The sequence below is a fragment of the Hippopotamus amphibius genome, chromosome 10 (genome assembly GCF_030028045.1).
Source record: "Hippopotamus amphibius kiboko isolate mHipAmp2 chromosome 10, mHipAmp2.hap2, whole genome shotgun sequence".
Classification (NCBI taxonomy): Eukaryota; Metazoa; Chordata; class Mammalia; order Artiodactyla; family Hippopotamidae; genus Hippopotamus; species Hippopotamus amphibius.
In genome coordinates, this window is record NC_080195.1 from 14096323 (window position 1) to 14168411 (window position 72089).

Sequence of the window (72089 nt, forward strand, 5' to 3'; positions counted from 1 at the left end):
CTGCTCCAGGAAGATCCCACATGCCACGGAGCAACTAGGCCCGTGCGCCACAACTATTGAGCCTGTGCTTTCGAGCCCGTGAGCCACAACTACTGAGCCCATGTGCTGCAACTACTGAAACCCATGCGCCTAGAGCCCATGCTCCACAACAAGAGAAGCCACGGCCATGAGGAGCCCGTGCACCACAACGAAGAGGAGCCCCCACTCACCGCAACAAAAGAAAGCCCACGCACAGCAACAAATTAAATAAATAAAGTTAAAAAAAAAGAAAGCAGGAGCTCCAAGAGAAAGCCCACCATGGCTGTGACCGAGAAGGGTCACCAGCACACTTGTGTGGCTTTCCCTGTCCCACACAGAGGATTTTACCTCACCAGTGATCCCCACTTCGGACTTGCTCTTGGGTCTCTGTAGACTAAGTTCTGGATTCTTCCTGAGATTTTGTCCAGTGATTCTGCATTTTCATTAAGCTTCAAAAGCATTTTATTTCACTGGGGCAAAAAAAAAAAAAAGCTTTAAAGTAAAAGTAGTCACCATTAGAATTCTAAACTGCAATGCATTAGTTGAAAATAATTTTTAGAATACTTGGTGTCAGTGTGTAGAGAAGGTCCATTTAATTTCAAAGAGTCTCTATACAGTTGACTCTTATTCTACTTTTATTTGAGTGGACAAAAATATTTTGGAATCCTTATGCTATTTCAAAGGCTTTAGAGATTTCACTAACTAGCTAGACCAAATTTAGGAAAATATTATTTGGTTTCCCAATGAAGTATAGCTCTCAGAGTCTTTTTGTTTCTCTCAATAGAGTTGGAGGGTTATCATTATAATCTTTGTAATGAGGCTTTAGGATAGAGATGGGGTTTCACGGAGTAAACAATACAAGGATATAAGGACCTTACATAATTTCACGTATCAGTTTTCCCCAGAAAGCTTTCTTGGCATAAATTTACTAGTCTATGTTCAAGCTTCATAAAAAAAAAAAAAAAACAACAACAACCCAACAGTACATTATACATACATGCTTTTTGTGTAGCTGGAATGTACTATTATTTTTATTTTATTTATTTATTTTTGGCCGACTCGCATGGGATCGTAGTTCCCCGACCAGGGATCAAACCCACACCCCCTACACTGGAAGCATGGAGTCTTAACCACTGGACCACCAGGGAATTCCCTGGAATGCACTTTTAAATGGGAAACTCAAGAAAGCAACTAAGGACTCTTTATTCTAAGATAGGTCAGAAAACATGGGTAACGGATCAAATAAAAATGCGTTCAGGTCAGAAAACATGGGTAACGGATCAAATAAAAATGCGTTCCAGATAGAATGTTACAACAGTTCCTTAGCATTTTGCATAAAGACGACTTCTAAGGTCAAATGCCCCTTAACTTTCTGCCCTAGGGAACAAAAATGCTGGCTTCTCTCTCCTTCTCAGAAAGTCTCCAACTCGCCTGTATGGGGCTCAGCTTCAAATATACCTTTTCCTCATTGCCTGCTTCAGTAAATTCTCTCTTTTCCCCCATATGTCCCTTCCTGTAAGAGCTTTGAAAGGACCATCCAGTGTTCCTAATCTTGGGTCATCTTTCTATGTAGGCATTTGGCCACCAGGCGCTGCGTATTCTACACCTTCAGACACCATTCCGATATCGGCAGTGTATTATGATAGACATAAAATGAGATTGTTTCTCTCTGTCTCCAAATGTTGAAATACTCCAGGTAAACTGGCAACATTTTCTAGGTTTGGAAGATCACACTCATATCAGCAGTCCTGCCTGCAGTATTTCCTTTGGCACCCATAATTTAGCAGGATCTCAAATGCGGACAGACTCGTCCTTTTATTCCTCTCTTTGTCTTCAGAATATTTTTTTAAAAATCAGGACTCCATTTGTAAACCCAAGATCTCGTTTTGCTTCTCTGTGGAAGATTAGAGGTCTTCTCTGAACCACAGCATCTTTGTAAAACATCTAAATTTTAGAGAAAAGTTTATTTAAATCAGACATACTCAGCAAGGTTTTTAAATTTTTTATTTCTTTTAGGTTTCCAGGAGACCACAAAGAAAGCCTTAGAGCTAGTTAGTGTTTAATGTTCTGAGTGAGGACCTGAAGTTTGGAGAGAGAAAGCAGCTTGGCCAGGGAAGCACACGTAGCTAGTTAAGTGCAAGAGTCTAATTTCTGCTTAAGTTACACGACTAATAAACGAATGAATAGATCTGGGTAACAGAGGACATGCAGCATCTTGACTTCCACAGAGCTTTCAGCCCTTCTTCAACATCCACGGGAAGGCTCTGAACAGAAATAAAATTAAGCGAAGCCCCACAAAATATTTCACGAGCTTTCATCTCTATGAACTGCAACAAGTCCTACCACCAGGAGATGCCCTTAGGGACAAAGGGAACTGACCTGTTGTGTTTTGATTTCTTGTTACTCAACAGCTAGACAGTCAATTCTTAGCTCTCCATTGGTGTCTCAGTGCGCTGAGATCTAAACAAAGCTATGAGAGTACCATATTTTTCCATTTTTCGAAAGAATTTTAAAGTCTACAGACTTTCAATGTTCGCAAGTGGGATAAAAAAGAGCTGGGCTCATTAGAGCGAATCCTATGTTCCTAGGCCTCTGAGGAGGTAACACTGTATAAATGGAAAATGTGATTGCAGAAGAGCAGGGCATCTACAATCGGTTCCTTACATCCTTCCCACTCTGCAACCGCTGAACAGCTGAGTTTTGTTTCTTTATTATTCTGAGCATCAGTAAGTCCATCTGACTTCCCTTGTCTTCTTTTCAGATGGTGAGACTCAAGTTAGCTTGGAATTAATGATTAACAGTTGCTATTTGAAAGTGTGGTTGAGTGCAGCTTTGGCCAGCAGGCATCCTAATTGCCAACTGCTAAGGCACAAGGGCAAATTCAAGTTCTCTAAGCCTCTCGGTGTGTCACTTGTTTAAATACACAGTAAAATGAAAGAAAATAATTAATGCATTGAAAAAGCCAGCACCTCTACCAAGGTATGTGCTTGATATGCAAAGATTTTTAAGGACTTTCACAGGCATGCTGTACAAAGAGATGATGTTACATCACACTGGGAACCCGTTAAAAGTAAATATTAAAGTTAAGTGAACATTACCTGCAAAAACTCATTTAGAGGAGGATGGAAATCATTTTGGAAAAAGAAAGACATTCTTATTAAGAATTGCAGCAAACAAGAAGTTTCAGGTATGATTTCAAAAATTATTTAAGATTTGCCTTAAGCAGTTATTCCTTGAAGTGCCTTTTTCTATTGTACCATGGGGTTAAAATTTTTTTTTTACAATAGACGATTGATTTTTACAATGTGTCTGATTTAACATTTTGGAGGTTTTTAGTTAATATCCATAAGCAATATGGGAGGAGATGCAGAATGGAAGAAAACTAATAGCTTTTACACAATAGCAAGTACTTTACAAATAAAAAAGGTATTCAAGAGCAGTATGAACAAATCAGAAGACTTGATTTGTCTCACAGACAGCAGGTTTTTCACAGAGCTGTCAGGTCAGTGCTTTGAGGGAATAAGTACATGTATAGGTGACCAAGACACACTAGGAATAGATCTGTAAAATAATTTTTAAATTATAAAATTTTGTTAGTAAAAAATCATTTATAGCTTCTTTGATAGACTTAGAAAAGATAGAAAGAAAGGAAATGAATTACAGGAGAAGATAAAAATGGAAACACTGGGATGGGGAGAGCGTCAGATGATGGCCATGAGAAATGTCTGATTAATAGCGAGCTGGAGGTGGAGGAGAGGGAGGGAAGGGAGAGAAAGAGAGGCCCCTTCCCTCTCATTCCCTGGTTTTTCCCAACCATGAACGTGTTGACCACCACACGTACGACCACGCTGAGGAACGTGCTAGGGTTGGGGGAAGATAAAATTCACCTTTATGACAGGAGCTCTGTGAACACTATTGAATTAACTACTCCTCTCCTTCCGTATTCCTTGTAAACTCTGATGTCAGTAAATTAATTACAAATTCACATTTTATGTTCTAAACACATGCACATTTTTCTTTTTGTAGGATGACTTTATTATATCAAATGGTACATTTCATTTTCTTTGCCTCAGTATCTGGTGGTAAGTAGAGCTTTATCTTTAGTATGGACTGGAAATAGCTTGGTTCCCTGACTTGTGGATTAGAAAACTGGAGGGCATAAGCCCAGAGAGGAGAATCACACTACTGTCCCCTTAGGTGTGGGAGGATTCCATGCCATCTACTCCAGGGATGGAAATAAAGTCCTTTTATTTATTTTCTGCTTAAGCCTTTAGGGTTTTTCAAAGCAGGGAAGGAAATTGAAGTGAAGGAATTGTTCATGATAGTAAGAATCTATGTCTATTTCTATATCCACATCCATTCTATATTTATATCTAAATCTACATCACATATTTATTTTTTTATTTTATTTTTTTTATAAATTTATTTATTTATTTATTTTTATTGGCTGTGTTGGGTCTTTTTTTTTTTTGCTGTGCACAGGCTTTCTTTAGTTGCGGTGAGTGGGGGCTACTCTTCATTGTGGTGCGCAAGCTCCTCATTGCCATGGCTTCTCTTGTTGTGGAGTACAGGCTCTAGGCGTGTGGGCTTCAGTAGTTGTGGCACATGGACTCAATAGTTGTGGCTCATGGGCTCTAAAGCACAGGCTCAATAGTTGTGGCACACGGGCTTAGTTGCTCCACAGCATGTGGGATCTTCCTGGAGCAGGGATCGAACCCGGGTCCCCTGCATTGGCAGGCGGATTCTTAACCACTGTGCCACCTAGAAAGCCCTACATCACACATTTAAATGATATTTGAGAGCAATATTAAAAAGAAGTCTGATTTGCCTTACTGATTAGTCAATTTTCCATAAAGCAGTCAGTTCAATGTCACACACACACACAAGCAGTTTTGGACTGAAAACTGTCCGCCAAAATGTCCAAAAATGCAAATATTCCTACACAGATTATGCATTTCAGTAATTTAACCACTGCTGTGAATTCTCTACTTTACATCAAATCCTGAAAATTTGTTCTTTGTTGAGTAATAATGAAAATATGACTTATCAAAACTTTGGGACGTAGCTGAAGTGGTGCTGAAATCAAGCATGTACACTTACACGCATGCATTAGAATAGGGAAACGGTAACAATTAATGATGTAAGAATCCAGTTTAAGAAGGTGGAAAGAGAATGGCAAATTAAATGCAAAAAAAAACTAGACAGAAGAAAATAAAACAGAAATTAATTAAATGAAAAACAAACATATATTAGGAAAAGTTAACTTGGTCACAGTCTCCAAAGCGTTTTATAAGGTCAGTGTAATCCTGATACCATAACCTGACAAGGACATTGAGACAGGGATAATATGACATATTGACAAATCATAGGCCTTTTTTCCTTGTGAACCTAGATGCAATGATCAGAAACAAAAGAATTATCAAACATAACCCAGCAGTATGTTAAAAGAAAACCAAAAAGGATGATTACATTGTGACAATTTGGGGTTTATTCCAGGAATTAAAAATTAGTTTAGTGTTCAAAAATCAAGGGATGAATCACTTCTAGGCGTACACCGGAAAGAAACTAAAGCAGAGGCTCAAAAAGATATGTTCATAGCAGCATTATTCACAATAGCCAAAGAGTGGAAGCACTTCAAGTATCCCTCAACAAATGAATGGATAAACAAAATGTGGAATGCACACGTTAATAATGAAATATCATTCAGACTTAAAAAAGGAAGGAAGTTCTGACACATACTTCAAAATGGAGGAACTTTGAGGCTATTGTGCTAAATGAAATAAGCCAGTCACAAACCAACAAATACTGTATGATTCTATTTTTGTAAGTTATATAGAGTTGTCAATTTCATAGCGATAGAAAGTAGAATGGTGGTTGCCAGGGTTTTCGGGGAGGAGGGATGGGGAGTAAGTGTTAAAGGGTACAGACTTTCAGTTGGGGAAGATGAAAAAGTTCTGGAGATGTATATGTTACCACAATAAAAAATAATTTAAAATTTATACATGCAGAAAAAATATATGATAAAATTCCACTTACAATAAAAATTCTTAGCAAACCGGAAGTAAAAGGAGACTTCCCTTGTCTGTTAAAGGATATCTTTAAACAGACAAAAGTCTAAACCAAAAATCTTCACAAAAAGCTTGCGTGAAATATTGAAAGTTTTTCCTAGGAATTGAGAATAAGACAAGAATAGTCACCATTACTTACCTTAAACATTATACTGGAGGTCCTAGGCACTGCAATAAGAAAAGAAAAGAAATAAAAGGTAAAGGATGAGAAAGAAATAAACTCTCATTGTTCATGGAAGATTATTATGTCTCTAGAAAAATCCAAAACAACCAACACACAAATTAGTTGAGTCAATAAATGATATGAGCCAGAATTCTGGAATACGAAGTCAATATACAAAAACAAGCACTTTTTAGTTCACCAAAAAACAGATTAACCAGTTTTTACTGGCACTGAGAAGCAGTGTTTGGATTTTGAAAATCAATCTGCCTTGTAAAATTAAATGATCCAATTAGTAGGCAGTAAATTTTAAGAAATACAGCACCTATATTAAACATATAAAATCTGTTTAATTTACAAATCATTAATAAGCTTCTTAAAAGTAACCTTTTAAAATATCATGCTTGCTTTGCCCCAAGACATGGGATTTCTTTGGTCAATGGGACTATTTTGAGGTGCGGTGCGAATAGACCCTTCATTTACGGAGGCTGCCGTACAGGTTCCTTAGAAGCAACACAGAGCTTGGGGAGAGGAGGAAGTTTCTGTTCACTCCCAGGTCATTCTTGAGAGCTGCCAATTTGGGAGAAAATCATGTTATGTGCAGAGGTTATAGGTGGGTAATAGAGAAGGCATATGGGTGGGTTTGGAGGAGAGTCTGTGGCGGGATGCTTGACCCTCCTCTCCCGTGGGTCCCTTCGCAGTTTACTGAACTGGACTCCATCCTCAGAATAATGTTTTAAAGAAATGAAGTGAAAATACATAGGATTACCAAAGAAATTATATTTAAATATAGTTAGTTAAAATGTAAAAAATACATATATATAAATAGATATGCTTCTTATTAAACTTTATGTCATAAGATTTAGTGGTGGGTCTAAAACTGCCTAGTAATTACCATCAAACTAGTGATGAGTAATGATATTTTGAGATATCTACAACTGCGGTGTTTTTTTTTTTTATTTTATTGTTTTTAATTTTAAAACAAGTTATTGAGGTAAAATTCACATAACATGAAATTAACTTTTATATTATTTTATTATTTATTTTTTAAAAATTTTTTAATTTTTTTTTTCCCTTTTGATCTTTATTGGAGTGTAATAGCTTTTCACTGTTGTGCCCATTTCCCCTGTACAACAAAGTGAATCAGCTGTATTTATACATGTATCCCCATATGCCCTCCCTCTTGAACCTCCCTCCCACCCTCCCTGTCCCACCCATCATCGAGTTGATCTCCCTGTGTTACGCAGTTGCTTCCCACTAACCATCTATTTTACATTTGGTAGTGTATAAATGTCAGTACTACTCTTTCACTTTGTCCTGGCTTCTCCTTCCTCCCCCATGTCCTCAAGTCAGTGTTTTTAAATCTGTGATTTTTATTATGACAAAGGCACAGATACTGTGAACACTACTGCAGTTTGTTCTTACATTAATAACGGAAAGAGATGCCACATTTGAGTTAGAAGTTAATGAAAATAAAGATGAAATTTCCCTGCATTTAAGTCCATGGATTACATAATCCTATAAGCCTCTAGTGATAATTTCTACTGTTTTTTTATTTGTATACTTTTCCATATATTTATTGGTATGTTGGTTATTACTGTAATAAGAATTAGTTATTTTTAACTTTATTTTATTTTTGCTACAATAAATTTGAGTGATATTTTATTCTGCCCAAATATTTTTTTTGTTATATATTTATTTTTATATTAAGACCAAGAGTTATATTGTAGTATTTGTCAATAAAAATATACCAAGATTAAAAACTACTACACTTTTATTCAGTGACTAAGTAATAATGACCTAAAAATCCACAATCTGGAATATTTTATATCTCTTTCTAGAAACAGAAGAAAATTTTAATTTTGTGCAATTTAGCTTTGTTTGTATTTTTAACTTACTTATGGTTTCAGTGGAAGGGGATGCAATAATTTTTCAAAGAGTCTGAAGTTCCTGTTCCTGCCTGTTTATTTACTTGTTTGGTTTTTATTTTTCTTCCAGTTTTACTGAGGTATGATTGACATACAGCACTGTATAAGTTTAAGGTGTACAGCATAATGATTTTACTTACACACATTATATAGTGCTTACCACCGTAAGTTTAGTAAACATCTATCATTTCACATAGATACATTAAAGAAATCGAAAAAAGTTTTCTCTTATGATGCAAACTCTTAGGATTTACTTTCTTAACAACTTTCGTATATAACATACAGCAGTGTTAATTACACTCATCATGTTGTACCTTACATCCCCAGTACTATCTTATCTCATAACTTGAAGTTTGTACCTTTTGACTTCATCCAACTCCCCTTTCCTCCAATGTCCGCCTCTGATAACCACAAATCTGATCTTTGTTTGTTTTTGAAGTATAATTGACCTATAAGACCATATTCGTTCCTAAAAAAAAAACAAAGCAAATGAATAAACATGACAAAACAGAAACAGAGTCATAGAAAAACAGAACAAACAGGTGGCTGCCAGAGGGAGACAGGGTGAGGGGAGAAGAGAAACAGGTGAGGGAGGTGAAGAGGTGCAAACTTCCAGTTGCAAAATAGATGAGCCACAGGTATGACATGTGCGGTGTGGGGAACATAGTTAGCAATTGTGTAATATCTTTGTCTGGTGACAGATGGTAACTAGACTGGCGATGACCTTTTTGAAATGTACAGAAATATTCAATCACGGTTGTGTGACAGGAACTAACATAGTGTCGTAGGTCAATTAAACCGGTCCATTTAAAATAGGGCAGTGATGTAGTACGTTATCACATCCAGGGCCATCGAATGCTACCCGAAGATGATCACTGTGGAGCCTTGGTTTCATACACACATGGAGTTTAGACACAGAGAAGCGCTGGGGCAAGGGAAAAGCAGAGGCCGTTCTAGACCTGGAGGGGGTCCTCACGAGTAAAGATCTGAGAAACAAATCAGTTGCTCAGAAAGCGCCCGCGTCTCCAAGACAATCACTCAGGGGCACCATTCCATCATGTGCCATTTTGTGATTTTCTTTTCTATCTGGGGCTGCTGATCCAATAAATTAAAAGTGTTAATTGCCCTGATTTCCAAGTTCAGGCATATTTCCTGTTAAGTAGCCCTACTTCACTTGCCTTTGTGAGATTATTACCTGATTAGGTATGTGCCCACTAGAATCCAAAATAACATGTCGGTCATGTATTACAACACAGAGTGTGTGACCAAGCTGTTCCAAGATGCCTACTTTAAAGGAGGAGACATTAGTGTTGTTTTCACGCCAAACGCCAAGTACTGCCAAATAGTCTGCACCCACCATCCAAGGTGTTTGCTCTTCACTTTTATGGCTGAAACATCCGAAGATCCTACCAAGTGGTAAATGTTTGCTTTTCTACGTAGAGGAAATAGATTTTGCTTGACAGACAATTACCTACTATAAATTGCTGTCTACCATTTTATAAAGTTTAATGTTAACAATTAGAAAATGTATTTTCCTTCAATTGAAATATTAAGTATTACAGAAAAAGGGGGAGTGTTTAGGCAGGTCAGGAGAAACAGACATGACCCTTAGTGTGGACTTTCCAACCTCTCTTGTGGTCTCAATATTAACGATACTTTCTCTCTGATTTCTTTCTCCTTTAATGCCCGTTAGTTATTTTGTTCGTTGCTTTTCAGTTGATTATTGACACTTGATATTATTTAAACTGGTACTTTCCCTCAATTATTTTATTGGGAAAAAAGTCATTATTTATAAAGGTAATTTGAAAGAATAGTACAGTCATTTCCTATCACTCCCCCCAAGACTTTTTGCCATTTTTGTCTTCCCTTTTACGTGTGTGTAGATGTCTAACCATTTGAAATAATCTGAAACCATCATAACACTTCACCCCTAAATATTTCAACACACACTATCTTACACAAGACATTAAACATTAACAAGAATCCCTTTATATCATCTCAATTGTCCCCCAAGTGTAATTTTATAGCAATTAACCAGAATCTTATCAAGATTCACAAATTACATTTGGTGGTTTTGTCTCTATAGTCATATTCTTAAAAATTTTAGGAAATTCCACCCACCATTTTTGTTTCCATATCGAGCTTGAAAATGTAACAATAAAGCTTTACTGCCGAGTGAAGTTATCAACATCTTTGTACATTATGGCTGTAGTCATAGTATTTACATAGTGCCCTGAACTTATAAAATTTACTATTCTAGAATCTATAGCGAGATTGGCAAACTTTTCTTAACAGGCAGAGAGTAAATATTTTAGGCTTTGTGTGTCCAGAGGTAAAATCAAGGATATTATATAAATACTTACCTAATGATTTAAAATGTAATCATTAAAAAGTATAGAAACCATTCTTAGCTCATGAACTATACAGAAACAGGCAGAGAGCTGCATTTAGCCAATAGGCCATAGTTCACCCACTGTTGTTTCCTGTTAGGAAGGAACATTATGTGCGATCTTTTCAATGTCGAGATATTGGAATGAAAAACAAACTCACAGTCTTGCTAAGAATATATTTGTTTTGGCACGAGATAGAGGAGTTTGTTTCCTTCTCTTTGATTCTCTGTGGGCTGACTTTTAAGACCCATGTTTTTAAAACACAGATTTTCACCCAGTAATGTTTTTTTAAAAAACAGGTTTACTTGCATCCTGAAAGACAGTGTTACAGAAACACTGCCAATGGTGAATATGATGGGAGCAATTTCTGGATATTCTTCCAAGCAATGCTCGGACCAAATAAGTGGTAAGATGTCTTGCTAGACTTGATATATATTAGTTACTGTGAGGTGTATATGCAGTTATATCAGGTATGGTTTTATGGCTATGAAATAAAACCCTGCTATATGGAAACAAAGTCTGCTAATGAAGTTCTTTCCACATAGAGTAAAAACTAGTATACATGCATGTCCCCCCGTTACAGTTCATTAAAATTTATCTCAGAGGATTATATCTAACTACATCCGTTCATCATTCATTTATATTCCTTTCCTTCCCAGCTTAAAGTTTTAAAGTCCTTATTAACTATATTAATTCAAATTTAAAGGAAGCAGCTATAAAGGTTGAGATGACACTTGTCTTCATGGTGAAATATTCAATAGATACTTGAATAGGTTAATTAATGAATCAGTCCATCAGTGGAGTTAAGAAGACAAGAGATGCCAGTTCATAAAATTGAAGCAGAAATGTACAAGTCTGATACTGCTGCAGTACAAGAAGGACACTGGCACTCTCTTACTTTTTCCATGTGAGAGTAGGAATTAAGCAGATTAAAATAAAACTAGAGGACTTCCAAGAAAAGTTGGTGAAAGAGTTGAAAGAGGAAGTCTGGAGGGACAGTTGCTAAGACAGAATTATCAGTCTTGCCCCCAGAGACCGGCATATAACCATATTTTCTGATTTTATTTTCAGCTTGCAACAAAGAGATTTATGTGGGCCTACACATGAAGGGCATGAACCACAATAGCTCTATTACCAAGAGTGCTCAGGAATGCCAAGAGAGGTGTACGAACGACAGGCACTGTCACTTTTTTACATTCGCCACAGAGCACTTTTCAAGCGTAAAGCATCGGTGAGTGAGCTGTGGACTGAGCTCAAGGATCTTAGATTATCCGATGGAAAACAAAATGGGATTTTTTTTTCCATCAACTTGATGCCAAAATTTATTTTTAATTCCTACAAGGCAATTCTATGATAAGTACTTACAGCTTTCTTGATGGAAAATGCATTTAAAGTCCAACTTGGATGCATTTCATTTTATAGTACACAGTCTGTCTTTCAATGACGCTTATAAAAAATGTTTAATCCATCTCCTAGCTAATTTAAAGAGCGCTACATTTTTAAATTGGCACTTTTGAAACAGTTGTAATGGTCTGACAGTTCCATTCTCAGCCTAAAGGATGTTACAGTATGAACCTATAGAATCAGAAAGAAAAAGCTACTCAGATTTCAATTAACAGTTCCCCGCCTGAGACAAAATAACTGAAACCTATGTGAAATATTTTTTAAACTTGCTCCCTACCAGCTTTAGAAATATTCCAGGGATAAATCTGCTGTGTAAGAATATAAAAGGATCTGATCTGTAATTGATTAATCTTTTTTTCTCTTAAAAAATATATTTAGGGAAAAATATCATTCACCTTTTTTTTAAAGAAATATTTGAGATGTTTTGGATTTGTATAGGAAATTACATTTATCTGAAATCCAACAATGAAAGAAAAGTTCAAATGACTAGTATTTGGATTTTAACATTCTGCTCTACACATTCACAAAAAGGAGAGGAGTGGAAATAAAGCATCAAAGCTTTATTTAAAGAAAAGCAATGATAACAGAAAATGAAACCCTCAAATTAATAATTAAGCTTTCATGGCTTTTCTTTAGCTCAGCTCAAACTATACCTTTTTATATATTTTATGTCTAAGATTCAATGCAATGTGAAGAGAAGTCAGGATATCAGGAGTTGCTAGGTATTATAAAAAAGTTAAAATGCTAAAATTGAGAAGAGCTTGAGAAGTCATCTATCCCTTCACCTCTACTCTTCATGTCACCACCCATCCAAAGCTGTCATTTTACTGATGCAAAAATAAAGTTGACAAAATTCACAGGACCACCAGCTCCTGGCAGAGTTGGGACTCAAAATCAGCTGTCCAGCCTCTCAGATCAATACTTTAGCTGGGCATGATAGCAATTCTTTAGCTATCATGTCCAGGCCGTCTCTAAATGTGAATTTCTTGTTATCTTATGTTTTCCCTTACTTGCATTTGGAGGCATAAGATATTTTTCCATTTTGGTCTTTATTCAGTAACGTTTGTCTGTTGAAGTACAGCCAAACAGGGACACCAACCAACATAACGAAGCTCAGTGAAGTGCTGTCTGGATTCTCCTTGAAGCCCTGTGCGCTTTCTAATCTGGGTAACTATTATTTTCTTAATGAGGTAGTTTAGCCATTAAACAGTAGGTGCTGATTATGTGTTCGATGGGCATAACTTAGGATTCCAATTTGTGCTCACTGATGAAATGGACCCAATGATCTTTTACCTTCTTCGTAGGAAAAAATTCATTATGTTCTAATAATAAAGCTTATATTTGAATTTAAAGCTTAAAACAATCACTTCAGTAGTGAATCAGAAAGAGAAAAACAAATATCGCATATTAACATATATATGTGGAATATAGAAAAATGGTACAAATCAACTGGTTTGCAAGGCAGGAATAGAGACACAGACGTAGAGAACAAACACATGGACACCAAGTGGGGAAAGCGGGAGGTGGGGGGGAATGGGGGGGATGAATCGGGAGATTGGGATTGCCATATATACATTACCAATAAGAAAAAAAATATCAAATTGTACACTTTTAAAAAAATATTTAAAAAAATTAAAAAAATAAAATAAAATGCTGCAAAGTATCCAGCCTCACACTGAAGCAATCCACCACAGAGAAGCAATCATTGAAATGATGATTAAAATATAATGTAGACATATATAATTCATCCAACTCTGTTGCTTGTTTGCTGTGTATCCTTGGATCAGGTATTAAACTTCCCTGAGCCTTAAAAAAAAACTCACTTCAGTTATCCTATTTTTAAAAATGTAAAAGATTTTGGGATAAACTAACTTTCAAAGATTATTATTAAGACCATGTTTCTTTAGCGTAATTTTAGGTTCGCAGCAAAATTGATGGGACGGGATAGAGATTTCCCATATACCCCCAGTCCAGACACATGCACAGCCTCCTCTATTACCAACAACCCCCACTAGATAGTACATTGGTTACAATCGATGAACCTTCAGTGACATATAATCACCCAAAGTCCATAGTTTACATTACGATTCACTCAGAGTTTGTACATTGTACGGGTTTGAACAAATACATAATGGCATGCTTCCATCATTAGAGTATCATTCAGAATATTTTCACTGCTTTAAAATTCCTCTATGTGCTGCCTGTTCACCCCTCCCTCATCCCCCAACAGACTTTTTATATGGCGTTTACAAATACCACGAGTGGGATTTTACCTTTACCGATGCTACTGGCGAACTGACTTTCTACGTATGGCTTCTTTTGTTGCACAGCTTGTATTAGGGATATTTTCCCTGGAACAATGTTTGCAGACAGTAACATTGACACTGTCATGGCTCCAGATGCCTTTGTCTGTCGCAGCATTTGTACTCACCATCCCAGTTGTTTGTTTTTCACCTTCTTTTCTCAAGAATGGCCAACAGCATCTGAAAGGTAAGGCGCTAAGATGACGTGTCATGTGCTATCTTTTAAAACAGTTGGTCAAAACCCACCATTAAAAATTCTGAGCAACTACAAATTGTATCTAAATGTCTGTCTAGGATAAGCAAAAGTTGCAAAGAAGAATTCCTAGCTCCTCTTTCTTTCCATTCTCCACCTACTGACTGCATATCCAGCGTTCCCCAGGACTCCTGCTTTTCTTCAGGTTAGGGAGGTCTCTGCCTTCAGTAGCGGGAGAGGTGCCAGCTCTGAATGGAAGGAAGAAAGTAAGGATGGTCACTGAGAGGCATCTTAGTCCGATGCCTGGTTTAATATCATTGAACCTGGAGCAGAAAGAGCTGGAACTATCAGTGACCCGTCAAATCCAAAGTGCAGAGGGGTGGAAACGACGGCCTTCTTCAACAGAATCCTGGGTAACGGTGGAGGAAGGTTTGAGAATTTAGACCCTGTTTCCCTACTGATAGGTATTAACACAGGAAACCATAAAGAAGCACAGGAAATTGCTATGATCATCAAGGGGATGTTTGCTGGGGTCGCTGTCCCTCACTAACAAAACTCACTAGAAGGAGAGGAAACCTTAAGATTGTTGGCTAAAGAATCTGGACCGCATGTATTATCTGAATCTGAATTCTCAGAGCCCTTGTCATTTGCTTGACATGGCTGGTCATTGTTGGGGAGAGTGTCCCCCAGAGCTATCCAGCCATAGTAAGCCTCTGAGTTCCTGTTTATCAAGAAAGACGGTTTTGTTTTGTTTTTTAATCAAGTAAGGATGTAATTCCAGAAGGATTCAATACTAGGTTTGTCACATGAGAATATATCTGTTACTTTCATTTTCTCAACATGGTTCTACATGCAGGGTTAGTAAACTCGGTAGATAAAAACTGTGCACTGCTTGGGCCAGAGTGGAAGTAAAAGAAAAGTGATCAGATTGGAATATATTATCAATATAGGGCCAATAAGATTTGCTGATGGATTGAATGCTGGCTGTGAAGGGGAGAGTCAGTGATAGCTCCAAGATTTTTGGCCCAAGAAAATTGGAAGGATGGAAATGCCAATGAAGAGGTGGGGGAAGATTTCCTACAGAGATGATTTCAAGAAGGAATCTGTGCCTGGTAGCCATTCAGAGAGAAATATTGAATTGGTGATTAGAAAGAGAAGTCTGGAATTAAGAAGAGAGGTTTACGTTTAGATCTGTGTTTAGGTATCACCAGGATAAAGCTGGTAATTAATGCCATTGAAACTGGTGAGGTCATCAAAAATTGAATGCAATCAGAGAAGTAAGGAGGTCAAAGATTGAGCCTTGAGGCACTGCGAGTTTCAGAACTTAGAAAGATGCCTTTGAAATGTGTTATTGTGTCTTAATCACTGCTCTTTTTCTTTTTTATTCCTTTTATAAAATTCCCAATCAATACCTATAAGAGGAGCAACACATTTAATCCGCATTACAGGGTGAGAGAGGACCATGGGTGCTACAAGCTAAGACCTGGCTTCTTAAATTTAATGAATATTAAATAAAACTAAATATTCATTTCCTCAGCTGTATTAGCCACATTACAAGGACTCAGCATATGGCTGGCCGGTGGCTATTGTATTGGCTGGCATAGATGTGGAATATTTACTTCATTGCAGAAAATTCTGTTGGACTGCACTGCTCCAGACTGTGATTTTGTGCGAATTAGGGAAAGTTACTTCCTCCCAGAAAGATGCTATCTGGGTGTGGAGCCCATGGTGGATTTCGCTTATCCCTAAGCCTACAGCAACTTTGGGTAGCAGATTTCTAGGTAGCATGAAAATTCTTGAATTGTTGAGATAGTCTATGAGAGTTGAGGGAAAGGAAGTAAAAAAGGATGGTGCTAGGCACAGTGAGGTTGAATAGAGCAAGCTCAGAAAACTTAGAGGCAGTTTGGAAAACTTGTCTACAACCTATGGATCATGGAGTCTGACTCACTGATTTATGAAGAGTACTTTCAAAATGAGGACACCTTCCCTATTACATGCCAACAGCAGCTGACTTCTATATGTGCTGTGAAAATGTCTTCCCCTCTGATATGTTTTATATGACATCTATATGTTTCCCTTTTTTACTGTTAGAAATCTGTGTCTACTTAAAACATCTATAAGCGGATTGCCAAGCACACGCATTAGAAAGAACAAAGCTCTTTCTGGTTTTAGTCTACAAAACTGCCGGCACAGTGTCCCAGGTAAACCATGAAACCTCTTTCTCCTCATTGAGAATCAACAAATGTGAGCTAGTGTTTCACGTCTCTCATCTGATACATGCCTTGCTGTCTAGTGTTCTGCCATTCTTCATTCTACCGTGACACTGAATTCTTGGGAGAAGAACTAGACATTGTGGACATGGACGGGCACGAGGCCTGCCAGAAAACATGTACCAACAGCATCCGTTGCCAATTTTTCACCTATTCGCCATCTCAAGAGTCTTGCAACGGAGGGAAGTAAGACGTATGACGAGTTCCACAGATGCTCCCGCCCCATCTCGTTGGAGAGGGGGCATTATGTTTATACCATTTTGTTTCCAACCTGCAGGGGTAAATGCTACTTAAAACTTTCTTCAAATGGATCTCCAACTAAAATACTTCCTGGGAGAGGAAGCATCTCGGGATATACATTAAGGTTATGTAAGATGGATAATGGTGAGTGTGTGTCCCTTGAAAAAATACACTTGAAGGAGTTATTTTATACCAAGGATGTCATGACTAAGAGAGTCAATAGTAGCCACAGAGGGGAGGAAATTAGTAAAGTAATGAACTTAAAGGAAATTTATTTTCACCATTATCACTCAGGCTGTCCTATTTTAAAGGTAAATATTGGGCTTTGACTAAACTCTGCGTTGCCTGGCATTCATTGAATATGTGTTATAATTTGGTGCATTTATATAACTGGTATTTCCCAGTGAGACTCAGGCTCAGCCAGCATTTTTATGTCTGATTGTTGTTACCAAGGTCAATAATCTTTATTATTATCCTTTATAATTGAAATAATCTGCATCTTGGTTAATCAGATTAGTCATTTTCTTTCTATTGGCTGTTACTTGATCTTTAATTTAAATATAAATAATCATCATATGTTTGGAAAATTACATACCTATGCAAGAAATACTCAAGTGACTCCTTCTCCAGGGTCTTTAGATTTCCTGCAAGTGTTCTGCGTATTTATGAATATTAGCAAAATTACAGTAAAACCTTATTAATTTATAACAATGAGTATGGTAGGGTGGAAATAAAAGATTGTCTATATTAAACAAGACTTATAATAACATAAAAATTATCATACACATCAGATCAGCAGTGCTTCCATTCCAGTGGCCACTTTCTGAGCATAGTAACAAAAGATGGTTTGGAGGCAAACAACACTGTGTAAGGGATGAAACGGGAAAGAGGCTCACACACACATCCTCCCTCAATTATCATAATACCCTATTATGACTTTAGTGTTCACTAATTTACATACTCTACGTGTTTTTAGACTTTTATTGCTTACTGCCCAATGTTATAATGCAGTATAAATTAAGTTGCAACTGAGATTTAATGAGTGAAACAGAAGTGACAATTATGCTTTGTAGTAGATTTCCAAGTATGAAAATCTTCTGTGTTAGAAATATTGGCTCTACTGAGAGGTGAATAAATCCTTAACTTCTGAATACTTGTTTTGTATAATAGAACATACAATATTGCTGTATATTGTGTCTAATACGACTATCCTAGCTGGGAAATTCTGCCTTCCTAGAGTTTAGAGGGACTCTGATGGGAACCTTCGGATAGCTCTAGCTTCTTTCAAAAGAGAGTCAATTGAGTTGTATCTCACACATCCTCTGTTTTTCTTACAATAAATTTACCTACAACAAGAAGGAGCATTTACAATCACTCTGTTGTCTTGGTACTACCAAGCAATAGAAAGGATGCAGCAGATTTTGTTGTTAGCGATGTTGACATAGTTTAAAAAATGGGAAACAGCACTTATACCTTTAATTACAGAATACATTCTCCACCCTCCTTCTTTCATTACGTTCTTTTCTAAAGAATCGTCTCTAGAGGTTACAGAATGAGTCAGGTGTAGATTGATAGCTAAAGAAGAAAAGATAAGGTAAAGGAAACTAAAATCTTATGTCTTTTTAGTGCACCTTCTGAAATAAGTGAAACTAGATAATTAGGTTTTGCTACATTATATTAGGTAAAATAATACCCTAGTATAAGAGGGAATATCTAACTGAACTGAGATGTTTCTCGTATCTTGTACTGTCATTGGTCTACACTATAACTTAACTTTGTGAAGATACAGAGTAATCTCTTAACACAAAAAGTAAGGCTAAACACAGGTGTTTGCAGCATTTCGTTTGAACTGAGAAACCAAATAGAACGAACACCAAGACCTATAACTCATCTTAATAAAGCCTTTATTTAGTTGTCCTTAATATATTTTAGCTACTGAGGATCTATTCATTTTCTAAGACAAGAAAGAAACAGAGGGGTGAGTTTGAATCAAAGTCCTTGGAAACATCAAGGGTTGACCAGTCTGTCAACAAGACCAAAGGGCAGAAGCAACTCACAAACAGAAGAGCAGCCAGGTTTGCATGTGGGTGGAGCCGCAGTGCCTGGGACCAAAGGGCAGCTGGAATGGAAGGGGATGGGGAGGAACTGGACAAAGGCTGCAAACTGAGTGGCAGGTGCTGAACTGTTCTTTGTAACAGTAGTTCTTGAATGTTCGCGGGGCAGATTAGAACTCAGATGAGTGGGGTCCGCTGCCAGAATTTCTGATTCCCTTGGTCTGGGGTGGGGGCTCAAGAATTTGCATTTCTAACAAATTCCCCAGTGATGCCATTGGTCAGGGGCCACACTTGAGCACCTATTGCTTTAAGAGAACCATTGGGGTTAGCACTTGATGGAGGGTAAGACTGCCTTGCATCCCAGATGAGGCATTACTTGGGGATGTGCGTTTACAAGGTGACTCACTCATTCAGTTTTTATGTGCACATTGTGCTTTGCCAGCTTGATTCTAAAGTGTCTTTAAGTCAAGGTCATGGTAAATTATTGAATCCAGGGAAGGTTTTCTTTCCTGAAAGAACATAACTACTGATGGAAATTGAAGATTTAGGAACCAGCTCATTGCAATCCTTCTGTTGCAGCATGTACAACGAAAATCAAGCCCAGAATCGTTGGAGGAACCAAGTCTGTTCTTGGAGAGTGGCCGTGGCAGGTAACTTTGCACACCACGTCACCCACCCAGAGACACCTGTGTGGAGGCTCCATCATCGGAAACCAGTGGATATTAACAGCTGCTCATTGTTTCAAAGAGTCAGTACCATTGCTGTTTTTACTCACACACCATGTTCATACATATATTAAATCTATCCCTAGTGTTTTAGTACATTCTAAAAGATGTAAATTATCCTATTTGCTAAATTAATGTTCTGTCTTTAGTGGGAAAAAAAAAGCAAAAAGGAAGACCCTCTCGTGTTCTACCAGCATCAGAACAGGTGAAGGAACATGGCTGTTTGACTCCATAATATTCCACTTTCCCAATTAAATGCATGCACATCCCCAGGGAAGTTCTGGTTATTTCCGATTAAGAGCATATCGCTTTCTGTGCACTGTCCTGGGCATTGGGTCCAGAACTAAACTCAAGGAGAATTTCCTGCTCCCTGAAACTAATTTCCCATTTATTCTCCCTCTTCTTCTCCCTCTCCCTGCCACCTCTACCTCCTCCTCCTCCTTCTTTTTCTTACTCTTCTCCTCCTCCTCCTCCTCCCTGTCCATCCCCCTCCCCCTCCCCTCCTCCTCCTCCTCCTTCTTTTCTTTCTCTCTCTCTCCTCTTTCTCCCTCCCTCCATCTCTCTCTCTCTGCGCTCTCCCTTTCTCCCTCCCTACATCTCCCATCTCTCTCTCTCTCTCTCTCTCTCTCTCTCTCTATCTTGCACTGTGTTTCCAGACACAGAAAGAATTTATTATACACCATCAAATTGGATTCCCTACTTAAGTCAATTTCAATATTGGCCAAACATAAAGACCCATCAGGAGAGCATGTAGCGTGTATGTATCCCAGGGAATTTTAGTTGGCTAAACTTCTTTGCACCTCAGTATTTTCTGGGTTATTGCCAGAGACAGTTTTGTGTTTTTGTTAGTTTATCAGTATGCAACTTATTCCTATTATAATTCAAAGAATCATTTGAGGTTAATAGTCTCCTTTACCTTTTACATAGGGGAAAATGGAGTCCCAGAAAGTCCAAGAGAATTTCTCAGGGTCACAGCCAATCAACACCAGCATTGAAACTAAAACGCAGAACTCTTCGTGTGTGTGTGTGTGCGCGCGCGCGTGTGTTGAAAGGCGGAAAAAGTATTTATTGACTTTTGTGTGTTTAATATAAGGCAAATGATAGCCTAGGACCTTCCATATAGGAGAAATATGGGGCTGAAAAATCTTAGCATAAAAATCACTTCTTTCTGCCTAAAAGCCCACCGCTGGCAGAAAATATTAGCTAGTTAGTAATATTCGGTTAAATAGCACAGTACTTCAAATGCTTGGGAATTATTTGGTAAAGGAATTTTCTTTTCCTCAATTGCTTACTCCTTAGGGTAGAGTCACCTAAAGTTTTGCGTGTCTATAGTGGCTTTTTAAACCAAACAGAAATAAAAGCGGATACATCTTTCTTTGGGGTTCAAGAAATAATAATTCATGATCAATATGAAATGGCAGAAAGTGGATATGATATTGCCTTGTTGAAACTTGAAACAACAATGAATTACACAGGTACGGAAAATTTTTGACAGAAAATTGTCTGCAGTGATGACGTAGACACGATGTTTCACACTCCCAGATTCATGGCCCAAGCCTGGCAATCTCTCCATGTGTTGTTATCATGAAAGGGGGAGGGACTGCAAACTGACATGCTTTCCCAATGACTTGCATCTTATTTTGGGGTGTGGGTGAAATGGTAAGTTTTCTCCAGGCTTCTTCAGATGCACACAATGACATAACTTTATAATATACTAGAATATTAAAGATGATTTATATTTCCCTTTTAAGGAAGAAAAGATTACATGTCAGAACAATGAAGCAATTTCTACAGGGTCACAGGCCTCGTAAGAGTGACGGAGTTAGAGGAGAGGGCTGTGGCTTGTCTCTCTTTTCCCTCATCCTGGGGTGTGTGATGGATAACGCTGAACATGAGGGATGAAAATGTATGACAAGGAGGCAAGAGACCCCGAATATAATAAATAGAGAATATACTCAATAATAGAACGTGAAAGAAGAGAGTCTTCCCTGAGAAAGAAGATGTATTTTGTTTCTGATACCTAAACTGTGATTTTTAAAATTTAGATTCTCAAAGACCCATATGCCTACCTTCCAAAGGAGATAGAAATGTGATGTATACTGAGTGCTGGGTGACTGGATGGGGGTACCAAAAATTGAGAGGTAAGAAATGATGTTCCTTTGTGTGGAAAGGTACATCTAAAAATGTAAGGACACCAGCTAAAGATACAGGACACCATTTCATCATAACCATTTCTGCTATATCAAGTCATGCAGCTAAAATGAGAGTAAAATAATAACATGATTCAATTGCAGAAAGCATATCAACAAAGATGGAAATACAAAATCACCCAAGTGAAGATGATACCTCACCTCTTTGACTGGAAACTTTAAATATGACCATCCCTTTAAAGGCTCATTATTTTTAATGAAGTTTAATTCGAAACCTAGCACTTTTCAGTAAATGTCTTAGCCTGTTATCCGATTATTTTCTTTGGGAAGTAATTCCAGTTAGCGCCATAATTAATTTTGAACTTAATTAACATTAACAAAATGGTACTCACAACAGTGAGAATAACATCTTCTCTACACTCTGTAATTATAAAAGGTCTATGAGATAAACCTAGCATTTTTTTTCCTTCTAGACTTTTAGATAGGTATGGTTTTGATTTTAAATAATATACTTATATTTACATGTATATTTATATTATATATATGTGGTTGTTCCATCAACAAACCAAAAATTTTTTTCAGACAAAATACAAAATACTCTCCAGAAAGCCAAGGTACCCTTGGTGACAAATGAAGAATGCCAGGCAGGATACAGAGGGCATAAAATAACCAATAAGATGGTCTGTGCAGGCTACAAAGAAGGAGGGAAGGATGCCTGTAAGGTAACTGTGTTCTCAGCCAATTGAATATACTCAAATTAGAATGTTTAATGCATTTTTAAATTTTTATTTATTTATTTATTTATTTATTTACTGCGTTGCGTCTTCATTGTGGAGTGCGGACTTTCTCTAGTTGTGGTGAGCAGGGGTTACTCTTTGTTGCGGTGCATGGACTCCTCATTATGGTGGCTTCTCTTGTTGCAGAGCATGGGCTCTAGGCACGCAGGCTTCAGTAGTTGCAACACGTGGGCTCAATAGTTGTGGGTTCTAGCGTGCAGGCTCAGTAGTCGTGGTGCATGGGCTTAGCTGCTCCATGGCATGTGGGATCTTCCGCAACCAGGGATTGAACCCGAGTCCCCTGCATTGGCAGAAGGATTCTTAACCACTGCGCCACCAGGGAAGACCCTAATGTATTTTTAAAGCAGTCTTCTATCAGTGAGCAGGGAACACAGTGGATTTGTTTTCCTTACCCTGAAATCTGCTGTGGGTAGACTAGGGGAAATAAAAAGAAATCTGGTTCTTTGAAGTTTATTAAAGGGCTAAGACAGAATTTTAGGCAAAATCACTGTGAGAAAAATGTATTTACGTTGAGAAGTGTCTGAACTGACCTGTGGGCCTTTTCTTTTCTCTGTTTGTTATAGGGAGATTCGGGGGGCCCCTTGTCCTGTAAACACAACGAGGTGTGGCATTTGGTAGGTATTACAAGTTGGGGTGAAGGCTGCGGCCAAAGGGAGCGGCCAGGTATTTACACCAACGTGGTTGAGTACGTGGACTGGATTTTGGAGAAAACGCAAGCAGCTTGAAGAGTCCCCAGATGCCATTGGACTCCCAGGAGGGGAAGACAGACTATTGCCTGGAAGGGGGTTTGGATTTCACCAAAGAAGACACTGCGCTATCACTTTCCTCCACAGGCTACTATTCTGAGACTGTAACAGATTGAAGGGGCTTGGAATTGATAAGAACACACCCAAACTGTCCTTCTCAAACTCCCCGTTCCACCACCACCAGAGGGTGATCAGCACCCAGTCTCCTCCTTGTTGGTTACACCTTTCCTGAGCCAAAGGAATGCTCTAAAGATGAAGATATTTGAAGATGAAAACATAGCCAGATAGACCAGAAAAAAATCAAGTAGTGGCACCAAAGGATCGGGTAGAACTGCTCTCAGAAACCACTGTAAAAAGATCTGTGAGATGAAAATTGGGAACCGGAGAAAATGGAAATAAGGGCAGTCACCATCAAATTGCAAGAGTCTGTGCTCTGCGTGCATGAACACATCTCTTTTCAAAAGAAAGAACTTGACTGAATTCGATGGCAGGTTTTCAGAATAATCAAGAATTCTTGTCATTTCATTTTTAGATATTTAAAAAAAAATTAGTTTGGGTAGAGACAAGCTATGAGTGAGTGTGAATGTGGACTCCAGAATTTCTATAAGGGAAAGGATTAAAAACAGCAGTTCACCTGAATGCGGGATCTTAGGGGATGAATCTTAAAGATGTTCTTACTTAGAAAACTATAGGTGCGTAGATTTCATATTTATTTGGCATAGTTCTGGGTAGGGGAGGGCTGATGAAGATGAGGAGTAAGCTAAAGACTTCCTAAGATAAGCTGCCTCTGTGAGTGTGGGTTTACAAATCTACATTTATAGATGGTAAATGTATTGGCCAGAAATCAAAGTAAAGGACATCCAACTGCAGGGGAAAACAATCTGGGAACAAATGGATGGTTACAGTAGCATCTTCATCATCTTCAAAGCAGCTCCCTGTCTTCTGGCTCCTGGGGTGTTGTGTTCCCTGTAGCGCAAATATTTACCCGGTGCCCGTTTCTGACGTTATTGGGCAATCTAGAATTAGCAGCGTCTCCACCAGTTTTCAACCCATGTCAACGACCTGTGTCAATTTTCAATCCAATACGCACAGTATTTATGGAGCAGATGGAGCTGGGGAGATACGGGGTGAGTCGATAAATATACCCCTACCTTCACGAAGCTTGCGGTCTAGTTAGCAGGAGCCACAAAATACACTAATCACACATGTATAACATGTATGATTTTTAATGGAAATGAGAGGGATGCACAGGGTTCTATGAGAAGTTAAGGAAGGAGAGAGTTTGGGGCATGTTCAGAGACTGGGGTAAAGAGGAATGTGTCTAAGGGAGACACAATTTAAAAAAAAGCAAACAAAGAAACAAACAAAGAAAACCTCCAAAATAAAAAAGACTGGAAAGGCATGAAGACCTTGGTTTGTCCTGCCTCATTAAAGACTCAGGGAAACTTTGATCCATGTTGACGAAGAGGCATGTCCCCAGCTGGTCCTGCTCGGACCCATCTCTCCCTTCATCCTCTGAGTCCTGCCTTGTCCTCTTGTGTTCCTTTCTTGTGGGCTTTTCCCACACCCTCCCTCAGTCTGGGTCAGAATGGGCCCTTCCCTGACCTTGTGTGAAAGAATTTTCCACATTCTGGTTAATATCTTCAACGTTCACAGTTAGAGAATTTACCCGCTGCCCTGAGGCTCCAGCAGCCGCGAAGGGTGGTGCTCTGTTGAGGTGGTGGTTTCCTTGCTCAGCCTGCCTCTCCACGAGATGTCCTGAGGCCGCCAGGTACCCGGGGAGGGCTTCTCTGGGGGCCTCTCCCGACATCCAACCCATTTCCCTCACGGGATGCATACACGGTGCTCATTCATCAGAGCGGGGCAAGCTGCCCTCTTTCCTTCTGTCCTTCCCCAGGCCGTCCACGAACTGAAATGAACTCTTCCGAGAAATTTTTCAATTAGGAATGTACGTGTGTGTGTGTGTGTGTGTGTGTGTGTGTGTGTGTGTGTGTGAGAGAGAGAGAGAGGGAGAGAGAGAGAATGAAAAGGAGTATTTCTGATAACCACAACACCTAACACTCACTCAGCCTCACTGCATCTCCTGATGATCCCTTACCTTCAGATGCACTTTTGGTTTCCTAGGGTTTCCAGAACAAATCGCCACAAACCGAATGCTTGAAAACAGCAGAAATTCTCTCTCCCACAGTCTGAAGGCTGGAAGCCTGAAATCAGGTTGTCAGTGGGGCCGTGCTTCCTCTGAGGCCCCCAGGGGAGGGTCCTCCCTGGCCTCTTCCAGCTCCGGTAGCCCCAGGCCCTCCTTGTGACAGCATCACTCTGATCTCTGCCCCATCTTCACATGGCCTCGTCTCCTGTGTCCCCCTCTTCTTATAAGGACACCAGTCGTATTGGATTAAGTGCCCACCCAAAGGTATAAAAATATGTGCTCCATGTAGTATAGAAATTATTGTCATTATGCATTTAATTCAGACTTTCCAAGAAGAGACTATATTCAAAGGGCCCCCTGCAGCAACGGGCACAGAACAGATATTCAGGAAAGAGTTCTCTCCCTTTTGCCCTTGAGGATCAGACAATTTAATCACAGATGTAGTAGTACCTGGGGGGATTCCCAGGTGGAGATTATGACTGTGTGTGCATGTGTTTGTTTTACTTGCTGCTTCTAAAGAGATGTCAGCATTAATCTTTTATCAGCAGGTTCCCCACTGCACCCAACACTCCCGGGGAACGTGTGCACACTTTGTAACCACAAGAAACTTTCAAAGGACACTGTGCTGTACCCAGGCAAAAATTTCCATATCCTGTGAGGATTTGTGGGTACCTATCAATGCTTGCACATTGTCAAATAAACAGTTTAGTGTCAGTCGTGACCTTGGTTGAGAAGTTACCTTAAAGAAGAATACAAAACCTTTGTCACTACATGGAAAACAGTATCAACCACAAATACAGGGTTTTTCTAAGTCTCTGCTGCCACCACTTAAAATAATTATCACCATTACAAGGATGGGAGAGCAGCAAAGAGAAATCAAGAAAACAATTTTCCTTCCTCGGAAATATCTATATAGTTGAACAAATCGATATTTGACTTGTGGATCTAGATAAGTTTGTCAAATCATGACGTCACTCAGTTGAAGGAAGGATTAATAAAGATGTTTTTAAATGCTATTTCTGCATCGCATATATTTCAACACGTTTGTAAAATGGCAGCAGTGAAGATAGGACTATTCTTCCGACTTGAAAGTTAACTTTTCTTTATTCAGATTCTTCTTCGTAAATGAGAAATAAAATGAGGAATCTGAGATGTGATGGGTGGCTGTTAACATCCTATGTTCAAGGATCAGAATGTCAAGTTCAAAGTTGCTCTAGTGTCTATTCAATCTATTCCTTTTGATTCTTTGCCTTCACCAAAGTGCTGTTGTACTTTGATGAGACCTGACAGAAGTGCTATTTGGTACATAAATTTTGAGGACCCACAACTGCTAGAGGAGAAAGAGGCTTTAGTGATCATATACAGAGAAAGGAAGCCCAGGCCGTGAGGGGACATTTCCCAGCTCACCCTGCGAGTTAGGGCGAGAGCTGAGCCTAGAAAATCCAGGTCTTCTAACCACGGGTCCCCCTTCTCCAGGTGCCGATTTAGTCAGAGAGGTAGATGGAAGAGGAGCCCCTGTGTCAGGGCATGTTTTTCTCTTTACTGATACACACACGTTAGAAACAAGCAAATCTCTAAGATGCCGCTCTTGTCACTTAACAGGCATTTACTTTCGGTAGCTGTCGAGTGTGCATTCGTGCCTGCCTTGCAGGCAGCTACCCTTCTCGGCGTCAGGATCTATGTGTTTTACCCGCCATTCCTCTATGATTTTGATGCAGTGTCAGGGAACAGTGTACGCTGGAGTAAGTTAGCAGCTTCTTGAGCAGCCTTTTAAGCAATCCCATAAGGATATCATTTCTATGTAGAAGCAGAGAATGGACTTGAGGATGCGGGGTGGGAGGTGAAGGGGACGCTGGGACAAAGTGAGAGAGTAGCATTGACATATACACACCACCAAATGTAAAGTAGCTAGTGGGAAGCTGCTGCATACCACAGGGAGATCAACTCGATGATGGGTGATGACTTAGAGGGCTGGGCTAGGGAGGATGGGAAGGAGTCACGGGAGGGAGGGGATATGGGGACATATGCATAAACACAGCTGATTCACTTTGTTGTATAGCAGAAACTGGCACAACAATGTAAAGCAATTATATTACAATAAAGAGCTTAAAAAAAAGGATATCATTTCATTCTATCAGAAAGGGTTAAAATGGACATTCTAGAGTTAAGTGAACAGCTTGTTCAGTGGATATCCTAGACTTAAAATCCAATGGGCCCACCAATCAGTGATTAGTATTGTTAATAAACGCAGTAATACCATTTTGACTAACAGGAATAGAAAAGAATGCAAATAAGAACATTACAACATGTGTTCTTGAGGAGTGCCTGCTGTGGGCTTTACTCCTTGTTTTACCTCGTATTCCTTGTCACCACCATGTAAGATAAGGTATTATTATTCCCATTATAACATAATATCATGTTGCTTTTACAGGGAAAAAAAAGAAAAGATAAGAAATTTTGCAAGTAGTTTCTGCTAAATTCTCCACTTTCCCTCTAGATGGCAGTTTGATACCTCCTTTTGCCACATTTTAAAACAGCATCTGGATAGAATGCTCTTAATTTATAATATAAATAAACAAATTCTATGTGTATATAGTATCTGGACATATTCAATCAAATCAACTGCTTCAATTCAAATTTGCTTGACTTTTCAAACGTAATTGTTGTAAATATCAAATCCCTAGACAGTAGTTTCTCTGTTAAACCACATGCTCCAGAGTCCCCCAGCTTTGGGGACTTCACTTCTCCTTAGTGATTAACTACAGGAGCCCTCAGCAGTGGGAGACACCGGGTCCTGGGTACCAAGGTGCGCTCCCCAAGACCTCCAGGACTGCAGAGGGGGTGCTTCCCTGTCTTCCATCAAGCCATCCCTGTTGTCACTTGCCACCTTGCTGAGTCACATGGCTTGGGGCTTGTTGCCGTCTCTCTGTGGTTTCCTTTAAGCTGTTGCAGCCTTTCTACCACCTCCCCCTCCAACTCTCTAGTCACTCCCAGCCTCTTCCCCACCCCTGCTTTGCTCCACATGTGAACAGAATCCCCTCCCTTAATTATTCAGAGCATTGTAAACATCACGTTGCAATATTTAAAACAAACAAGCAAACACCTTTGAGTCCTGAAGGCTTGGTTTAGAAAAAAAATACACCTCCCCTCAACACACACACACACACCCACAGTTGGAAGTGGGTAAGGATACAATCACTCCAAGAGCCCGGGAGTCAAGTTCCTCCTCGAGGTTTCCCTTCTGGTTGTGTTTCCCCGGCCCCCCAGCTTGCAGAGACCAGCTGGCTTGGGACTGAAGCTTATACTATTTCGTGACTTTGACAAAGAAAGCCTCTTAGGGACAGAATGTCCATCAGTATTTGGGTTTGTCCACTACATGTGGACAGAGAAAAGGCCAGGGGTACAAACCTGCCCTGACTCATGGACAGTATCCAGTAAGTCTGCCAGCTGGCTAGGGACCTGAAAAAAAATTTAAAAACTGGTGGGAAGAAAATGTAGGGAAGCGCGATGTAGGTGCAAGTCTCGGAAAGGGCACGTGTGACATCCTCAGAGCGTCCACATATGCCCACCAGAGGGCGCAGCAGTTATTCTGTGAAGGGAAGACTTCCTGTAGACTCCAGAATCCAGAATTGAGAAATTTCTTGAAGCCCTAAATGTCACCCCCCTCTCAGTCCTACCTCCGCTTTTCAACGTGTAGCCCTCGAGTTTTCAAAAATTACTGGATTCCAGTTCTAGCTGAAGCACCCTATAACAAAATTGTAATTCCTACTAACCAGACGTCCTGAGGTATGGTCGAGGACGAGTTGCGCAGAGCCCCTGGAAAAGTTACGGGTACTACCTACCCGTCTTTATCCGGCTCCCAAGAAGCTCTTCAGAAACGTCTGTCCCCCAGCTGTGCCTGGACATCGCGGGGATGGATGTGAAATGCCTCCCCAGTTTGGCCTCTTTACCATTACATTGGAATCACCTTCTGTGGAAGAAAAAAAAATAGGTCCTTTCAGAAAGTGAGCCCAGATGGTAGCCCTCTGGTAAGAGGTGCCTGTTGGGCAGATATTTATTTGAGTGCCGCATGCTTTGGGGGGAAATGGAGGAAGTCATATTTCATTCCAACATAAGCCATTAAACTGTTTAGCTAAGGAAGAGAGTATAGTCTCTGTTAGAACACAGAGCAAACTTTCACGTAAATGTACTGTTTCAGAGTGAATTTCAGCTCAAGATCTCCCTTCCAAAGCTTCAGAGCCAGGTCTCAAAGATGCAAATGCCAAAAGTATTCAAGACTCCTAGAGACAAACTAACAAAATGAGCTGTGTTGCCAACTATCTAACTCATCCATTGACATTCATTACAATTGATATTAAGGCTTGTAACTGTCATATTTTATTCCTGAGGGTAGGAGGTAGGAAAGAAACTTTTAAAACACAATTGTGTTAATTATATGAATGAGACGTGTTAAATGATGTTTCATCAGGAGAACTTATTAAAATATTATTATGGTTCAAAAAAATTACAAAAATAAAAAAATAAAATAAAATGTTATGGTTCAGATATTTTAATTTTTTTCTATCAAAAACATTGGGCGAATCTAAAATATAATTCATGAATTTTAAAATAATGTCAACTTCTAAAAAATCTTTTTTGTTGTTGTTGATGTACATCTAAAAATGTGATTATCTTGCCAGCAACAGATTAATTCATAAAATGCCAGTTAAATATTTTATTATGTGTTTAAATGCTAAAAAGCTTTCTGTTCTTCACTAGCGAAAGCTTTTGGCCTATGTTCATGTTCAAATGATCAAGAATAACCATTTAACAGTCTTTTAAATATTTAGGAATTTTAATGGCATTTCCTGAATATCAATACAAGATATATTTCTTGAAGAAACTTGTGAAATACATCAAAATACAGAGATGAATAAAAATCACCTCCATGATCCCAATGCACTACTCATATTTTTACTTAATTCTTTCCAGTCATCTTCATAGTTCTAAAACCCAATTAAGGTAGCTTCAAACAGAAACTTCAGAACAATGTCGTATTTAAATATAGATGGAAAAAATCCAACATGAAACAGCAGCACATGGAATTCAGATTTGGATTAAAAAATGAGATAAATCATATTAGATGTAAATGTCAAGTTCTTCTGGTAAATATTCCCCGTGGTTAGAGGAAAATGGCTGGTGTACACTCACTGCTCTCAGAAACTCCCTGTAAGATGGTATGTGACAGAGAAAGCAAGTTTTAGACCAAATTTTGCCAAACATACTGACTTTAGTTCCGTGAAACTGAATTTAAGCTTCCAACTTCCAGAAATGTAAGATGATAAATTTGGGTTGTTTCAGGCCACTAAGTTTGTGGTAATTTGCTAGAGCAGCAATAGGAAATGAATCCAAGTGGTTTTAAGGACTTCCTTCTAGATGGAGGTCACTGCTTTTTTGTATAAGGCCACCACTGAAAGTGTAAATGCACATATACAAAACTTAGTTTTGTGGGGGAAGAGAAAAGATCCGTTGCTGCTAAGTGCAGACTTGTGCTATTCAAGATGACCATCTGTATGAGTACATTTTCCCGTAAGTATCCAAGATTGGCCATCTTGTTGTAATTGAAGCTCACTCTGTGCAGGAGTGGCAGCAGGAGACAGTGGAGAAGCTACATCTGGAAGATGATGCCTGCATTTTGAACTGTTTGATGGTCAAACAGCAGAGTCAAGGTTAGCTGTGAGGTCAGTCCATTGCTCTGTACCACGTGCACTTACTAGCATTATTAATGTACTAGGTGAGTGTAAAGCTGATTTTGTTTGACTCTGGGAAAACGGGATTGGGAACACAACACTCTCAGCCAGACACGTATGGCTTTGATCTCTCCCAATTGACCATATTCATAAGTGTATAGCATCTGAGGAAAATTAACTTGTTTCAAATAAAGCATTTTTCCCTTCATGTAAGAAAAATACGGTGGACATTTAGTAAAACAAAACGTACCTCCTGGGGAGCTAGGAAATCTGGGCTAAGTTATACCACATCACCTACAGTCTGTGGTCACTCCACTTCTGATATTTTCTGTACTCTTGGTTAAATAAATTGTAATCTTACAAGGTGTGGGTCAATATGTCATGATCCCTGACATTCTTTTCACATCTAATCAGTCAGCACGGTCTTTGCTTCCAGCTTCAATACAACCTACATGTGTCCAGCTCTCATCTGTGCTGCTACTAACCAAAGCCAAGCCACCATCACCTCTTTCCTACCTCAACTAGTGTGAGAATTTCCTAACAGGAATCTTTGCCATCCTTTTTTTGCTTTCTTACAATTTGCTTTCTGCAAGTTAGCAAAACTTTTCGATACAGACAGTACCTTATGGACTTGTAGATTACATCCTTCTAGGTCTTGACTTTTATCTAAACCCAGACTCCTTATCCTGAGAGTCTTAATGCCCTAAGTTCTCTGGCTCCTCCACCTGTCACTAACCTCACTCGCCATAACCACCAATCCACTTTTCTCAGGAAATTTGTACTTTTTTCTCTGCCTGGAAGGTACCATCCTCAGCTCTTGACTTGAGTGGATCTTTCTCATTTTTTAGGTCTCAGCTCAAATGCCACATCTGTAGAGAGGTCTTTCTCATCCACATTAACCACATTAGACCCTGCCCTGAGTCATCACTAACATAATACCCCTTTTATGTCCTTATCACAATAAAATATATCTTAGGTGGGTTTTGTCTATCTTATGTCCATCATCCCATCAGAATAGAAGTACTATTGCTTCTGAAATGCAGTTGGTTTTCAGTAACTACTTCTTGAACAAATGAACACAGGACGAGTAAATGAATCAGCAGAAAGCCTATTGCTTCTTGCTGGTTTATCATAAACACCTATTTATAAAACCAGAGCAACATAACATTTTAATTCACAATGTTTTTCTCTTTTCCTGTGTTATCGGATATTCAATTGCTGTGTAATTTTCCCCAATAGAAGATAATTGCCCTGAAAGATCTATCCCCAGGAACAGACATCTGTCATAAATGAAAGTGTTGCTGTTAATATGGCAAACAAACAGCTAAAGAGACTCTCCAAAAGGGACTCTATTTAAAGTCGACCAAATGTTGAGGTATAGTTATTTCTTTAAAAAGTCGCTGTTTCAAGCATGGGGAATGTGCTTTGAAACAAACGAGAATGAAAAGTTGCCCCGCTCTGCAGCCCCAGCTGTGCTGACTGCCTGAGAAATCTCCGCAGCTCTAGAAAGTGGTTGGACTGTGTTGGGAAGTCTCATTAGGTTTTCTAGATTGTGTTGGTGCTGAGTCATCTCCTGTATAGCAGAGGAAAAAAAGTGAGGGGGGGGGGGGAGTATTTGAAAGCATACGATTCTCTGCCTGATTAATAACAAAGTGGCTCTAGAAACATCAGACAATTGCATTTGGAGCCATTGAAACTTTTTATGTGCACGGTAGACTTGGTTTTATGAGTTAACATTTGAGGCGAAGCTCCTACCTGACTTTCAGGTTCACTGCCAGCACTCCCCATACTCCTTATAAAACACTGGCTGAGGCCACCACCCACAAAATGCTCGTAGCTTACATTCTAGTTTCCAGGGCACACATGAGGTTCTGTTCTCTTCAGTTGCATGGAAGCCTCTGAAACTGGCTGTTTGTTTCCATGGTCCTGTCCGTTTTACTTGTTACTGTAAAGAAGTAATTTACTTACAATTATGTGAACTCAAACCCGAAAGAGGTCCCATGACTAAAGCTGGAGTCCTCTGAGCAATGAAATGAGTCAAGTAATATTGGATTATACTCCAAAATAAAAAAATATAAATATTCACGGGTTCAGCCCAATAAAAAATTACCGAATGAATAAAAAGTGAGTGAGAATAAAGAAATCCCCAATACTGAAGAATTCCAAGTATCTTATGGAGATACTTGTCTCACAGAAGTGGAACTTGATCAAGTCTCCATCTCCTGCTTCTGTAAGATTAGTAAAGAGACACCTCAATTAAATAGAGTTGGAGACAGGAAGGGGGAGCTCTCACACCCCGTGATGACAGCGGACCCGACAGAAAGGAGAAAGACTCCTTTCCTGGCCAGGACTCAGCCCGTGCAAAGCCATGGACTCTGTTTACAACAGCCCTCCTGACGTCCATTCCCTCCCCAGGAAGAGGGTCTCCTTCCCTTGCTGTGTGGGCACTTGCCCGTGGCTCCCCATGGCTGCAGACCCGGAATTGCAATTTTCTGCTGACCCCAAATAAACCCATCTTTGCTGGAGAAATATCTGGCAGTCAACACTTCCAAAGGGTAGAGTATGGAAAGGTCTGGAAAAGTAAATTTTACATTGGTGAAACCAGCTTGGTGATCAGGGTGGACACCATCAGTGAATAGCATTGTTGACAAGTCACTGGTGATAGGAGGTACTCTGAAACAAACAAACAAAGATTTATTGAGATGTAACAAACATACTCCAAAATAAAAAACTTACAGTTCAATGACTTTTAGTACATTTGTAGTAGTACAACCATCAGTCTAATTTTAAACCATTTTCATGGCTCCCTAAAAGAAACCTGATTAGGAGTTATGCACCATCTCATCTCTGCCCTCCCTCCTCATCTCTCCCAGCCCCAGGCAATCACCCATCTACTTTCAGTCTCTATAGATTTGCCTGTTCTGGACATTCCACAGGAATGGAATCATATAAGATGTAATATTTTGTGTCTGGCTTCATTCACTTAGAATAATGTTTTCAAGGTTCATCCATGTTATGGTATCAGTACTTCATTCTAGTCTTCTGCCCGTACAACATTTCGTTGTATAGATACACATCTTTTTTAACCATTCATCAGTAGATGGATGGCTGGATTGTTTCTGCTTTTTGGCTAGCAAGAATAATTCTGATACCCATATTCAGGTACAAGTTTTTTCATGGGCATATGTTTCCCTTTCTCTTGGGTATATACCTGGGAGTGGAATCACTGGGTCATATGGTAACACTATGTTTAACATTTTGAGGAACTGTCAAACTTTTTTAAAGCAGCTGCACCATTTTACATTCCCACTAGCAAAGTTTGAGGGTTCCAACGTCTCTACATCTTCAACGTGTGTTATTTTCTGTCTTTTTGATGATAGCCATTCTATCGAGTGTGAAGTGGTATCTCATTGTGGTTTTGATTTACACTTCCCTAGTGATTAATGATGTTAAGAATATTTTCATGTGATTATTGACCATTGTATATTTTCTTTGGAGAAAAGTCTATTCAAATACTTTATCCATTTTAATTGCATTATTTGCTTTTGGTTATTGACTTCTCTATATGTTCTGGATATTAGTCCCTTGTGAGGCATACGGCTTGCACATATTTTATGCCATACTGTAGTTTGTCTTTTTATTTTCTTGATGGGGTCCCATGGAGCACAAAAGTTTTTAATTTTCATGAAGTCCAGTGTATCTATTTTTTATCTTCTTTCTTGTAATTTTTGTGTCATATCTAAGAAACCACTGCCTAATCCAAGGGCACAAAGATTTATTCCTGTGATTTCTGCAAGGAGTTTTATAGATTTAGTTCTTACTATGAACAGCTTTGAGTTCATTTTTGTGCAAAGTGTGAGGTAGGGGTCTAAATTCCTTCTTTTCCATGTAGATATCCAGTTGACCCATCACGATGTGTGGAAAAGACTATTCTTTTCCCATTGAATGGTCTTGGAAAACTTGTCAACAATCAATTGACCATAAATGCGAGGGTTTATTTCTGGACTCTCAATGCTATTCCACTGATCTATATCTACCCTTAGGCCAGTTTCACACACTCTTGATTACCATAGCTTTGTAGTAAGTTTTGAAATCGGGCAATGTGAGTCTTCCCACTTTATTCTACTTTTGACCCTAGAGATGAGGTCACAACCATTGTTTCACAACCTTTCTTCTCTCATTTGGGGCCTCATTTGAGCACCATTCACCTCTTTCCATCACTCGCACATACAACAAATGTCTGTAGAAGCAGTGGATGCTTCTCATGGAAGAGAGGCTGCAAGGGATGATGCAATGATCCACACTGTGAGGAGAAGAAGGGAGAGGCCGATCTCCAGAGAGCGATGCTGGTTTTTGGCAGTACCCGTGACCTGATCAGGATGAGATTACACAATGAATTCCCATCCTAACAAAGGAAATTAGAAAATCCAATTTGAAACCAGCTTTGACTAGATTTTGCTGCAAAATAAAAAACAGTATGAGCTAAATAATTCAAGCCTTTATTCAGAGCTGCAGACACTGTGTGGGACATTCCCGCTCCACTGTCAAAAGCCTGGCATAGGAATTCAGATGTTCCATTCTCCCGTGCTTCCAGCCTCCACCTGGCTGTCCCAGAAAACTGCCAGCACCTGCAACCCCCCCCCCACCAAGAGCTCATGTTCTGGAGCAGAGGGGTTGATTTGTGGAGCCAAAGACTCTTTCCCTGCTCCCTCACTTTTGGTTCATCCAAAACAGAACATTAGGGAAGATTCTCAATACTGTTCATGATGGAATAAAACCAGCTTTTTTCCTATTGGAAAAAAATGGTTTTGTCCAGTTCAGGTAAGAATGTCAGAGAAGCACAGGAGGCACTTCCGTGTCGGGGTTATACCTTTGCATTTGTTTCCCATCCTGGAGTTTCCTCTGGGCTTTCGCAGCCAACCACCCCGGCCCTGCCCTGCCCTGCCCTGTATGAGGCAAGACCTCTCGCGCTCCAGGACTGCCCGGGGACCGGCAGGGGCTGCAGTCACACGGGTCTCTCTCCGGTTGACGTGGAGTCCTTGTGGCTCCTCAGCCGCATCTGCCTCCCAATAATGGGTCTAATGCAAAAGTAAAAACAAAGTATCTCAATATTTATTTAATTACCCTATTTGTTAGCCTGCCCTTCCATTTTTAATGTATTTTTACTCATATTTTAGACCTATTATTACAAAGTAAGAGCTCAGTTCCAAGAGAAAAACAATAATAAAGGAAATCACAACTCTTGATACATACTATTATTTAGTGAGAAAGTAGCTAAGAGAATGAAAAGTAAGTCAAGGTAATTACAATACACATCAGAATCGCACTGTTCCCAGTCGCAGCCACTGAAAGGTTTACCTTGCTTTTCCAGGGCATCTAGTTTGGTTGTGGGATGATATCAGAATGTAGGGACACTCTTCATATGTTCCTCACTCATTCAACAAATATTTATTGATCCCTTCTTGCGTGGTTATTCTAGGTACCAGAACTAGATCAGTGCATATTTTGTATTAACTAATGTGAACATTAGTATACTTTTTTTAAATTGGGGTATAGTTATTTTACAATGTTGTGTTAGTTTCTAGTGTACAGGGAAGTGAAGTGGAGTTCCCTGTGCTATACCCAGGTTCTTGCTAGTTATCTGTTTTATACATATTAGTGTATATATGTCAATACCCTTGCCTCCTCTGTTGGTGTCTTTTTCTTGAGACGTAATTGACATATAATATTGTGTAAGTTTAAGGTGTAAGATGTTGATTTGATATGTTTATATATTGCAATATGATTACCACTGTGGGGTTAGCTAACACCATATGTAACATAATTATTTTTTGCGTGGTGAGAACATTTAAGATCTATTTCTTTAGCGACTTTGACCTATATGATACAGTATTGTTATAACCACAATGCTGTGCATCACATCTGCAGAATGTATTCATCCTCTAACTGCACGTTTGTGCCCTTTTACCAACAACTCCCCAACTTGCCTGCCCCCCCCAGCCCCTGTACCCACCATTCTACTCTCTGTTTCTATGGATTCCTTGCCTCCTCTCTTTAGATGAGTTTATGAAAAATGAGAACATGTTGACTAGGAAGTTGTGTCTTGAATGATATTTTAGATTTTCTATAGAAATTATTCAATGAAAATGCAACTCTTCATGGACTCTCAGGATCATTTGTGAACTCCTTAGTGTTAAAGACAAGACCTTTCGCAGTCAGTTTGTGGATTCCAGAAAATAACCAAGATCTGCGAGCATGATTAGCATAATGAGAGATGAGGAAACATGTTCTCAGTCAGTAAAACCCCTCTCTTTCCCTCAACCCTGCACCATATTCTTTGTAAATTTTTAATACTTCTTTTAATACTTCTATGTCCCCAAATCTTTTCAAACCATTTCCTCCTCTTACATCCTGCCCCAGCCACCACTCAGAGCTCTTATCTCCCACCTGGAATATTGCAATAGCTTTGCAGCTGGTTTCTGGGATTTCTGATACCATACGCCCCATTCATATTTTTCACAATTTTGCTTCTGTCACCAAATGCAGGATTGATTTCCCCCCCTTGTTTTTAATTCTCTGTGAGTCTTCAGGATCATTTCTAAATATCTTCGCGTGACATACAAGACATTTGCTGTTCCCTCTCTACTCATCTCTTTAGCCCCTGCTCCCATGATCCTCTCCATTTTCATCTTATGTCCCAGCTAAATCAAACCACTTTTTGTTCCTTAAGAATGCTGCACTACCTCAAACTCTGTGGAACAGCACTTACTATTTCTCCTGCCTATGGTCCCTTTTAAAGCCATCTCATCTCCTTGTGTTTTACACCTGACTCACCGTCACCTCCTCCACTGTATCCTCCCAGGCGTTCTCAGGTCCATTTCCCATCCTGTGTGACACTGCTGTCTGGTCCACGCATCTACTCAGAATTCACTGTACTGCATTCTAATCAGAGGCTTGCTCGTGTGCGCCCAACTGCTTCTGGGCTCCTTATGGGCAAGGATGGTGCCCTGTTCCACCCAGCCTGGCTTAACACAGCATCTGGCTCCCCACAAACAGTTAATAAAGGTCTGCCGAGTACTGCATACAGACACGCACACCAAAAACATGGCAGGATCAGATATTCATGCAACTAAAACAAAAGAGCTTGGCTATTTTGCAGAGTCCAGTGATGGACATATAAGATCTGGTTTTAGCGTCATTTTACTTTACTTATCTATTTTTGGCCACACGGCATGCGGGATCCTGGTTACCCCACCAGGGATGGAACTTGTGGCCCCAGCACTGAGAGCACAGAGTCTTAACCACTGGACCACCAGGGAAGTCCCTAGCTTCATTTTAACTTCTGTCTTTCCACACTTCTGAGAGCTGGGGAAAAACAACATCTCTTGAACTTCTCTTTACTCCATCTGTTTTATACATTGAGGTAGGTAGGTACATGTCTTAGGGACTAATGGGCAGATAGAAGTAGAGGTACCTTCAGCTGGCCCGTAGATAGCTAAATATTAGCAAGGCAGCCTGGTCAGATAAAATCACCTTTTTCGTAAATTTAGATGGTCTTTGATTTCATGGCTTCTGGAAATTTATTCGGCACTTCATAGGCTAGACATTAGCCCCTCCAGCTTTAGGCCCTTTCTTTTATCTCAGACACTACTGCTTTAATTACCTCTAGGAAAGCATCGTCCAATAGAACTTTCGGCAGAGATGAAATGTTTCCAGCGCAGTGTTGTGCTGCGCTATCCAATGTAGTAGCCACTGGCCTCACGTGGAGCACCTGCAATGTGACCAACGTAACTGAGGAACTGAATTTTAATTAAGCTAAAATTTAAATGGAAATAGCGCCACATGTCCAGCGGCCATCGTACTAAACAGCACAGCTCCGGAGACTTATGAATGTTATGCCATCCCATCTGGGTATGCTGGCCTTTCTGGACTGCAGATGTTTGCAATGTAACAAACTGGGTCCTGCAAATTAAAACTATTTTGACCTGGAGGTAGCATGTGCTTAAGTGCATTTATTGTACCCAGGACTGTAATATGCATCATATTACATGTATATAATTGTATGTAAATGTATGTATATGAAAGCCAGCCCAAGCTACCATAACAAAAAACTCATAGACTGGGTGTCTTAAACAACAGAAATTTACTTCTCACAGTTCCAGTTGCTGGGAAGGTCAAGATCAAGGTGCCAGTATGGTCGGTTCCTAATGAGAGCCCTTGTCTAGCTTTGCAGATGGCCACTTTCTCGCTTCATCCTCACGGGGTAGAGAGAGAGCAAGCCTAGTCTCTCTTCATCTTTTTTATAAGGGCACTTAATCCCCTTATGAGGACCTTACTCTCATGACCTCACCTAAGCCCAGTTATCTCCTAAAGCCTCCAGCTCCAAACACCATCTCATTAGGGCTTAGGACTGCAACACATGAATTTATGGGGGACACAATTCAGTCCACAGCAACACACACACACACACACACACACAGTTTAACAACGGCCAATAAAATGTAACAAAGTCCTATAAAGTTCCAGTTTTTTCCCATTATCACTATTTCAATGCACTAGTAACTTGATTTAAAATCATCAAATAAAAAATTCTTTAAAAAGAAAAATGCTCCTATTCAAGGCAGAGCAGAAAGCTGGGGGATGAGATTTGAGGGATAAGGAAAAACTCCCATGGGAAAATGCCTCCCTGGGGTGTGGGTTATTGAGTGCAAGGTTTCTGATTAAAATGAAAGTGATTTCTAAAGAGGATAATATAAACATTCATTTATCATCTCCCAGAATCACCAAACTCTCCAAACCATAGTTATTCTCTCAAGTGGATTTTTTTTTTATTAGCGAAAACTTTCTTTTAGAAAAATTGTACACGGAAGCCTGTCATAAAAATGAGACGACTATGGAATTGATCAGCAGGAAGGGGAGCTCCAGCACCACACGTGTCCATGGAATGAAGGTTGAGAACTCCGTGGGGCACTTCGGAAATAAGTGTCAAACCAAGAAGAGTCCATACTTATACGAAAACAAATCCAGAACGGTCCCAGGGCCGCTAGTGGAAGGGCCGGGTGGTCCGTCCACTGTACCCAAGGTTCCAACACTGCAGTGAGATATCCTGCCATTTTACATATGTATATATAATGTATAATATATATGTACTAGAATATTATTTAGCCGTAAAAAAAGAAAATCCTATTATTTGTGACAACATGGATGAACCTTGAAGGCATTATGGTAAGTGAAATGAGTCAGACGGAGAAAGACAGTTACTGAATGATCTCACGTATACGTGAAATCCAAAAAAACGCCAAACTGATAGACACAGAGAACAGGATGGAGGCTGCCAGCAGGTGGGGGCATGAGGAGATGTTGGTCACAACTTCCAGGGACAAGATGAGTAAGTTCTGGGAACTTAATGCACCGCACGGTGATTACTGTTAAGAACACTGCACTGTATCCTTGAAAGTTGCTAGGAGAGTAGAGTTGGGGAAAACATCAACGCTCATAAATCAACTACATTTCACAGAGGCGGAATATGAGGCTCGAGCGATTAAGCGACTTCCCCATGATCACAAAGCTAATGAGCGATAAAGCTGGGTTTACACTATGGGTCTAACCTTCAGTTCGGAGCTCATGTTCTTATACTCACTGCCATCGTGATTGCCAGTCGTGGTAACATTTTCGAAATCCTGAAGACCACACACGTACATTAGAACAAAGAGAGCTTTGTTCTTTCTCTTTTTGGAGCCTCTCCTCAAAGCTCCAGAGTCATCACCTTTTTGTGGGAGAGCATCTCTCCCATGTCTGCTGCTGCAGACAATTACTCACATTTGCTGTTCACTTCTATGTTACAGTAAATACTTTATAGAAACACTTGCTTCAATGCCTTTGTTTAGCTGAAGAAATAATGTCTTAATACTAACTCTTCAAAGATATTGTATAATATTTGCTGAAGACAAAAGCTATATGTTACCTATAATGAAGCATTATAACAAAAGGAACACCTGTGACCTCCCCTCCCCCCACAAATAACTTTAATCTACCTGCGTGAGTTTTCTTCATTTTATTACTGCCTCTCCCCCCAACATAACGCTTAGCATCCTCTCTTCTAAAAACGTAAAAAAAATTTAGTCACAAAATGAAAAAAATTATATTGAATTTTGTTTGTTTTAAGTTACATAAAATTTTTTATAGGCTGTACGCAGTCTTCAGAACATTGCTCATTTCATTCAATATTATATTTCCAAGATGTCGAGTTATTTCATGCAACAGGAGCTAATCGATTTTTCTGCCAAATCATGTTCTACTAGGCAAAATACATTTATTCATTTTTTTATCAGTCATTATTGGGTTATTGACAATTTCTGTTGTGAACATTTCTGTTGTGATATCATGATACATTCATGCTAGTCCACTAGGTAAGTATTCAAAGTTATGAGATACTACCATATTGGTTGTTATAATAATTTATTATATAAGTGGTTATAACAATTGAAATAATCAGATCTTTATTTTTCCAACCTAATGTTTATAAAACTGTGCTTCATTGAGATCTCAAGATGTATTTCCTGAAAAGTTAGTGAGGGTAAATTATTTGTGGTTATTTGAAATTTGGCTTCCTTCTCTTTGAAATAACCCTTCCTGTCTTTTGCCTGGTATCCTACTCGTTTGGGGGTTTTCTTCTTGGTGGGCAGCAGCCTTAAACATGATGCTTTCCTCATTTATGTTGTACTGTATGTATCTTCTCCCAGCTTACGTGTTGTCTTTTTAAATTTATTTTATCTTTTGGCCGCACCGCACGGCTTGCTGGATCTCAGTTCCCCAACCAGGGACTGAAGCCAGGCCACGGCAGGGGAAGCGAGTCCTAACCGCTGGGCCACCAGGGACAACCCAATGGGCTGTCTTTTTCATGCTCTCGATTAAGACTTTTGATGTAAAGAAGCTGATATAATTATAGTTAGCAGTCTTTTATGATTAGTAGTTTTAGGTCTTATTGAAAGTCCTTCTTCACTGTTAAGTTTATGAAACAATTTTCCTAATTTTCTTCTAAAAGAATTGAAATTTTCTGTGTCACATTTCAGTCTTTCATCTGTCAGGAAGTTATTTTGGGATATGGTATGTAGAAGGGGTGAATTTCACCCCGTGGATAACTGACTGTCCCAGGGCTATTTTGAAAACTTGATCCTTCTCTCAGTCATCTGCAATGCCACCACCATTCTCTTATTTTGATTTTCCATGCATGTGTTAGTCTAGTTCTCAGCTCATTTTGTGTTCCTCTTCTCGGTCTATGGATTTTAGTGCCAGCACCACATTTCCTTAATTGACCATTGCTTGGCAATATGTCTTCCTCTCTGGTAGGAAATGATTTCTCAAATTCTCCTTCTTCAGCACCTTGTCTATTCTTACGTGTTTGCTACTCCATGTAAATTTTAGAACCATGTTATCAAGTTTCTCAAAGAGAAAGAAAGAAAGAAGGGAGGGAGGGAAGGAAGGAAGGAAGGAAAAGAAGGAAGAAAGAAAAAGAAAGAAAGAAAGAAAGGAAGGAAGGAAGGAAGGAAGGAAGAAAGAAAAAGAAAGAGAAAAAGAAAGAAAGAAAAAGAAAAAAGAAAGAAAGAAAAAGAAAGAAAGAAAGAAAGAAAGAAAGAAAGAAAGAAAGAAAGAAAGAAAGAGAGAAAGAAACCACAGAGGTTCAACTGAAATCGGATTGAATCTAGATTAATTTGGAGATTGAATACTATTGAGTATGCTGCTTGAGAGCAGGAGTATGCTGTTCTCCTACCCAGGAACATAGAATTTCTTCCTTGCTTTTGTCTTTATTATTGTCTTTCAGCACAGTTTTTAGTGTTCTCCATACTATTTTTAAACATCTCTCCCTAGATGTATTTCTGAGCATCTGGCTTTTGTGGTAGATTTTACTTGTAAAGCCATCTGGGCCTGTTAATTCCTCCATGCAAAGAATTTTAATTACAGATTCAATCATTTTAATGCAAAAATATTTGGCTTAATTTAATATTTGAAGAGCCTGAGTGATATGGTCCTGGGGTACCACTTGCCTTTCTGCAAGCTCTGCTGGCCCTGGATTGCCATACTGGCATCTGGACCTCGGAGGAGCTTTGCTTTCATGTGAATAACACTTAGTACTTACAGCTCTGAGAGATGTTTAATGCAGGGTGTAGGTGTCTTCCAGTGAAAGAGTGTCACCCTCAGAATGTCTAGTCTGACAGCCTGCCAAAAGCAAACACCTCGAGGTTGACTCTTAGGAGGCCACTTAGCATCATTCATGGCTCCCAATTGCTACAAAAAATAATTTAGGAATGTTGATCCTGATGGATGGTGGCTGAAGGGCATTCGTTTTTATTTAGAGGGTATGCTTATTTGAGGTAGGCAGTGATTAAGGGATCCCTTGACACTGCATCTACCCTTTCTGGTTTTCCACACCTTCACTGATCGGGGATTGGTGAAATGACGCTATTTCAATCTGACAGCGATGCTTTTGGGAATGTTTGATGCATGTAGGCACCATACAAAGTCATGTGATTCCTAGTTTTTCTTATTTGTTTATGTACTCACTGTTGCTGAAAGAATAACCTTGTAAATGGTTAGTGAACTCCAGTGAGGTCTGCATGTGACAGCTGTGACCTTGGAATGAGCAGTGGTGCTATTATTTGGGATCACACTCCAATCTTTCCTCTGCTCTCCTTCGTTTATGTGGACCTGCACTTGAGCATTGCTCTCAAAGATTTTTTCTGAGAGTTCCTGTCACCCGCCACCCTTGAAATGAACGACTGTGCCTTATTCATCTCTACGTCCACCACTTAGGCAGGCAAATGTTTGGTGTATCGAACTCATCAAAGAGCAGGGGACTAAAGTGTACAACTTGTCCCCTTTTTATATGATCTTGGTTATGTACACTGTTGAAAATCAGATATAACATGATCCTACCTACTGATTTGTAACCTGGTTTATATATAACCTTTTATTGAATACAGCAAATAAGTTGAAGCACAAATATCTTTGGGAACATCACCCACGGGAATATATAAACTTGGCAAGTAGATGAATTGCAGTTCATTCTAAATGCCAGAAACGTATCTGGAAATTGCTCAACAGCCTCATTAGAGAGGCAAGCTCCATGTACACAAATGCAGCCTACTTAGCACTCATGCTCCTGTCCTCTCTGATTTTACACGGCATGCATATACAATCTGGATTCTACCTTATCTAATTTGTGAAATAGTTTTCACCCTGTATTCTTTCAAATAACAAACATTTATTGTAATTTTACTGCATGTACATTATGCTGGGTATTAGGAATACAATAAAATGAAAGAGACCAGGAACTTACCCTATGTGATCTTGGAGTCTCCAGGAAGAGACAGGTAGACAGTTGTAGGAGCGTAAAACGTATTTGAAAGAGGCATATACAAAATGCCCAGGACAATCACAGAGGGTAATGAATTCTGGACAATAACAGAGGGTAGTGAATTCTGCCTGACAGTCAAGAGGAAATTATATTTGAATCAGATGGCAAAAAATATGTAGAAATTTTCCAAGATGAGCATACAAGGAACATCTCAGGCATCCCAGTATGATATGGTAGCTGTGAAGACAGCGGATTGGAATGAAAAAAAGCATGAGCTCACGTTCTGGCCCATTGCTTCTTGGGTTTTGGTTGACAATCACTTTCCTCTCAGCGAATAATTTCTTCTTTGCAAATTAGGCATTATTACCTATTACATGAGGCTGTTGTAGGTTTGATTGAGATAAATTAAAAAGCACTTAGCATAGCACAGTGGCTCATAAAAATCAGTCCAAAAGTGGTAGCTTTAACTCACAAAGGCAAATAAGACATGATAAATCAATATCAAGAAATGAAATACAGGGCAATGATTGTTTTTTTAATATGTTCCAATGAAGTCCAAAGTGTTCAGAGACCCATCTCTCATTGCTTAGGTACCATTGCTTTTTAATCTGATTCTAGAAAAATCTAAAAAGAAAGTTGTAAGAGAATTTTTCTTCCCCCACACTTAAATTTACCTTACTTTTGATTCACTGTGATATTAACCAATGGTGACTTTAATACTCTGCTACATTCAGGTTAAAACAGGCTGGAACTTAAATGGTTGACCCTTGATAGCACTTGATGTTCTGATAATAACAGCTGGCTACTCTGTATTTCAAATGTCTTTGAACTTCCAACTGACTTCTCTGTGTTCTTAGGAAGGGAAGGGTTATGAACAGTTCTGTAAACAATTTCTCCCTGCTTGTGAATACCAGAAGCAAACTTGGCCATGAGCAGAACGCCCTGCAGACCTGAACTGTTAAATCGGGGTCTCTCAGGGTTGCCATATACTAATTACTCATCTAGAAATGCTTTTAGCAAGATACTCCGTGTCTGTCTGGAATAGATCACTTATTGCCAATAAACTTGCAATGTCTGGGCTGCAGCTGTGTTGAAGAATAAAGGTTGGAACCAGAAAAAGCTACATGATGTGGAAGATTTATTAGCTGAAAGACCCCTAAACTCAATGGCAGCTTTATATTACCTACTCCCCTGCCCCCGGAGTTCTGTCCCGGAAACCAAATCTCATCCTGGCAGAAATGGGGACTCGAAAAGCTCTATGTCGTGGCTTGGGCACTCTTGGGTACCAATGTTGCACATGCTAACACTTTCAACATATATATTTTACTAATCATCAATAACAGTCCATGCTGGGTATGAAATGTATTTTGTGTGAGTCTGACAGTTAAGGCCTTTGTGTTCATTTGACTTAAAAATCATAGAGAAATTCAACCTAAAATTGTCTTTACACAAAGGAATGACTCTACCGGCATGTCAGACTGAAAAAAATGTAACATTAGGTGAATATATTCTTCCTGTTGTTTGGACCCAGAAGTTCTGGAGTTGTATCTCTGCTCCGCTGTTACCTGCTTCTTCTTTCGTGTTATTAAGCATGTAAGAAGTTCTACTGGAACCAATACTTTACATTTACTAGTAAAGATATCTACTCAGGCTGGAACTTTTCTGACAACAGTAATGATCTCATTAGTTATTTTAATAGTTTAAATAGTGCCTTGGAGAGTAAGAAGAACTGCCATTAAAGGAAGAAAACCGCAGCTGAGACAGCTGAGTTGTCTCATTAATGAATTGACCCGCTCATTAGCTAATCTTTTCCAAAGTCTCTAATGATGTCCTGGTTAACGGCCACTAGAAATGCAGAAGCATTTTAGTAGAGCGTTCTCAATCTAAAACCTTTGCAACGGTACCATCGATTACTTTGTACATAATAATAATAACACACATAAGAGCGCCAACTTTTGCTGAGAGCTTACATATGGCAGGCACACACGGAAATAGAGAATCCAGGAGAAGACAAGCTGAATTAGTTCATTTGGTTAGCTGCTGGATGTCTAATTCAAGTTATATGTACATTTATTAAGTTGGGTCAATTGACATAATTCGCCAACTGTTCTAAATTGTGCAGATGGCAAGTACAGGCGGGTCCTGGAGGTTTATGATTTATGAGAAGATATATATCACATCCTGCTTCAATGGAGAAGAAAACTCTTTTCTCCCCAGCACCATAAATCTTCATCCTGGGGTAGTAAAGGAGAAGATTGTGTTGTTGCTGCTATTGTTTTTATCCTTAATCTTCCTAACTTGGATTTCAACCAATCCAAAATGAACAATGAATATTCACTGACTGAGTGTAATGAACGATGGTTGGGTGGTATGGAAAAAAAGAGAGAATATTTCAGAGTCCTTTAATAAAATCTCCAACCGAGGACTTCCCTGGTGGTCCAGTGGCTAAGACTCCATGCTCCCAATGCAGGGGGACCCTGGTCGGTGAACTAGATCCCACGTGCTGCAACTAAGAGTCTGCATGCCGCAACTGAAGATCCCGCATGCTGCAACTAAGACCCGGCGCAGCCAAATAAATATTAAAAAAAAAAAAATCTCCAGTGACACCCACAACTGATTCAGGTCATCTAATTCTCACCAAATTCTCAGCAGGACAGAATTGGTGAGAGGATTTAACCCCTAGTGATATCTGGTAGCAGAAAGAAAGCCTGTGCTAGTGTTGCAGAAGTCGATCCCATGAGAAACCAAGCACCACACTCAGAGGGTTGGAGAACTCAGGTTTATTGAGCCAGAGGACCCAGATGAGCTAATGCTCCAAAATTCTGGGCCCCGTTCCAAGTGAATTCTCTCCTTGTATAGGTTAAGACACATAGCTACAGTTGGCATTAATTGATTGGCTACAGTTGGCATTAATTGATTGGCTACTCAGTTTCCACAGGTTACAGGTGATTACAGAGTGCAGAGGTTGCTAGGGGTTACATGCAAAGGGTTTTCAAACAAAGGCGAGCAGGGGCAGGAACAGAACATTCCATATTTATCTGATCATCTTTTAGGTTCCAGTTGATTGTTAAAGTATTTTGTCCTCACTCTAGTGCAGCAAGCAGGTTTTACAGAAGCAGAGCAGGCAGAAAGCTATTTTCTAGCTGTGTGAGAACTCCAGATTTTCCTCACCACTAGAACCACACCTCTGCTTTTTACTAACTGTGTGACTTTGCCCAACTTATCAAATCTTCCAATATTTCACTTTCCTCATCTCTAAAAGTGGAGACACTAGTAACTACCTCATTGGGTTGTTGTAAAAATTTGAATTCAAATGAGATAATATACATAATGTGCCAGGACACACTGAGTGTCCACTAGATGGTGGCTGTTGTTATTTTTATGGTTATTGTTAGCAGTGGGAGGGCCCCTTGGGCCAGTTCGTCTCCGTGATATTAGCCCTCAATTTCTTCTGCCTGAGACTTCAGTACTCCTCCTGCCAACTTGGACTTGAAACCTGCCTCAAATCTGTATTCATCTGCCTTAAGCTCCCATACCAGATCCTGCTTCCTTTACACCCGTGCCACCAGTACCACACCTCCTCCCTTCTCCCCACAGGCTGTATTTCTGCCACGGAATAAATAGTCAAAATCATGCTGGTGCTCACTTGGTTTTTTAATATGAGCTGACATAGTAACTTTCTTCTCTGTCGCTGCCTTACTTAACAGCTGGACACCCTCAGATCTCAGAAATAGCCTCAACCAGGGCTAAGCTTGCCTTTTTACAATGAATTACTTGGCTGCTAGAGCTGGGGGCATGCATGGGATTCGGTTGTGTTTCCCAGGCTCCTTCCTTAGCGTCTGTCTCCTCCCTGTCTGCTTAGGTCCTGACATGCTTCATGTGTAAGCGTTTTATATATTAAGACATGCAAAGAAAAAACAAATCACAGCGACTTCAGCAAAGTAACTTACAGTTTACTTTTCAACACAATCTTATCTTCTACTCCAAAAATGCTTGAGTGATTGACACAAAACCCATCATTATTTTACTACTATTTCTGTATCTGTAGAATTCTATTGCTAAATACCAGTGTATCATCCCATGCAAACCTGTGTTTTATTGGAGTGTTAGTGTAGATACATGGAGTGCAAATAATCAAAATAGAAGCGTATCTCAACGTCCTTATCCATTTTTATCAGTGTGTAAGAAAAGTACAGCAGAAACTGTACTTTAATACAACTATAACATCGTGTCAATAATATTCAGCATTATTTTAGCAGAAGGAGTTCTGGGTATTTTTCTGAGATTAAAAAAAAGTGCTGCTAAGTGGAAATCATGATGTTTGCTCCACAACCAACTCATCCACTAGATTCTTCATGTTTCTCAATAGGTTTTATTTTGACCCTAGTCATGTATGCTTATAGCCTTGGAGGCATTCAAATACCATTTTGGCAGAAAATTGGCTCTATCTTTTAGGTAGCGTTGTATTGAAACTAGCCAAACATGATAGCTCATATAAACATCTTCTTTGTGTGTTACTCCTTATAAAAAAAAACTTTTTTATTGAGACAATTTTCAGAGCAACTTGAGGTTCACTGCAAAACTAGGGGGAAGATACAGTGGTTTCCTATGTACTCCCTGCCCCCACATAGGCCTGACCTCCCCCATTGTCAACATCCCCCACCAAAGTGGTACATACGTCATAATGGATGAACCTGCACTGAGGCAGCCTCGTCACTCAGAGTCCACAGTTTACATTACGATTCACTGTTGTTGTTGTTTTTTTAATAAATTTATTTATTTATTTATTTATTTATTGGCTGAGTTGGGTCTTCGTTGCTGTACGTGGGCTTTCTCTAGTTGCGGAGAGTGGGAGCTACTCTTCACTGTGGTGCACGGGCTTCTCATTGTGGTGGCTTCTCTTGTGGACCATGGGCTCTAGGTGGACGGGCTTCCGTAGTTGTGGCACATGGGCTCAATAGCTGTGGCTCACGGGCTCTAGAGCGCAGGCTCAGTAGTTGTGGTGCACAGGCTTAGTTGCTCCACGGCATGTGGGATCTTCCCGGACCAGGGCTTGAACCCTTGTCCTCTGCATTGGCAGGCAGATTCTTAACCACTGCACCACCAGGGAAGTCCCATGGGTCACTCTTGGATGTTGTATATTCTTTAGATTTGGACAAATGTATAAAGACATGTATCCGCCATTATGGTATCATACAGAGTATTTTCACTGCCCTAAAAATCCTCTGTGCTCTGCCTATTCATTCCTCCCCCCATCTCCTACCCTTGGCAACCACTGAACTGTTTACTGACTCCATAGTTTTGCCTTTTCCAGAACATCACGTTGTTGGAACTGTACAAGATATCACCAGTTCAGAATGGCTTTCTTTACTTAGTAACATGCCTTTTAGTCTCCTCCATGTCTTTTCATGGCTTCATAGTTCATTTCTTTCTGGTGCTGAATAACCTTTCATTGTCTGCATGTACTACAGTCTATCCATTCCCCTCCTGAAGGACATCTTGGTTGCACAGAGGCTTTTTGGACTGTATTTAGTGCTAGACAAATGATATTCCATAATCAAAGCAGTACCCCCATTTCTCCATATGCTGTAACAATTAGTTTTCCTTTTACTGAGGCTTAGATTTAATCTAGTAATATCAATATATTGCACTGGGACAGACACAGGCATGAATTAGGCAATGCTTTACTGTATAAACTCTACGAGAGTAGTGTGTGGCTCTTCATGTCTCCGAAATATCCTACATAAACCCACTAATGTTTGTAAAAGCCTTCTGTGGAGAATGAAATCTCCCCCCAAGTGGGTATAATTTTGACTGCTGAAGGATGAGGGACTCTTCTGAAGCAATTGTTGACATGAAAATAAACAAAAAGGCTTTGTGCACCGGCGACCGAAAAGAAAAATCCAAACAACTTTATGAAGAGATGCAATGGCTTCCCAGTTACAGGCACATTGAGCACATATTCTATCAACTATTGGCATGTTCTGTTTTTTCTAACAAAAGGCTTCTTTATGTAAAACGGATAATTAGTCTTCTACTCAGCTGGGGATTCAGCTCAGCTTCTGTCTCAGCAAACAGAACCAGGGAGGGATTAGCTCTGGTGCCTGCCAAGTGCTAATTCCTGTTGGACGGATGAAAATAAAACAGTATTTAAAAGTCTTGCTCTCGCCTTAAACATTTCCCTACATTTTCGCTGTACTGCCAGAGCCAACACATGCGGCTCCTCAACGGTGTGATCCTAGGGGGCGCCGTTCTCGTGGGATGACCTTGTTTCCCACACTGTACTTGTATGGGGAAGACTTTAGGTTGCTAAGTGTAGTCATTCCAGAATGGTCTTTTCATAAAGAAAACCTGAGTATGTAATCACCTTGCTTAAAACACTTTAAATGGTCCTTAGTGCTTTTGGGATAAAGATGCCAATCCCTCCTGTGGCCTCTGGAGTCTAACATCATCTGGCCTCTGATGGTCCCTTCAGCCTCCTGTCACATCACGTGTCCCCAGCCCCCTGCCTTCTGTTCTCAGCATCCAACACCTTCTGTCACCTCTCTCCATAGCCCTTCACCATCACTCCCAGGAATCTCTTCTTCCTTCTAGTAGCAGCTCAGCTGTTATGTCTCCAGGAAGGCTGTTCTTACTATTCAGAGTACATGATAATCCCTTGTGTGTGCTTTCTTGGGGATGTAGCACTTCTCTGCACCTCTTGTCAACATCACATTTGATATATATGTGTCACAGAGATATATGTCACACATAGATGTTTGGCATACGAGATAGTGACTAGGGTGGAATGTAACTTTTTTCCTAGGTATTTCTCTGAAAAATGTGAGGGCTGTTGGTGAGAGCAGACTTGCGGCAATAACGGCTGGCCTCTGGTCTACAGAGATTTTGTAACTCCTTGGAAAGCTTAGAACCATTCTCCCTTTCAGTAGCTAGAAATTTAGAGTAGTTGCAATATGTAGGAATGAACCTCTGGGGGCCAAAAATATGACATATTTGGGAACAATTCTTAAACTCTGTTTAACTACTAGGAATATAGCTTTGTGAACTTACTGCACTAATGCTGTGAAAACTAGACCTTGTGGTCTATCTGTCTCTAAATAAAGTTGCTTTCTCTCCTTCAATATTGCCATAAACAGTGACACCCATTTAACATATGTTTAATTTTTTTTTGTTTCATATAAAAACTACAAACTACTTTCCTGCAGATAAGCTTATCTTGCTCGCTGGATTATTTTGGATGTACGTGTTCTACCAATTAAGCACTTTTGCAGTTTTAATCCTGTATTATTTCTCCTATTTTGTTTTGCGTAAAAGGGGGAAAAAATAAAAAAGCTGGAATACCCCTCCAAAAATGTGATGGTAAAAGACATGTATAGGTTACATGTATCTATACAATTATACAGCTAATATTTGTCTCATGTCCCAAACTCAAAGCTTCATGAAGCAGGAGACTATGTGGATTTCACTCTTCATGGCATTTCCAGGGCAAGCCTAGTTCCTGGGATGTAGCTGGGCCCCAGTCACACATTTCACCAAGGACAGGGAAGAAGTAGACGTTAATGAGCCTTTACTGTGAAGAGAGCGAGGTTGTTCCAGTCAGCGCCTCCCAGGTCAGGTTCTAGTGCGCTAGTTCCACAACTTGCTGCAGCTGTGCCTTGCTGTTGGCTACTCACTCTTGGTACCTTCTGCCAATTTTGCTTGCATCTGTCCCAGTTCTATTCACTCTCCTGCCTGGTAACCTGCAAGTCATCGATCCCTCATTCAGCCAGGCTCTAGTCCAGGTCACCTGTATGTGCCCAGCTTGACATTCATATTTCATATTGTTACCAGGAAGCACTGATGAAGCCATTCACAAGCCCAGGCGATGGCGGAGTCAAGGTCGATTGTGCTGTGAACGCTTCCCACATCTCAGCTGTATCACCACAGGGAGCTCTGTGCTTTCAGGTTTTTGCCTCAGACTGATTCACGCCTTTCAGGGCATTACCCGTACCAACTATTCTGACACTGTTTCTTTGCATGTTTGCATTTATTAAAAAGGACTCATAGCTTTGTCGAGAAAAAGAAATCCATGAACTTCAGAGGTATTTGGATGGCTCAGAGATGTAAACTGCTTCCTTAAAGCTCTGATAGGCAAAAACATGATAGTACTTACACGTAAACAGATTCTTTGGTAAGGTCAAGGGTACATCATTTCGAACTAAATGCTCTGAGATGTTAACTGCTTTTTTTTCTTTTAACCCATGGTATCAGGGATGCCCCAAACGTTATCTATTTATAGAGATGTGTTAGTATGGATAGTCTTGGTTTATTAAAGTACAACTCAAATACATTCTGAACTTGACCTAAATTCTAAGTAATTTCCTCACCCTCTGCATGACAACCCATTTGCCTTTGGGATGGAGGAGAATGGGCAGTCCTAGGTCACTCAAGTCCCTCGATTGTTATGAGCTGGTCAAGCTGCTGTCATTAGGACTACATCAGAAGAAAGCTAGGAAAAGACCCCATCGTTTTTGAGATTCATCCCAATCAAGCTCTGAAAGCTAAAATTTGTTATAATTCAAAATAAATGTTCCTGAAGTAAAAACAAGACTGAAATCTATTAAGCTGAACCGCATGAAGTTGCTAATATTCAAGAATTACAACAAATGCATTATATGACTTGTATGTGGAATCTAAAAAATGATACAAATGAACTTATTTACAAAACAGAAATAGACTCACAGACGTAGAAAACAAACTTTAGTTACCAAAGGGGAAATGTGGAGTGAGGGATAAATTAGGAATTTGGGACTAATCCACAAAGACCTATTATATATCACGAGCAACTCTGATCAGTAATCTGTAACAACCTACATGAGAAAAGAATCTGAAAAAGAATGGATATGTGTATGTGTGTAACTGAATCACTTTGCTCTACGTCTAAAACTAACACAATATTGTAAATCAACTATAATATAAAATATTAACAATTAAATTCAAAAAATAAACAAAACATGAAATTTACTAAGAGAGAAAAAAGAATTATTTACCTTTGCCAATAGCAATTTCATTTTATGGAATATAATACTCATTTTAAGAGCCCACTAGGATCTGGGCAAAAAGGGACCCATAATTCTCAACCTTGAAACATATGCCAGTAAGACTCCTAATGTTTACAGATCAAGAAAAACACATTTTTGCACCTTTAAAGAACAAACAAGAAACACAAAAACAAACACAGCCATTTTCAAAGGAAAGAAATCTTGATTCACATCAGATTTCTCAATAGCATATACAAAGCAAAAGAACACTGAGATAACATTTTCAAGAAACTCACGGCAAGAATATACAACTCAATTACTTGCTATCCAGCCAAGTTTTGTTTTTTTTTCAACTTCCAAGGCTTTGGAAAACAGTCTAAAACATACAAACACATTTGGAATATTGCAACCACAGTTTTTCCCTAAGGAATCAACTACAAGACAAGCTTCATCAGAGCATGTGGTTATGGGAGGAACTTTGAACCAAGTACTGAGCATTAAATATATTTACATGTAAATCTAGGATTAAAATAAGATTAGGATAAGGATGGAAGAATAGTGTGCAGATGTTAAAGACTCTGAAAAAGCAAAAACAATTCTACTTTAAAGAAGAGAAGGGGGGGTACTGCCCTGGTGGCGCAGTGGTTAAGAACCCGCCTTCCAATGCAGGGGACACGGGTTCAATCCCTGGTCCGGGAAGATTCCACATGCCGTGAAACAACTAAGCCCATGGGCCACCACTACTGAGCCTGTGCTCTAGAGCCTGTGAGCCACAACTACTGAAGCCTGCCCGCCTAGAGCCTGTGCTCTTCAATAAGAGAAGCCACTGCAGTGAGAAACCCATGCACCACAATGAAGAGTAGCTCTCGCTCACTGCAGCTAGAGAAAGTCCACGTGCAGCAACAAAGACCCCATGCAGCCAATAAATAAATAAATAAATAAATATTTAACAAAAAAAAAAAAAAACAAGAGGAGGGAGAAAATACACTAAACTCATTGCCTGCTGCATGGAGAATAGATAATAGAAGTTAGTGAACCAAATAGTTAACTTCTAAGTCAGGAAAAAGGAAACTAAAGGGTTTATAAAAGATATTAATGTGAAAGTTACCAGCAGAAAAAAAAAGCAAACCTTTCTAAAATCCCAAATAAATGCAAAACGGAGTATAATTTTATTTTATTTTTTAAATATGAGCAAAGGAGTGGTTGTCAGAGCTTAGGGATTAGATGAGAATTTAAATATAAAGGATTAGCACAAGGGATGTTTGGGGCTGATGGAACTGCTATGCATCTTGACTGTTGGGGGTTTTGTACAAATCAATGCATGTGTTAACATTAATAGAAGTGTCCACTTAAAGAAAATGTCTACGTTACTGTTTAATTAATTGATTGATTAATTTATTTTTAAAAACGTTATTTAAAAATATAACAAAAGCATGTTTGTCAACTTACTGGATAAATAAATGAACAGCCACCTTCCCCACCATTCCTCCAAAACAAGCAAAGAAAACAGATGGCATGGTGAAAGACGCATTATAAACATAATTCATACAGTAAGTGTGACTTAAAATAATGACAGAGAGAGAAAACAAAAGCTATCAAAAGACAACATCCTCACTCACCAACACAAGCCTAACATGACTACACCAATACCCAAATAGTGCCTTTAACTGAGTTGCTCTAGATGAGCTGTCCCTGGTCATCAGCAAAGCCAACTTTTCTGTGTTTTCAGGGGCTACCCCTCTCCTTACTGAAAGACACATTCCAGCAGCTGTGCCCCCTTTCCATCATCATGTCTTCAATATCCAGTGAGTCAACCCATCAACGTACAACATACTGTTATTTCTCCCACTGAAAATATCTTCTCTTGTTCTCACTCCCACCCTGTTTATCACCCCATTTTTTCTGAGGCCCAGGCATGGTTAATATTAATGACTATCGTCACAAGCACAATAATAATTATAGGAGCTTAAAAAAAAGCTACTATTTTTCTCAGCAGAAAGGAGTACTACTAAAAAAAATCAGATTTCTAGGAAATTAACCATTACAGTGATTTTCTCCAACCAACTTAATGAGTTTATTGATGTGCTAACAAACTCATTCTTAATTTCTGACAGCTTCCAAGACATTTTTAATAACCAAAAATTTTCAGAGATTGGTATGCAAAGAGAGGCATCAATATGAATCAAAATGATACTGAATTTCTTAATGATTGCTGGGGCAGCTGACAGTCAAGGGAGCCCATGAGGCAGAATTTTGCTCTATGCAGGAGTTGATACCTTGGGCTCACCAATAGCCCAAGTCTGTTGCCTTCATATTCTTTCTTCGGGAATCACAGTAGAACTGGTAATGATATCCAAACAGGAAGAAATTGTAAACCTTTTCAAGTCTAATTAAAAAAAACAAAAACTGAAGGTTACCATGAAATGATTACTTTGTATATTAAGGACAAGACCAAGTAAATGTTTTTATTTTATTTATTATTTTTTTATTTTTGGCTATGTTGGATCTTCATTGCTGTGCTCTAGGCTTTCTCTAGCTGTGGCGAGTGGGGGCGACCCTTCGTTGCAGTGTGAGGGCTTCTCAGTGTGGTGGCTTCTCTTGCTGCAGAGCATGGGCTCTAGGTGCGTGGGCTTCAGTAGTTGCAGCATGCAGGCTCAGTAGTTGTGGCTCGTGGGCTTTAGAGCGCAGGCTCAGTAGTTGTGGCACACGGGCTTAGTTGCTCCACGGCATGTGGGATCTTCCTGGACCAGGGCTCGAACCCGTGTCCCCTGCATTGGCAGGCAGATTCTTAACCACTGGGCCACCAGGGAAGTCCCAAGACCAAGTAAATGTTTTTACAGTGTATCAGAATCATGTTACTTATCTCATGTATTTTTTTGTTACTTTACACTCATTGACATAACAAGCAGAAAATTGGAGTGATGATGTTTGTGAGTAAATACTATGGACTTTAGCAGTTAAGTTCCATTGCTATTTAGCAGTTAATTTCCATTTCCATTGGAAAAAACAGTCCTTCCAGCACCCCCCAGGTGTTCGGAGAATGTACGGATGATGCTGCCAGGTCATTTTGGTTGATTTAGACAGTCAGCATGAATAAATACCACCTGCTGCAAACCTTTCCCCCACTGTGTGAAGGGCACTACGCTAGTCCTTACCCAGGGTCAGTAAACCCCAGGTCACGGTCAGCTCCATCCTGAAATAGCTTATGAAATGGGAAGGTGCTATATTCACAATGTTCCGAATCCTCACGAGCATCATAATAAAAGTTCACAAATTAAAACCAATTTCCATCATATATGGCTTTTAAAATTAATCCATTTGATTAGGAGAGTGCATTTAGCTAGAGTGGATAGAGCTTGAAATCAAAATTAGTTAGGACCAAAACAAAAGTATTCTGAATCATCTTAGATAGTTCCTGAGAGACAGAAAGTAATTTTTTTTCCTATTCCTCCACGCTTTAAGTTGTCCTTGGAAATTTCATAGCTCATTAGCTCCTCACTTCACAAGATAAGTTAAATGTTCCATTTTGCTTATCACAAATTGGTAAGGGCTAAAATTAACTTTCAAGCAAGAAGAGAAGCCCTAGGATGGCACAGGGGACCACAGATTGGCCAAGAATGTTTCATTGGAGAGTCTAGGTTAATCCTGAGCCCAAAGCCTCTTTTCAGGGTTTTCCCTGTAGGCTCAAGTCAGTATCTCAAAAATATTCTGATTCCCATCCCATCCTGTGGGATCCAAATTACTGATGGGACCTGGGAATCTGTATTTTGCATGCTCCCCAGCTGTGTCCCACCATACACTACAGTTTGGGAATGACTGATCTCCAAATTCAAGCTACTCAAAGGCATTTCTTTTGCCAGTGGTGCTCAAACTTTAGATTGCGCCAGGGAGCAGTGGACTCTAGTCTCTTTAAAAAGTAAACAATAAAGGGAGAGCACCTTTCACATCTCAGCTGCAGGAATTAAGATAATTAAGGCACAGAGGAACATGTACAGTAGTCTCACAAGGCAATGAGCCTACACCTATCCATCTGAACTTTTTGTCCAAACCCTGCTAGTAAATATCCTCCTATCTATTCAGCATTCTTTGGCTTAACAATTCTCCCCAAACTATTCCGTTTTTATGAGACTAAATTTCTGCCTGTTGCCTGTCTGGTGTGAATTACACTTCGATCAATGGGAGCAAGAAGAAACAAAGCACTTCTATTTATACTAGTGATCATTTGCCCTGGAAAAGAGCATATCTGTTTCTTCTAAGTGAAGTGAGCATTTTAATCTTGTGCATGAGATGTTTTATTACTTTCACACGTTGCCTTACTTCCCCAGTAGGATTTAATCCCCCAAATACTCTTGTAATGTTTAAATTTTATGCAGACTTGCAGTGGTAAATAATATTAGGCATGGAAGAGAAACAGATTCCTTTTGGTGTTTCAACTTCCCATACAATTTCTTTAAGTACCTTTTATGAATAGAAATACCTTTTTAAAAAATAAACCCTAAAGAGAATTTTAAAAAATGAAATAAGGATTATAGCTCCTACTTTTAGGAGTTTTTGATTTAAATATAGTCAAATTTATCCATTTTTTCTTTTATAATACTTTGTGTCTTAATATATACCTACCTTAGTGTCTAAAAAATACTATTTAGATTTTTAGAGTTTCGTTTTTGACTTAAGTCCGTGAATCACCTTGACTGAGTTTTATGGATTATGTGAAGTAGAGGATCCAGTCTCATCTTTTACTTGTATAGTCTCTTAATAATGTCTATTGTACAGTAAATAGTCACAGATTACTTTTATTGTGAAGGAAGTCACATGACTAAAACTTAACTCAAGGATATGGTGTGGTATGGAAGTATGGTATCTCCATATGCCTGAGAGTAGAACAGGAAATATTTGGTAGACAGCACTAATACTCCTCTGTAGCTGTTGAGCTTGAACTTTTGAACCAAACTCTATTACAGGTGCTAAGGATATGGGGTGAATACAATAGACAAAGTATCTGTCTTCAAGAAGATTCCATTCTCATTGGGGAAAGATGGTAAATAGCATTTCGGCCAACAAGTTCCAGAATAAGTTGTAACCCTAGAACTTTGCCTTCTATCAGAAATCTCCTTGGACAAAGCCACCTTGCACCAGGAATTGATTTCATCTTCACTCTAGAACTGACACTAAAATTGAACAATAAAGCTAAAATTGAAGTGACTTTGTGATGATTTTATAATCCAACTTGGTGGCAGAACCGACTGAGGTTAAAAACCCAGAACACTTCTTTTTCGAACTTAGAATTTTTATAGATGGAATATACAGTGGCCAAAATATTCCCCCGTTGTTTAGAACACAGACTTTGCTGCATGAATCAGTACTTATGAGTCAGTCTCTCTGTGCAGGTTTCTGATCTGAGCTCTTTGAGATGGTAATAGGTCTACTGTCACTTCCTGCACAGCGCTACAGATATATGGAGGAGTTTCACTTGAGCACATCTCATTTGATTCAGCAATAAAATATTAAAAACCATAATATTCATTTGCTTTACCCTCAACCCCCATCAATCAACGTTTGGAGGCTTCTGTAATAATGCCAAGTTCAGTTCCCATGTGCTCTCCTAATATTTTCATTTATATTCAAGACCAAACATCATCATTCTGTATTGCTAGATTTCATTACAAGATATGTGGGAGGGAGTTTTTGAAAACAAAACTGTGTGTGTTGTAAATGAAAAGATATAACTCTTATCAAGTCTATTCTCATTTACCATTAACAATCAAATGACCTGGGCTTTGTACTAAATTTCACAAGCTAATAACTCACATTCCCTTTCAGATAAGCAGACACATAATAGCACTGTGCCAACCACAACTGTTTCTGTTAAAGAATGGAGTGAAACTATAGTAAGTAGAAGGCTTCTCGTATTAGAGTTAAGCTGGACTCAGAGAAAGAGCTGCGGATTATCGCTTCCTCCTCTATTTTCTGGAAGTTTTTTATATGACTTGTTCATTTTTCTTTAAATATTTGTTAAAAAATTCACCCACCATGAAGCCATCTGGAACATTGTCTGCCATTGATGGAGGGGGAATCTGTGCCCATTTTTTTAAGCTGCATTTTCAAAGGAAGATTATGGTCTCCTTATTCCCTGGTGGCCAGTTTGTGTGGCTCCTTCAGAGCTGGCATAGTTCCGTAGACTTCCTCTGGCCACCTTCAGTAACTCTGAATTCCTTTAGTCTTCATTTGAAAAGTACATATTTGTTACTCTTGTTTATTCTTCTGTTGGTTTCCATTTTCCTCATAGTTTATTTTACTACTTCTTACATTTTATTATTACCCTGTCAAGTACATCAATATCCCCTAGAAGGCACAGGACGTGCCTTATAAGCTTCTGTGACCTAACACTCAGCACAGTACCACGTACATACAGCCTCTCAACTGATGACTGTTGACGAAGTTGAGGATTCTAATTAGTCCAGCCTAAACTAGTTTATGCTACAAATGCAGATAAGATTCTTATTTTTCATGGTCACCAACATCAGTTCCCAAATGCCTTATATAAAAGACACACACTTTCTTCCTCTCTCAGGCCGTACTCCTAACACCACCAATTAAAGCCTTGGGTTGCGGGAGTCATTAGGGCTAAAAGTGTCAGTTCTGAATTCCAACATCACAGAGCAAGAGCATGAAGGAAGCCTGATTTGTCTAATTGCACCGTGGTTTTGGACGTTTTAAGTGTTCAAGAGCAATACTGTATGGTCCAATGAGCACATCTCCACTTGCCTGGTGGTCCTTGATGACTTGGCTGCCACACACACCACAGTCATGCCGTGTGCTGGGCTTCACGGTGAGGGATCACAGGCTCAGCCTTTGTTCCTGCTCCATCGCGTGTGTTTATGACAGGGTCTGGGAGGGCTTCCGGTGGGAGTACGGGCTGTGCTGGAGCTGAGTCGTCTCCACAGAATCCTAACATTTTACGCTAAGTCCAGGACTCTCTTCCCTCCCTTTAGTTTCCATTTTATCAATCCTGATGCTCTTTTCTCTCAGAAGGTCTTGGTGAGTGCCTCTCTGATGCATGTAGGTTTTCCTGACTTTCACTCTCAGGGTGAAATGTTTTGCTCTCCCTCCAGCTCCTGGTGAAGACAAGAAAAAGTCATCCCTAAAAAAATAAAATGAGCCTGTCAAACCAAGACTCGCTTGTAAGTTGAAAGATAAAAATGTGTCAATCAAGGGAGAGCACAGGTAAGTACACCTTCTCTGGTCCAACAAAGCAGTTCATTCGCAAGTATATTTCTAGAGTAGAGAGATGCCTCAGGGTGTATGGGGCAGAGATGCCGGCTAACAACTTACCTAACAGGCCAGATCTTGCTCTGACATCAGCTCCATCAAGCAAATTTCATTTAATAATTCAGCTCTCTATTTAAGTTTTTCTCCAGAAGAGAAAACGCTGGTCAGGGATCACAGATATCCTGTTGGCTTGAGAGTTGTATTTCTCATTGGAAATGATGAACCACCCATCTTGATCCCAATGTGAACAAACTAATTTTTACATGGCATTTATTAGCTGGAAAATTTGATACTGACAGGATATTTTATGAACTGAAAAATTATTATTACATTTTTACATGAGATGATCATTGGTGGTTCTTTTATTTCCAGACTTTTTATCTTCTAAAGATACATACTAAAACACTTCAGAATAAAACTATATAATGTTTGCACTTTCATTAAAATAATATAGGTGCAAAAAATTAGGGGGGTAATGAAACAAGATTGTCTTTGAGCTGATAATTTTGGAAACCAGATGATGAGAACATGAGGATCCTTATACCATTAAGTTGGATTTTATGTGTTTGAAATGGCTATTTCAATATAGGGTATTGAAAATATTAATTTTCATAATAAAAATTTTAAAGCCTACAATAATAGCAGTAATTTGGAAATGCTCAGGTTTTACTTCTCACAGAATAATCTGTTCAAGACAGGACACAGGCACCCTGTGTGATGCTGTAGGAACAAAGCAGATTTCATTTCTTGGTTGTCAGAGTCTTTTCATAACCTCAAAAAACTGGGTAATAAGATTGAGATATAGTGGTGTTACACTTAGAACCACTGGATTTTAAAAGCTTCAAAGAAAATATTAATAACATTGTTAAGAAATTCTATACACCATATGCTAATGAAGTTGTTTTTATGAGTTTTCTAGGGTGGTGAGTCAGCCAAAATTTATTAATGGGAATGAAGCCTGTAATTTTTGCCAGGTACACACCAGCATCTTCCACATTAAGGGAAAGACAGCAATAAAATAATGTTAAAATAATGTAAAAAAAGCTTTAAAATTTATCACATAGTGAGTACAAAGAGTTATAATTCAAAATATATTTCCAGATTTGGGAGCTGCTCTGAGTTAACGAATATATTCTATTTTGGTCAATGTTATATATTACCCTAAAAGCTCATAGAAAGGATATAGATACAGACATAGATATATGGAGAGAGAGATAAGTAAAAAGTGAATGTCCTTTATTATTCTTTTATTTTACTTTCTATGATATCTTAAGGAAATATATAACATTGATTTATATTGACATGTGATTGAGATAATGCTATTACTTAAAAAGAGCTATGGATAAATTTTCACTTGGTTTTATTCATTTATGAATTGATAAATTTACTTATTCATTTATTTCCGTGTTCGGGTTTTGGCAGGCTGGAAAAATTGGAAACCCAATTAAGAGTTGGTGTTGAGTCTGAAATCTGTAAGTCAGGCCAGTGGGTGGAAATACAGGCAGGATTTCTATGTTAGTTTTACCAGTTTTTACATCAACTAATTGTAAATGTTAATCACATTTACAAAAATACACATCAGACACCATAGCCTAGCCGAGTGATGTAAAATAAACCATCATTGGCATTTTTTTTTTAACCATGAGGTTTTTGATTGAAAAAGACATTTGGGATCAAAGATTATTTGTGCTGTATAATCAAAATTGTGTAATAAATATGTTTTCCGCCTTTAGCCTAAGGAACCATATTGATATTATGCGACGGAAATGTTTATTTGAGCACCTAATTTGTGCCAGAGAGTGTTTAGTGCCGGGCACGTGACATCGTTCAAGTTACACACTCTGAGTGTGTAAGGAGGAGACTTAATCTGGTTGCAGTGGCTGAATTGGTGGGGTGGGAGAGGTGAGAGGCTTTTGATAATGTGACATTTAAGTCACATTGATTAATGTGACACTAGTCTTGGAGAAGGGACAAGAGTTTGCCAGGTGAAGATGAGGATGGATAAGAACATTCTGAGCAGAGGAAAGGGGGTGAGCGAAGGCTGGGAGTTCAGGGAAATCATCGAGTGCTCACGGAGGTGAATGAAGCCCAGCTTGACTTTCCTACGTATAGCAAGGAGAAAGAGAAAGAAAATCAAGCTGAGAGACTGAGGCCAGAATTCTTGTAAACTACACTAAGGATTTTAAATGTTTATCTTAAGGGCAATAACAAATATGTATATTAATTTATCCCATTATTTTCTATCAAGTCAGAGAATAAAATATAGTTTAAAAGAGAAGGAATGAACATAGTCTATTCACCTGCCATGGTCCTCGTTATTTGGAAACAGAACGTTTGATTAAACAAATAATAAAGTGTCAGTTCATCTTTAACAAACTATGCTTCCATTAAAATTTGACTTCAGTCGAAAGAAACGAATGAATGTCTAACGTGCTTCTGGTTATGACTTTTTTATTTTTTGTGATTCTTGATCACTTCAAGAACACTGCAGTTTGTAGACTTTGTTTTATGACCCTGAATTGTGTGGTTGGCTATTCTAATTTTAAAAACCAAAACCTTCAGGAGCAAGAACAGGAGTTCTTTCTCAGTGGGAGCTGGAGTTCATCTCTGTCTTCCTGGTAGATATGACAGCTACGAGGATGTCTTCATAGGAGGGATTCAGGGTTGCTTTTCTTTTTTACTGTTAATGAATTGAGATAAATATTTCTATCTGAAAAAAATGAAGTTATTGGGAAGCAAGGTAGATAAGAAACGACTATTGAAGTAAAAAAAAGTTCGTGAAAAATGATCAAATCCCTATTTTTCCTATTTTGCAGGTCTTGTAGCACTGGTCGCTGGCCATGCTTCTGACCAGTTCTTCTGAAGGGCTGCAGCTGCCCTGCGCGTCCCTTCTCCTCTTTTCAACTCTCCCCCACAAAATGCTCTCTCCTCTCAGCCAGGGCCTTAGTCAGTGTTCTCCAGAGAAAAGGAACCAATATGTGCCTGGCATACACGGGGTGACCAATAAACATTTGAATGAATGACACACGTTTCTTTTATGCATCTATTCCTCATGTGGGTGTTTTGCATCTTTCACTTCATTCTAGTTTTATTTTTTTTCCAATTTTTATTTCCCTGAGTTGAACTTCTCACATTCTACTGATATATTATCTATACAAAAAATTGTCCTTATGATTATTACGTAATGATTCAACACTGTACATGTGTAAACATTGCTAAAAAACACAATCTTCTTAAGAGCTGTTTCCTGCAGCTGATTTGATCTCTATCACTCTAGACGATGCTTTCACCTACTTAAATTGAGCGGTTATCCCAGACAGATGGTCTTTACCAACAACAGGAACCAAGCTATTATAAACAACATCTGATTGCAAAGACAATTTTTCTCTTTCACTACATTTTCTTTTATATCTTTTTTGTTATTCTTTTTCATAACTTTAGAGGAAAATCATATTTTATGTGCCCGAGAGATTTAAGGTGAGAAAGAAAACATTTCATGATTCTCATTCTGAGTACGTACTAGTTATTGGAACCATAGCTGTAGGTTATGTACAAGATATACTTTAGGAAAGTACAAGATGAACCTGGAATATCTAGTACCAGAAGGTGAAGAAGTGCTTAAAAATGATGGGACACATAAAAAACAAAAAACAGAGAAGACAACTTTAATTGGCTCCTATTTGCCAAAATGAGGGCAATTTGAGCATTAAAATAAATAAATAACAGTAGTAGCAAACTATATCCATCGAAGAAAATAGGAAAACATGGTGCAACGTGAAGTTCTGCAAATACATCTACTGGTTGGCATAGCTGGTAGAACTGGAATATTATTTTCCTGTTTGCCTGGTACTGATAAAAGATGGCTGAGGGTACTAGAGTGGAATTTTTCAGTTTTTAAAGCATTTGCTATCTGAGTCTCTAAGAAGTTTCTTTGTCTGAAACAGTTGTGCTAGAAATGGCTGCAGCCCTAGAGTAAGACCCTTCTCTTTTCAAAAACCTGGGTTCACAGATTGAGGCGTAAAAGAACATCCTAAAACAAGCCGTTCATTTTCCTTTCTCCTCTCCTGTGCATCTCACTCCCCTTTTCAATGGGACTCTAGATGCTAGAAAATTCTTAGCTAGCAGAAATTGCTCTACTTGAACAGGTAGAAGAGAGCGCCCTAAAAGTCTCGCTTTATGGATGACTGGAATGACTGAAGAAAGTTAGCCCTCCCACTAACTTCACTAGGAGATGAACTCAGAACAGAGGCTCTACAAGAAATTGGGTGAGTAACAGCAGTGGGTGTCAAAATTTCCCATGTAAAATACCACATTAGAACTTGTTCAGAAGAGTGGATGGGGGATTTTCTAAATAGTATTGTCATGATTTTCTCCCCTTGGGATAAAAAGGAAAGGAAAAAGATGTGCTATAGCATTAGAGACGTCTACCTTCCTCAGGAGATGTGAATTGAAAAAAGATTTAGTGCTCAAGGACGCACTACAAGAGATCAATCAGGCTTCCAATGAGTAAAGCTTTGGAGTAAATAAACGAGTTCAGAATTATCCACGCATTGAATAAAGTAACTTTGGGGGCTATGGACTCATCAGTAGCGGGCTGTTTGGTCCAGAGGGAAATGTGGAAAAACAGAACCCTAAGAGCATGGACCCCTACTCTACTCTGGGCCATAGCAGTTTGCAGTCTGTATATTTCTGCCTGGGGGTCCAGCTCTGTCCCTCTGGTCTGAAGATGAGGTTGATCCAGGGCCCTACACAGAGATGTTATGGACAAGAAGAAGCTGTACATTCACAACCAACTGGGAAGACACGTGAAAGGGAAAACCGTGGGTGAGTTTTCCTCTATGCCGCTCCTTCAGTGAAGCTTGATGCTTGGATGTGCATGTTTAGTTTCCCCATGGGAAGGGTCAAGAGGGAAAGAAATGATCAGTTTTCATTAGACACACTATGAGCTTTCTATGAAAATTCCCACTTTGAAGAAGGGAAGGAACAAATCATTCTAGATTTGTATAAATAATGAGTTTGGTTGGGATTTGAGGGGGTTAGTGAATGAGAAATAAAATTAGAGAGAGTCCTTATGTGGTCCAGTGATGAAGATGTTTCAGGGGCTGAGGGCCATGATGAACTGAGCCCTCTGACCCTGAGGAAAGGCAAGCAGAGGAGGGGACAGGAGAGGACAGGGGAGGGGAGGAGGGAGGCGGGAAAGGGAGGCTGTGCTTCACCCATCCTAAGTCCTGAACCAACCGAGAGATCGATAAAGGAATCCAGCAGATGCAGCTAGGTCAGCTTTTGTCATTGATAGAGCTGTGGGGAATATGACTTGGTTCTGGTGTCACAAAAGCTTCCTACTCCCAAACCCCAGGTGCTATAATCTAAATGTCTGTGTCCCCCCAAAATCTCACGTGTTGAAATCCTAATGCCCAACGTGATGGTATTAGGAGTGAATCCTTTGGGTGCTTAGGTGATGAGGGTGAAGCCCTCAAGAGTGGGATTAGTGCCCTTATAAAAGAGATGCTTCCACGACATGAAGTTACAGTGCAAAGACAGACATTTTTTAACCAGGAAGCAAGTTCTCACCAGACACAGACTCTGACTGTGTGGGCCACCTGATCTAGGACTTCCAGCCTCCAGAACTGTGAGATATAAATTTCTATTGTTCATAAGCCATCCACTCTGTGATATTTTGTTAGAGCTGCCTGAAGGGACTAAGACCCAGGGTTAATTAAGCTCATCTGCTATTCACAGGCAGTGCTGAACAGGCATAGCCTAGGACCCTAAGGGGGAAAGTAAGTGCCCTCTGCAAAAAAAGAAAGGAGTTTCTCCTCTAAATCACACATTAGGTAAGTTACTCCTCCTTACCTGGAGAATAAGAGAGGTGCCAGTGAATGAATAGGGTTCTTTGGGAAAAATCCATGCTCATGGAAACCAAAAGATCAGATCAAAGAGGAAGTGAATCTCCTCTGGCCTTCCTCAACAGTTCTTATGTGTTCTTTTGATTCATAGGAGTTCATGATTTAGTATTTATCACTTTGAGTGCCCAAGTCACCTAATAATAATAGTATTGCAATCACCTGTAAATACATTTTGTATTTCAGTGGTTCTAAAAACTTTACAGTACCTTAACATCACTGCTGTGAAGTGACTGTCATAACCCCAGGCGTCTGGGTTTCACTCCAGACTCACCGAATCAAAATCCATCAGGGAACCCAGGCACTCAGACAGCCAGCCCATAAAGCCCGAAGCTTTACATCCCCATCACTGTGCCCTAGCGATGCAGAATTAAGCTGTCTAGTCTCTGCCCACAGCCCTGCAGAGAAGACAACCAAGTAGGCAAATAAATTATAGCACAGCAGGATGCCGTGACAAGAGAAGTGTGTAAAATGTAGAGGGAGAACAAGTACAGTTGAGCAGGTGCTCTGTTTTGATATCTATTATCTCAGACCTGGAGGGTCCTGGGAGGACTGTAACGATTAATGGGCTTCTTGACTTTCTGGCTGTTGGTTGTGTTCAACCACTAGGGAACCCCAGCAGGAGAAGAGAGGAGGGGGTGGGGGCATTCTTCCCCTGGCTCACTCCATGGATGGTGGTGGTGGGTCTAACCAGAGGCTGCAGATCCCGGCAGGCAGACTCTGCAGACGGGGCAGCACGGAAGTGGTAAGGGCTCCTGAGCACTTGGATACTGAACTACCTCTATGTCCATACCTACGTCAATAGTTCCTTTATTAAGCTCACCTCAGATTCCCTGATATGCCTACGCCAACTGTTTCCTAACTTGTACAGGAGTCAGTGGCTTGGAAGAAAAATCTGGAATCAATCGTGGATGGTTCCCAGGAAATGCTGCATCACCAATGCTCTTGATGGCCCAGAAACTGATATTGCCCAGAAGAACATGGGCCATAATGAACTTCAGTTCACAGTGGATTTGAACGAACTGTCTCTGAATGTCAAGAATTTCTGGAAATAAGAAGCCAATATGTTTTACGGACGAGTTACTATTTATGAATGCACAATAGTGATACGTGATTTTAAAAATCTCTGTCTTACTAAGTCTACCTATTTCAACAATTATAAAATAAAAATCTTAGAAGATGAGAAAACATTGGACTAAAAAGTAATTGGCAGCATATATTCTTTTTGAATGAAATATATTTAAAGTGATGGTGAATCATAAAACCAATGGCATCTCGGATTCAGTAAAATATGATCATGGATTTTGCTGTGAATTCTACATAGCCTTGTATTCAAATTGTGTTCTCTGCTTTCTTTTTGTGCTGTCTTTCATACACAGGTATCCTTTCATTTTCAGAATTATTTTATTTTAAATGTGTCTCAAACAGCATAGGGTTTTGTTGTATGAGCCACATTGTTTAATTGTTACTTCTACCAATAAATATATTTAATGATGATCACAGATGCTTTTGTCATACCTTCATCATCTTTCGGTTGACAAATTCATTCTCCAATAGTTTCCTAGAGAAGAGCCCAGGAGAACAATATTTCCTACATTAGTATGTTTAAAGATGCTTCCCTAACATTTTTACACCAAAAGACAGTTTGCCTTACACTTTTTTCCTTTCACTATCTTGTTGCTTTGCTGTCTTTTAGTTGAATTTGATCCAGGAAACCAGAAGCCAGTCTTTTGCCCTCCTTACAAGTGACCTCTTTTTGGCCTTGCTGCCAAATTCTTCCTTTATCTTCAAAGTACAGTAAATTTACTAGAATACATTTTGATGTTGACCACTCTAGTTTGAATTTCCCTAGCACATAGTATGCCTTTTTATATATTCTGTTTTTGTTGTTATTTTAGGAACATTTTCTTGAATTAAAATTTAAATAAATATTTTATTCTATTACTCTTTTTTTTTTCTTCAGGTTTCCAGTTCTTTATTTGAACTCTTTTGTCTGGTTTCTGTATCTATCTGTTCCCTCTGATCCTTTAAATTCTTTCTTTGTTCCCATTTTATTTAATCACTTTTCTCATCTGGCATCTCTATTCATTAGCGCACGGTCTTCAATTTCTATTCTTTCTAGTGCAGCTTCCAATCTCCTTTTCTTTTCTTTAAAAAAAAATTCTGAGTTCTGCAAACTCATATTTTATCTACTGTTACTTAATCATTAGTCCCTTAAGTTCTCAAATTTCTGATCCTCCTATACAAATCTTTTGATTAAGATTTTTTAACTCGTGGAGAAATATTGTCACTCTTTTTATCTGTGCTGTGGCAGCATTTTATTCCTGGTGGGTGTTATTTCTATACTGCTAATTTTTGCTACTTTTTTTCAAACCTTATTTTAAAGTATCTTGTGTCAATGACATCACAGTTCCTGGTTGTTGTTTTCTAATTTTTCCCGATTATTGAATGAATTAGATTTTGTGAAAATGTCCTATGTAAGGGAAACCTTCCAGATTTTTATATAAAACATTCTGCTTCTCTTCTGCTGTAGCTTCCTGCAAGTGTGGCCAATTACTGCCTCCCTCCCTCCCTTCCTCTCTCTCTCTTTTTCCTTCCTTCCCTCTTTTTCTTTCTTTCTTTTTCTTTCTTTCTTTCTTTCTTTCTTTCTTTCTTTCTTTCTTTCTTTCTTTCTTTTTCTTTTTCTTTCTTTCTTTCTTTCTTTCTTTCTTTCTTTCTTTCTTTCTTTCTCTCTCTCTTTCTTTCTTTCCTTTTTCTTTCTTTCTTTCTCTCTCTCTTTCTTTCTCTTTCTTTCTTTCTTTCTTTCTTTCTTTCTTTCTTTCTCTTTCTTTCCTTCCTTCCTTCCTTCCTTCCTTCCTTCTCTCTTTCTCTCTTTCTCTCTTCCTTCCTTCCTTCCTTCCTTCCTTCCTTCCTTCCTTCCTTTCTTTCTTTCTTTCTTTCTTTCTTTCTTTCTTTCTTTCTTTCTTTCTTTCTCCTCTTCTGGTTCATTTCCTCCACCTTCCAAACCAGGTTCAAGAGACCTTCTGCCTCCAATCCCATTTTTTTCTCTACTCATTGATACTAACAAGGAACCTAGTTGTATATTTCAGTTGAGGGCACCATTTTCAGGAAATGTACTTTTCTTGCTATTTCCTGAGATCTGCCCACTTAGGTACCTGTAATTCTTCATGTTTTTATTCTTCAAGTTTGCCTGCATGTTTCTGCCAGATTTCAGTTGTTTTTAACATTTGATACATGTATTTTAGACTATAGAGATTATATCCATCTCCTAATTTTGCTCAAAATGGGAGTTTTTGTTTCCTGATTTTCAGCAGGACAAGGGGAAAAGTAATGATTTATGCACCAATGCAAACAAAAAATCTAATTAGAAATATTTTAATTTGTATTTATTGGAAATAATATTTTCTACGGCAATCAGCTTTTGGTGAATATACTATATTGCTATAAGACAATTTTTTGAGATCTTGTCCTCACAACTAATTGCAATGTTCTTAGTATGGTGCAAATACTAGGGTAATATTCAGTTTAATTAAATGTTAAATCATAGGGTGGAAATGACAGTATCTTTACCCCAAAAGCAAAGACACTGTTTGCAGAAGTAGCAAATCCCATAGAAAATTTTTAATTTCACTTGATCCCCAGTGGCTAGAATCTATTTTTCATTGAATAATGTTTGGGGGCTTTACCCTCCCCACCTTTGTAAATTTCTGCAGTATTTTCTGGTGCTGCAGGGCCTGGTCCCCTCTTCTGAGTGCCAGCCCTCCCGTGTGGCTCCCTGCCTCTACTTTAAACATCTCTACATTCACAGAAAAGGATGTTCACTGAGCACAAACACACTCTCAACATATACACATGCATCAAAGAGAATATCCAGGAAGTGATCAGCTAAGCACATGGCACATAAAAAATGCATGGTTTAATTTCACCTTCAGTTTTACGCTTCTATAGAAAAAGGTAAGCATTTGTTTCAATGTTAAGTTGAGATGGCATCTAATCAACAAGAGAGAAAACTAAGGCTTTGTAACAGCAGTGATGGTTTCTCTTCCAGAAAGGGCTCTGCATGTGTTACTCTTTGCCTGAATGTAGTGTTCTTCAAAGCAGGAGATGATATCTGAGCCATTTGAGATGTTCCGATCTCCCAGCCCACGATTTAGGTGTTTACTTAGGATGTATTCTGCTGATCCCATGAAAATCTCTGTAAATGGGTGACAGGACAATGTGCTTTTTAAACTTGCTATATGCTTTCTCTTCAGATGGAACGTTTTCAAAACTATACACATTAAATGGATGAGATTGGACACCAGCACTGGTTGGAGAGAAATACAAATACTAAAGTAGATGCTCAACTCTGAAGAGTTCATAATACTATTCCACCTAAGAAATATTTTAAGAAGTAAATATTATTGCAAAAGATGCAATAAGAGGTAGTATTTCATTTTAAAAGTCAAAACCTATTCAGCAAAAACATGGCGTACAGCTGAATAGCTGGTTCAGTAAATTTTTGATTTCAACAAATAGTGACTCACCAAAGTAACCTCCAAGATAGCAAGGTTCATCATCCAGATATATGAGGGTTAGTATCGAAAGGCCACAGGACTTAGGCAGCTGCCCTCTCCATCTCCTTGTCTCTCAGGAGCACAGGAATCCCTAGCAAGGTATGTAACTGCTCTTTCCTTTCTCTCAACATTGTCCTCTAATGGCCATCTGTTCCCCGCTTAATCATAGCTACCTGTCCCATCTTATCATTTTCCCAATTCCATAATACTAAGAGAAGAATGTGATTTACCTAATTTACCTTTTCAACCTGGCTTTGAAAGCCTAGCAACCTATGGATTTCCTGCCTGTGGCAGAATACAGATGGTTGCAAATTCTTTTCTGCTCCCATTGAAAGATGAAGTTTAATTTTTCCCCTTAAAACTGTTCTTGCCTTAGAGATTTGCTTGATGAACAGAATACAGAGGAAGCAACTTGGAAGAAGAACTTCCAAAGTTAGGTTAGAAGCAGTTTTGTGGCTTCTTTGAGGGTCTCTGGGAGAACAGGAGACTCTCTCGGAGCCTTGAGCTACTGTGTTAACTACCTTGCTTGAAAGACACCGGAAAAGGCTCTGAGACTAAGTAGAAATGAACAGGTGCCATCCACTGCCCCCACCAAGGTGCCAGCCCTGGGAGTGTATCTGTCTTGCATCCTCCAGACCAGACCAGCCGTCCACTGAATACCACCAA

The 72089-nt window shown here is 39.3% G+C and overlaps 1 protein-coding gene across 1 annotated transcript; it reads left to right on the forward strand.

The window, feature by feature from the left end:
• The first annotated feature begins 3128 nt into the window (after positions 1-3128).
• F11 (coagulation factor XI) lies at positions 3129-26412 on the forward strand. Its single transcript, XM_057697843.1, has 15 exons — positions 3129-3205; positions 4045-4100; positions 9431-9590; positions 10864-10970; positions 11636-11795; positions 13026-13135; positions 14299-14458; positions 16556-16665; positions 16758-16920; positions 17012-17118; positions 19608-19776; positions 21053-21228; positions 21799-21894; positions 22486-22625; positions 23264-26412. The coding sequence occupies exons 2-15, from the start codon at positions 4046-4048 to the stop codon at positions 23423-23425; spliced, it is 1875 nt and encodes a 624-aa protein (XP_057553826.1). The 5' UTR covers positions 3129-3205; position 4045; the 3' UTR covers positions 23426-26412.
• The last annotated feature ends 45677 nt before the right edge of the window (positions 26413-72089 follow it).

What these genes read in the sequence shown, in the direction of transcription:
- F11 (XM_057697843.1), top strand. Translation starts at nt 4,046, where the DNA reads ATGACTTTATTATATCAAATGGTACATTTCATTTTCTTTGCCTCAGTA. An exon ending in TGGCCAACAGCATCTGAAAG is followed by an intron (nt 14,459 to 16,555) that starts GTAAGGCGCTAA and finishes TTTTACTGTTAG; the next exon opens with AAATCTGTGTCTACTTAAAA. An exon ending in GCTGCTCATTGTTTCAAAGA is followed by an intron (nt 19,777 to 21,052) that starts GTCAGTACCATT and finishes CTTACTCCTTAG; the next exon opens with GGTAGAGTCACCTAAAGTTT.